At 46.9% G+C, this 60,948-nt stretch overlaps 12 protein-coding genes across 12 annotated transcripts; 8 read left to right on the top strand and 4 right to left on the bottom strand.

Moving 5' to 3' along the window:
- Nucleotides 1–5,829: 5,829 nt before the first annotated feature.
- LOC128730142 (ecto-NOX disulfide-thiol exchanger 2) lies at nucleotides 5,830–12,157 on the top strand. Its single transcript, XM_053823174.1, has 5 exons — nucleotides 5,830–5,875; nucleotides 6,029–7,300; nucleotides 9,479–9,585; nucleotides 11,232–11,351; nucleotides 11,441–12,157. Exons 1-5 carry the CDS (start codon nucleotides 5,830–5,832, stop codon nucleotides 12,155–12,157), a joined length of 2,262 nt encoding a protein of 753 aa, XP_053679149.1.
- Nucleotides 12,158–14,229: 2,072 nt separating this feature from the next.
- Nucleotides 14,230–16,743, bottom strand: LOC128731180 (dynein intermediate chain 3, ciliary-like). The gene is made up of 3 exons (XM_053824282.1): nucleotides 16,357–16,743; nucleotides 15,479–15,728; nucleotides 14,230–15,416 (listed from the first exon to the last, which is right to left on the bottom strand). Exons 1-3 carry the CDS (start codon nucleotides 16,741–16,743, stop codon nucleotides 14,230–14,232), a joined length of 1,824 nt encoding a protein of 607 aa, XP_053680257.1.
- Nucleotides 16,744–17,531: 788 nt separating this feature from the next.
- Nucleotides 17,532–19,625, top strand: LOC128730140 (dynein axonemal intermediate chain 2). Its single transcript, XM_053823173.1, has 5 exons — nucleotides 17,532–18,605; nucleotides 18,686–19,099; nucleotides 19,178–19,307; nucleotides 19,400–19,483; nucleotides 19,555–19,625. The coding sequence occupies exons 1-5, from the start codon at nucleotides 17,532–17,534 to the stop codon at nucleotides 19,623–19,625; spliced, it is 1,773 nt and encodes a 590-aa protein (XP_053679148.1).
- A 395-nt stretch (nucleotides 19,626–20,020) lies between these two features.
- Nucleotides 20,021–21,533, bottom strand: LOC128720858 (protein hold'em). The gene is made up of 2 exons (XM_053814558.1): nucleotides 20,621–21,533; nucleotides 20,021–20,547 (listed from the first exon to the last, which is right to left on the bottom strand). The coding sequence occupies exons 1-2, from the start codon at nucleotides 21,531–21,533 to the stop codon at nucleotides 20,021–20,023; spliced, it is 1,440 nt and encodes a 479-aa protein (XP_053670533.1).
- A 913-nt stretch (nucleotides 21,534–22,446) lies between these two features.
- On the top strand, nucleotides 22,447–24,220 carry LOC128731758 (2-(3-amino-3-carboxypropyl)histidine synthase subunit 1). Its single transcript, XM_053824897.1, has 2 exons — nucleotides 22,447–23,584; nucleotides 23,723–24,220. The coding sequence occupies exons 1-2, from the start codon at nucleotides 22,538–22,540 to the stop codon at nucleotides 24,077–24,079; spliced, it is 1,404 nt and encodes a 467-aa protein (XP_053680872.1). The 5' UTR covers nucleotides 22,447–22,537; the 3' UTR covers nucleotides 24,080–24,220.
- A 344-nt stretch (nucleotides 24,221–24,564) lies between these two features.
- Nucleotides 24,565–29,482, top strand: LOC128730139 (protein argonaute-2). Its single transcript, XM_053823172.1, has 7 exons — nucleotides 24,565–24,592; nucleotides 25,318–25,919; nucleotides 26,115–26,773; nucleotides 26,841–26,946; nucleotides 27,017–28,189; nucleotides 28,277–29,028; nucleotides 29,119–29,482. The coding sequence occupies exons 1-7, from the start codon at nucleotides 24,565–24,567 to the stop codon at nucleotides 29,210–29,212; spliced, it is 3,414 nt and encodes a 1,137-aa protein (XP_053679147.1). The 3' UTR covers nucleotides 29,213–29,482.
- A 426-nt stretch (nucleotides 29,483–29,908) lies between these two features.
- Nucleotides 29,909–31,933, top strand: LOC128730138 (mini-chromosome maintenance complex-binding protein). The gene is made up of 3 exons (XM_053823171.1): nucleotides 29,909–31,149; nucleotides 31,240–31,483; nucleotides 31,559–31,933. Exons 1-3 carry the CDS (start codon nucleotides 29,909–29,911, stop codon nucleotides 31,931–31,933), a joined length of 1,860 nt encoding a protein of 619 aa, XP_053679146.1.
- Nucleotides 31,934–32,043: 110 nt separating this feature from the next.
- Nucleotides 32,044–34,074, bottom strand: LOC128731759 (elongin-C). The gene is made up of 3 exons (XM_053824898.1): nucleotides 33,968–34,074; nucleotides 33,401–33,661; nucleotides 32,044–33,071 (listed from the first exon to the last, which is right to left on the bottom strand). The coding sequence occupies exons 2-3, from the start codon at nucleotides 33,604–33,606 to the stop codon at nucleotides 32,930–32,932; spliced, it is 348 nt and encodes a 115-aa protein (XP_053680873.1). The 5' UTR covers nucleotides 33,607–33,661; nucleotides 33,968–34,074; the 3' UTR covers nucleotides 32,044–32,929.
- A 417-nt stretch (nucleotides 34,075–34,491) lies between these two features.
- Nucleotides 34,492–36,117, top strand: LOC128732231 (trafficking protein particle complex subunit 12). The gene is made up of 3 exons (XM_053825403.1): nucleotides 34,492–34,579; nucleotides 34,662–35,613; nucleotides 35,681–36,117. Exons 1-3 carry the CDS (start codon nucleotides 34,492–34,494, stop codon nucleotides 36,057–36,059), a joined length of 1,419 nt encoding a protein of 472 aa, XP_053681378.1. The 3' UTR covers nucleotides 36,060–36,117.
- A 991-nt stretch (nucleotides 36,118–37,108) lies between these two features.
- Nucleotides 37,109–42,855, top strand: LOC128730429 (septin-2). Its single transcript, XM_053823476.1, has 4 exons — nucleotides 37,109–37,179; nucleotides 40,291–40,548; nucleotides 40,627–41,427; nucleotides 41,510–42,855. Exons 1-4 carry the CDS (start codon nucleotides 37,150–37,152, stop codon nucleotides 41,675–41,677), a joined length of 1,257 nt encoding a protein of 418 aa, XP_053679451.1. The 5' UTR covers nucleotides 37,109–37,149; the 3' UTR covers nucleotides 41,678–42,855.
- Nucleotides 42,856–44,706: 1,851 nt separating this feature from the next.
- Nucleotides 44,707–46,533, bottom strand: LOC128730137 (methanethiol oxidase). The gene is made up of 4 exons (XM_053823170.1): nucleotides 46,524–46,533; nucleotides 46,273–46,445; nucleotides 44,966–46,197; nucleotides 44,707–44,890 (listed from the first exon to the last, which is right to left on the bottom strand). The coding sequence occupies exons 1-4, from the start codon at nucleotides 46,531–46,533 to the stop codon at nucleotides 44,842–44,844; spliced, it is 1,464 nt and encodes a 487-aa protein (XP_053679145.1). The 3' UTR covers nucleotides 44,707–44,841.
- Nucleotides 46,534–49,203: 2,670 nt separating this feature from the next.
- LOC128732290 (SET domain-containing protein SmydA-8-like) lies at nucleotides 49,204–51,501 on the top strand. Its single transcript, XM_053825477.1, has 6 exons — nucleotides 49,204–49,365; nucleotides 49,617–49,754; nucleotides 50,012–50,134; nucleotides 50,195–50,385; nucleotides 50,454–51,196; nucleotides 51,254–51,501. The coding sequence occupies exons 1-6, from the start codon at nucleotides 49,204–49,206 to the stop codon at nucleotides 51,499–51,501; spliced, it is 1,605 nt and encodes a 534-aa protein (XP_053681452.1).
- The last annotated feature ends 9,447 nt before the right edge of the window (nucleotides 51,502–60,948 follow it).

The following is a 60,948-nucleotide window of genomic DNA, read 5'->3' as shown; positions in this document are numbered from 1 at the left end:
AACCGAAAACAAACAAAATGGGAAAATAAATAAACGTAAGGTGAATTTAATTTAATATTTTACTTGCCTCTAAATGGTCGTTATTTAATGGCCGCCCTGTTTTACTGAGGACGGCTCCCGGGGTTTCGAATTCGAATTCAATTAAGCCCACCGCGTGGTCTATGCTCGATTTAATAATTCAATTTTTAACCGTGTTTGTTGCTAAAACTTTCACCAGCATAAATCCTGCCCCCGGAATAATACAACCTTTGGGGGATCGGGTTGAGATTTCGTTGCTCAAGCTCGCAAAAGTTTTACGCTTCGTGGGGAGAAAAATGGCCAGTACTTATGAGTGCCCGCATGTCCACCATCGTTAACCGTAGAACCATCATCCTGGGGTCCCAAATTTTCCACATACCACAAATGACGGGGCAGATAAATATAACAGTAAAATTTAAGCATCCCCACAATCGCACCGGGACGATTGCTGGCCAGCAGACAGCACCAACACCATCGGCCGAGCGGCTAAGGACCCCGCGAAGTGTCCCGCAATGTTCGCGTTTTGACACTTATCACGTGGAAATAAACATACGCACCGCGCCTTTTTGACGGCCACGAAATGGCCACCGATGTCCGCCCGGTTGTCGAATTGTGTCCATTTCCATTCCGTTTGGGGCCGACCGTAATCGGTATGATAAAAATTTATTAGCAAAAATTACACTCTCGAACGCGCGCGCAACGAGAGAGCAAGAAACTCGCGCAGGTTTCGTCCCTTTGGCGGGAACCGATCACACCGAAACCCGGCAGATTTACTGACCGGTACCTTCCCACTTATCGGCGCTTCGAACAAAGGAAAGCATCTTTTTTGGGGAGGCCGAAAACAAATAGCACGGATCCGCGCGTGGAGGACTCCATCGACCGGTGACTCCTTTCGGCAATTAATTTATTTTACGTCGCTACGACGCTTCGATCAGATAGTAATTTGTCGGGGTCTGCTTGTGTGCCAGGTACCGTTTCTTTAATGTTCGAACGCCAACATCCGCCAAGCTGGGACCAGCCACGTCATCCACCGAGTGCGAGAAACGATTTGAATTCCTTCCGTTTTTGGTAGCGAGCTGTTGGCCTTGGGCGATCAAAAGCACCGATCGAGTAAAATGCTCTGTGAAATAAAAGTACTGTGAGTTGAATTTGATGTTTCATCCGCCGGTTGGTAGCCGAGATATCATTTATTCCCGTAAAAACTATCGAACCATAAGACAAAAATAGATCTCCACAGGTTGTTCATGAAATAAAATAGTTATAGACTTCAATAGAGTGCATCAAACTCGCTGAAAATATATTTATTTCATGGAAAACGTGAAAAAACTATGTTGACCATTACCATGTTGATTTCGATCATGATACAGATTTAAATCACCACCCAATGTTTGAATGCAATTAAATCATGTCATAACTCATAGAAATGTCCCTTTCGCACTACAACCTTGCGCTATAATTTTATAGCTCTTTCAGTGTGCTTATCGTAATAAATCAGTTTTTTTGCATAAATAGCCTATCATACCTGTCTCCGTGATATCAACATTATCATGCGGCTGGCTGCCCATGTGCTCATCGGATTCGTTTAATCACACATGCTCACAGACCGTTGCAGTTCTCTTTTTCTCTCTTTCTCGCTCACCTTCCAAAGGGTTGGTCATTCTCTCGAATTGCACTCCGTGCATCGCAAGGATGGATGACGAATGATTTGGAATATTTTTAAATAAATTATCAAACGTTATTAATCGTCACTCGCGGGTATCTCTTTTCATTTCCAGCATCCCCCATGTTCGGGCTCTTTCTCTCTCTATCTCTCTCTCTCTCTCTCTTCGGTCCACTGGCAACCCTCGGTTTTGGTTGGGATGTGCGTGCACGATAATTTATGAAGCCCGCAATAGTGAGAAAAATTCGATCCCGCAAGCTAACGTATCGAAAGGCCGGCTGAGTGATGGCGACGCCCGACACATGCATGCTGCACCGTGATGAAAACTCACCTTCCACCCATCCACCCTCCGCACATGCGCCGGATGCATGTGGAACGGGTTGTTGATGCAGCTGCATCAGTCATGATTGGAGCGGTCACATGAAATCGATGAAATGTGTGGCTCGGCGGGTGCCCGGGATGCATTAATAACTTAACCTCCCTTGGGTGGAAAGGGAGGTGGCTGTCCCTATGAAGAGGGCAGGGTGGTGACGATTGATCCGTTTCCGTTCCGGCAAACACCGAGGAAACAGCTCGTGGAAATGGTGGGTATTTTTCCCAGGGGTTCGTGCGAACAGGCGAAACTCAACGCATCGCCCGAATGCACACACGCCTGGCGTGCCAAAGGGCTCAAAAGAACGAGTGAAGGAGGCAAAAAAATGGCCTAACTCCTCATCGGAGGGACACCCAGATGCATCAGAATGCAATACGCTCGCTGCTCTGGAGAGAGCGAGCGAGGGCGAGAAATAGGCCTCATCCTAGCCCGAAACGGTGCTACCCTTTGATTGATGTAGCGATCGGTAACGATGTTACTCGAAGGGAGGGAAAACAAATTGGCCCCCAGACTCGAGCTCCAGCTGGGAATGATGGTCACGGTCAAGGAGGGAATGGATTAGCCGGATGATTAGCTTTCGCTGCGTGTACGAGCTTTGCGAACGATTTCTGCTCATTACGATCGAAGGAGGCTATGCACGTAACTTTTGTATCGTGGCTTGTTATTTTGATGTATTTCATTCAGCGAAATGTGAACTATAATTAGTGCAGTCTTTTGTAAAACGGATAAACTTTTCCATTAGTGTGGAGTTTTTACATTCTACTAAAGTATCGTACTTTAAGAAAAAAAAACCCGTGTCTACAGCATTCGTTCTTCGGTCCTTCGAGAAGGACAACTTATGGAGCTGACTCTATACTCTATAGGAAAAAGTGCTCGCTGAAATAAATCAGCCAACTGAAGGCCGGTCGGTCGACAACCGCAGGTCGTTTCTCGCAACATCGCATGCTGCACGCACGCATCCAAAATTATTCGCGAAAAACCGGCCCAGATCACGACGACACCGCGCGGCGTTCCTTCCCGAAGGGCTTCAGTAAAGGGTGTTCGCAACATTGTCGTCTAAATTGCATGGAGTATGGGAGAATGTCAATTGTGCTCTCATTTGTAAGTATGAACGCGCTACTTTAATTACACAGTCTCTAATTTGTTAACAATACACGTTTTTTTAGGGTTTATGTACGTAGACCTAGCGAAGATTTTTGCAGATGACTTGGAATTGTGGCCAACAAAAATTGTAGGTGGAATTTCGTCGTCGTTTCTTTCTTTTTTGTTCTTAGCTTACTTGTTTCGGTGTCTTTAGTATACGAAACAGTTCCACAGAGCACAGTAAATCTTAAAGAAAAACGCTCGCGCTTCAGCGACCAAACGACTGCCAAACACACGCAATTCCCGCACCGTGGCTCGTTCTATCGGCGGTGTTGTATATTATTTTTCATTTCCATCCAATGTTGTTTTTGGCGTTGTTTTTTCCATTCCTGCTTTTCCATGCGCGTCGCTTTGAGGGGGAAAAACAGACCCCTTGCCCTTGCGGCCAACCCACCCGGTAGCGAAGGGGAGTGTTTTCGTTCGATCACAGCTCTCCACCGGGTTTCCCAGCGCTTGCGAAAAACCGATCGAACCAAAATCCTCGATGGTGCATCGGAAGGACAACGACGACGCGGACGCACTTCCGAGCGCGATAAGGGAGCGCGCCATTTTTCCCGCCAAACACATGCGCGGTAAACGTGGCCCGTCACTTGCCCTATCGCCTCGCCTCGTTCTCCAGGAAGCGGTCTGGCTCATCGGGAAATGTGAGCGCGAAAGGATGTGGATCACGCTTACGTTACCGCGTGCCATTCGGTTGCCTATGTGGCACGGAAAAGAACCCCTAGAGGCGCGCTGGTTGCGTGGCTGGAGCACAAGCAGTGGAAGAAAACGCTACCATTCGGTCCTGCGTTCGTTCTCTCGGTCGAGAGTCGAAACTAAAATATTTGTTCTACATGTCGAGAGGGAAAAAATAACATTTCGATATTTTTTTTAGCGATCCTCCCGTCGCTCTTTCCTGCCTCGTCGGATTTCGGCGAGTCCCCCCTCTCAACAAACACACACGCACACAAGCCGTCGGGCCATGGAAGGGGATGGAACTGGTGGGCAGCGACGGATGTCCTGCCGTGTCAGGCTCGCTCTTCCCTGCTCCACACCCAAACTGGCGTCACCTGCATCGAACACGGACACGATGGGTATGCCGGTAAAAAAAGGATAAAGGATAACGCTACAGACTGAAGCCCTTGCCTGGGTTGGGTCCGGGAAAACTGGGAGAAAATGGTGCCACAGGTTTGAACGGCGCGTATCCCCTCCGTCGGGTGGGTTTGTTTTTCTTCCATTTCTCTGTCCCACGCCGATTCTGGCACGCCCGGCGCGGTGGAGCTTGTGGTTTTGTTATTTTTTCCTCCCCACAGGCTGAGTGGGGTTTTCACTTTTGTCCGGTGGCGGAACGAGAACGTCTTCTTTCCTTCCATGCCGTCGGTTACCGACCACCGAACGTGCATGTGTGTGTGTGTGTGTGTGAATAGTCCTTTTTTCACTGTACCGGTTTAAGATATTGCTGTTTCGCTGAAATACACCATCAGGCATTCTTAATGCCCGCTTGGGACTGGTGGGTGTCCTTCACGGTTCTGTTTTCTTTTGCTGCATTTTGGGTTGGAAACGCACAGGTTTTGGTACCAGGCTGGCGAGAATGAACCCGAACAGTGCTATTTGTCCCCAGTTCGATGTTTATTTTGTGTATTGTTTCATTAAATGCCACCGGATAGTAGAATGTGGCACGCAGTTTCTAAAAGCAAAAGGTTTCGACCAGACAGAACATTGGATTATTAATACTAAAAATGGAGTAGATTTTTTATAATTATCATGGAACTCAACATAAAAATAACCACGTCAATTCTTCTGCAGAATAGTTCACTAACATTCAAAGGATTCGAATTCTACCGTTTAGCCGACAAATCCTTGAACATTAGGGAAGTATTAAACTTCCAACCTCCAATTTTAACAAACGTAATATATGCATATTAATTATTTATTTTAAGATATAATGGTTTCATTTTATTTAAGAGTTATATTTATAAAATCTAATGACATTTTCGGTATGAAAATCTCAATAAAGCCACTAATTTTTGTAATTTGCTGAATCCATATCCTAGAACTCAACTGTGCGCTTTAAACTGAACCAATGAAGTCCTTCGAGCTGACATAAGTTGTGTCAAGGTTCAGCTCAATTCGTTCGTGTATACGGAATTGTTTTGAAGGTGCTCATGTTGGGCATGAACTTTTGTGATTTTTAATTTAGAATTGTACTTAAGGCTTTTCCCTCCTGTAAAGAACCGATTTGGAGGGAACATACATAATTAAAGTTACCAAGCCAAGTATGTTACTGCAGTTTTAGTGTCCATTGTCCATGGGTTGACGAATGTTGTTGTGATATTGTTTTTCTTCTGTTCTAGATTTTTTTCTTCGCTGTTTCGTCACCGTTCTGTTGCAGACTCAGTTGGCTCCGTGAAGCAAAATCTTAACTAAAGTGCATCTGAACAAAGTTTCGATCACTTAACAGGCTGTATTTTGCATTGTGCAATGTGCAAAAGAAGAAGAGAAGAAGTTTTCAAATCGGGAAAATGATTGCGTAAATTTGTCTTCACTCCTCATCCATTGATGCTGTCCGAGGACAGCGGAGTTCGTTTCGCAAGTGGTGTTACGTGGTTTCGTTCTTCATTAGTTCTAGTCGCGTCTAGTCGCGTTCTCGGTAGTGATGTCATTCTCCTTCAACCCGCTCGCTCCGGGCCTACACCCGATGCGTAAGTTCGCAGTTTCGTGCAAGCGAAAAAAAAGAAAAACGCAAAAAGGAATGCACCGCAATGATAGGTCCTCCAGCTTGCGTGCTTTTGGCTCGCGGGCGCCTACACGTGTGATATCGATTTTTCCCTTCGTGTGTGCCTTTGCCTTTTCAGATCCACTACTGTCAGGTGGTGGCGGTTTTCTGACGGCGCAGCTGGGAGCACCCACGACCGCCGCAAATGCAGCCCTGCTGGCCGGATTAAATAATAAACCGCTCGAGTTCAAAGTGAAATCGATGCAAAATGGATCCGGATCCGCTCCGATGGAGCTCGAGACGGTGGCCGAACACGAATCGATCAAAGAAACCGGCAACTCGCTTGCTGCGATGGAAAAAGCGCGAGAGGAGAGCATCAACAAGAAGATGCTGGAAGAGCTGCACAAGCACCAGAACCAGCTGCAGCATGCGAATAGCGGAGAGCTGGTGTTCAACCAGCTACTTCAGCCTCAGTCCCACCACGGGTTCATGATGATGCCGGGTGTGATGAACATGGTGGACGGGTCGTCCCTTATCAGCATGCAGCCGTTTCCAATGATGGCTCCGACTGCGTCCGAGTTGTCGGGGGCTTTGAACGGGAGCGCTGTCCCAGCAGGAAACGTCCCAGGGCCAAGTGCTACGGTTGCTGGCGGCGCAACGAGTCTCGAAAAACCTGCGGCGGCAAAAGAAGTGATCTACTGCAAAAGCTGCACACTGTTTCCGCCCAACCCGAACGCTCCTGCACCGAAGACAATCGATCGGCCACCTGGCTGCAGAACGGTGTTCGTAGGAGGACTGCCATCGGGCATGACCGAAGAGGTGATGCGTGAAATCTTTGAACGATGCGGCGAAATCACCACGCTCCGGTTGTCGAAGAAAAACTTTTGCCACATACGCTACGTCTACGAGGCGTCGGTCGATTCCGCGATCTACCTGTCCGGGTATCGGGTGAAGATTGGCAGCAATTTTAACTACGGTACGACCGAGCCGAAAGAACCACCAATTTTTGGCGTGTTGCACGTGGATTACGCACAAGCCCGCGACGATCAGTACGAGTACGAGTGCAAGCAGCGGAAGCTGCAGCGTGAAAAGCGCCACCGGGAACGGCTGGAGGAGGATCGGTTTCGGTCGCTCTCGCCCCAACCCGTGGTGCACTATACGGAGCATGAGGCCACATCGGTAGCAGAACGGTTGAAAAATGATGAAACGTTCGCCAAAGCCGTCCAGACGCTGGTGACCTGGCTCGAGCGAGGCGATTGCAGCAAGAAGAACTCGAACAACTTCTACTCAATGATTCAGAGCACAAACTCTCACGTTCGTCGGTTGCTGAATGAAAAGAGCGTTTGCGACGAAGAACTTAAGCGGGCCCGTGAGCAATACCGGAAGCAGACGAAGGGCATGCTGGCACAGTGTAAGTACAAAATGAGAAGCAAAAGATCGTTTTTAGTCACCTGAATGTAGTTCCTTTCGCTCCTTCAAGATCAAGTATCCACTAGAAGTCACACTCCTGCATTAAATCCGGGTTGCCGGGCCCTTTAATGCTGCTATTATTATTTTGGTATACCTACTTCTCTATTACTACTATTACTACCACTACTACTACTTTTATTATAGACATGTTTCATATTTTGTTGCGTTTCGTGTGAGTTGTGTTGTGTAGCATAAAATTCCCATCATAATACGCTCAATCTCGGTAATAGGTACAAATGTTCCGGCAGTAGTTCAAAAGCTAAAACTATTTTGTAAGCATAATTCAACCGTTGTACCTTAGGAGCATGTAGGACTACCCAAAACAGGCGTCCAGCTGCAGGAATAAATAACTAACAAGGTGCTATCGTAGGTGTCCCGTACAAATCCAGCCTACTACATTTTATACGTTACGAAGGCACTTCTTGACCCATGAACGTGAAAATCTTGTTGTTATTTTCCACAATTTTTAGGAATATTGGTACGTTTTCTTCGGTCTCATTCTTATTCCGCCTTATCAGCCTACTGTTTGTGAATGACTTTTTTCCCCTTTTAATATATCTCCCTTTGGAAAAATCTCTATCACACAACCCCACACCATTTTCACACGCACTCTCAGGCTCTTGTAGTTGTAGCCCAAGGTTGCTTCTAGTTGCTGACAATCAACCAAAACCAGCACATCATTGCTACCGAAGGTACTGTATTTACTCTTACCACTGGACAATAGAACATGCCCTCCATAGTTGCCTCAAAGTCATCCTGTTTTCGTGATCTTCCTGGTCAGGACAGATCGATCGCTTATTTTTTTTACAATATCAACTATGCCTTAGTTTACCTCCATAGTACGCGCGTAGTCTATAATTCTAGAGCAAGCGAGAGCGTGCGTCGCTGCTTCAAAAAGCTCACAGTATCGAATCGTTTCATCAACCACCGTCAAGTTCACTGGTATCGTACGGCATTTTTTTTCTACAAAACTCATGCCTTCCTCGAATAAAAAGCTTTACATGTTTCCCCAAATGCCCTACGGGGAAAGTCTCTCGTTCGACAAGGTACGTAAAGCTCCTGTTCTCCTACTAAGTTGTACAGTAACCATATCGCTCGACGGGAATCGCGTCCTACTGGGAGCGATCTTGGAACTATATCATCATTGGTGGATACATTCGCGGACAGGTGAAGATTTTTTAATTTACCCCAGTCTAGGAGTGTTATATTTCATAGACGGGATTGCTTCTTACTAACAAAAGTGGTGGCCCAGTTTCGTATGGGGTTCGCCTTCAGCTGGGTCAGGTAAATAGTCCTCGATAGAACATGAGCTCGGTACTGCAAATCGTTCTTTCGCTGTACTATGCGGAGATTTAATGTCTAAACTTAGAAATAATGAATGTTAGTTTTAAGTTCTTTCCTCACTGTACACTGTGGATTTGTCGATGACTTTCTTTGCCTATCCGTTTCGTTATCTAGTTTACTTGCGTGTGTGGGCAGTAATCTTTTCCTCTCTACATTACATAGCGCATAACGACCGGGAACCTTAGTTCTTTTCCCATACGTGTTCGGGGTCCGTTTACTATTATCACATTTTAGTTTGTTAGCTAGTTTGTAATGGTTAACTGTATCATTACTAGAACTAAACGCCAACTGATGGTTTCTTTGCTGTGTTACTTTTCGACAGTGCTTCTTCCATATCATGCTGCTCTTATTATCGTATTGCTCTTTAAGTGTGTTGAATCTTTCGGAAGTAATCGAACATGTTTCGTTATCCTGCCACCAAACTGAATTAATGTTAGCCTACCTGATTCGTTGCACCTACCCCTAAATTGTGCTCATTACCGCCCAAAGCGACGAAGTACATTCTGTTTGACTATCGCTAAAATTCTACCACACTAATTACACCAAGCCGTGCGTTAATGTTCGCTCATCTTATGTACTACGAAAGAGGGTAGCCACTTTTTAATGTTCAAACAGAAAAAAAGCAAACGGAACAAATCTATCATATCATCCCCATTAAATTCACAATGTGTCTCTATATATCTTCCTCTTTTGCTCTAAAACTATACCCTGCCACAAGACAAATATTTCTATCATTGTTATTACTATTATTATTTTCCACTTCACTTCGATTCAGTCAGTCAGATTGAAAAAGTTTTCAATGCGGCCAGTCACAAGAAGGTTTGGGATCATTTTACTAAAGCCCAAAGAAAAAACATCGATGCGTGGAAGAAGCAGTCACTGGTATGTATTCGAACGCTAGTATTTCGTTTCACTGGTTTTTCTTCTTCTAGTGCTCCTTTCGGCATATTTCGCCTCCATCTGATAGTGTATTTTCGCATTAAACTGCATAGTTTTGCTTCCGTAGTAATTGCCTATTAGTAATTTGCAAGATTGTGTGTGTTTGTAAAAGTTTTGTATTAATTTAATCCTCGATTTTAGCCGTAAGTACTAATGCTTTGGTGTTCCAGCGATGGTTTTTTTTCTTCTTCATACGGTTCTCTGCATGATGTATGTCTACCAGACTGGTCAAGGTGTAATATGTTGTATGTTATCAAATATACTAACGATTAAGCGTACAGCATGCCGAGCTCTTTATATTATAATCATTAATTGCAATCGTATGGATTTTACTTCCGTCACCAGTATGACGGATATTAATTGGTCATCATTTGCTTTATATATGTTGAGGTCAAATTTTAGCCGAAAATAGTCGTCATGTCAGACACCAAGCTTTTGTTTTATAGTGATCTTTATTGTTATCATTCATTACATTATTCCTCTCGAGTTGCGAAACCCACATTTATTGTAGTAAAAACTTTAATGGTTATAATTTCACAACGCTTTCAGAACTAGTAAAGCAATTTTAACATTCTCGTCGTTAAGCTACTCTGTGCATTCTGCTAAAGTAATGATTTTTTTATTATATATGTCACAGAATTTGATCAAAAATTTTACACCCTCAGCATGCTTATTTCACTGATAAGGTAGAACTACCTATGCTGTGGACGGTTTTGATTGTTAAATGTTGATTGTTGTCTTTTTCAATTGGCCCTTGATCAAATTCTGTCCAGCTCACTGTACGGATGTACTTCTGTACAATGTTAAGGGTCATCCGACAGGGTCGCACGAAGAGCAAGATAAGTTGTTGAATAAGATTTACTAAAAAACCAAACTATCCAGTAATGTAACAACATAGTGGGTGTGCTATACCAAAAGATGCGTAATCGCAGTCCATAAACCGTGAATGGCAAGTTTTCAAATGTACACACACACTCTTCCCTCATGCCACATGCCTTAGAAGCGCGTACACTTCATTCCAGTAAATAGTACAAGCGATACTAGAGCAAAGGTAAGTGCGGGGAATTCAAAGCCCAACACACACACAACATCCATCGAAGGACTATTTTCATGCAGTTTTTCTGATTTGGAGATAACGCAGGAGTTTGGAAACATCTTAAAAAAAGGTTGAAATTTAGAAGAAAAATTGACACAATTCTTTCCCGGCCTAGCGTAACTCGCGCGAAGGATTGCTTCCTTAGATATTGTGGCGTTGATGCGTCCTCCGCTAAGCCTACGGGTTGTGTATTCAATCATTCTATGACTTTTTGAAGTCAAATGCGATCGATCGTACGGAGGATGGGTAAGCGTAAGGCTCATCCATCGATCAGAAAGTAAATTTCGACCCCTTAACCGTTCTTTTTTCATTCTATCTACTGATAAATGATTTGATTATTTTCCTTTGTTGCCTATCGATATTTATGAATATGTGCATTTCATAAGGACATTTTGCATGTTGCTTATCTAACTTATGACGTTCTTTTTTCTACTACTTCCCGTAACATACACAAATCTACGTTACCGACGTGTGCATCGACAACGCTGCTCAGGACATAAAGTGCGTTCAACTGGATGATTTTCCCGACGAGGATGGAATGGACATGTCGGATGATGATCAGTCGATCTCATCGCTCCCATACAAAAAGTCCCGTTGGGAGCAGGATCACAAGGTAGAATAATGTCATCAAATTCGAGATCACGTGGTATGCTAATGTGTGTCCTTTTAATCCGGACTCTGGTCAACGTGGCATTCTGGCAGGATCATGCTGCTGATTCCGAACGCGGTCTAGCGGATGCAGCAACGGAATCTTCCACTGTGCAAGAAGGCGAGCTGAAAATGAAGATTCTTCATATCGAGGTATTGCAAGAGACAATTCGAAACCTTCAAACACAGCTGCTAGAAAACAAAGCCAAGGAAACGAAACGCCAAGGCCGAATCTGCGAGCTGGAGGACGAGCTGAAAGATGCAAACGTAAAGCAGCTTCTGCTGAAAACGAAAATAGCTACTACGAAGGCGGCCGCGTCCAGCGTCGCGAGCATTTCCTCCTCCAGTAAGGGTGGTGATTCGGAGAGCGAAGAAAGCCAAGTAAATGCACCGGAAGCAAGTGCAACTCTCGCTTCCCAAACTGTGCCGACAGCGACGAAAGCAACGGCTACGATCGAAACAAGCTTAGATGTGCATGCTACGAATGCAGCGCCGGATGTTCGACAAGCTAAAATTCTTGCCTTTGCGTCAACCTTTCTTATGATTCACCCGCTCGGAGCGTCGCTCGATCAGATATGGTCGTACGTCGGTAGGTACGTGAGCGAAATGAAACCAAAGGAACTGGAAGATACGTTCGTCCGTTATCGACAACTGTTTGATCGCGTCAGCGGTACGAATGGTGATAAGGAGGAAAACGAGGAAGCGAGTGGAATCAATTCTAGTCCGTGCTATAGATTCATTGGTCATGAATCAAACGCGACAAGTCGCTGAGGAAACCGGTACCCAAACAAATCGCCGGGCAGACACTTTATTTTAGTTCATATAAGTATGTTGCAGAAATTTGAAACCTTTGTTTGAAACAAATGCTTTTTGCACGATCCTATAAGATGATACAATGGTACCGCATCGGTGCCTGTTATAACGTTGAGTTTAGGTTGCATTCAAAATTGCAGCTTTCGATGAGATTGGAAGGACATTTTCTTAAGATCTGTTACCCATTTCGAAACACGGTCTGTTACTCTGGTCTGCAATCGCGCATGCTAAGTTGTCTCGAAACGATATCAGTTCATATAACCGTGTCGCCCATATGAAAGCGGCTGCTTCACTACCTAACCTTTGGTCTACTGGTGCTTTTTTGTCCTTGAAAAGGTCCTGATGTAGATAGAATCAGGCTCGGGACAAATTCTGTTGGATCATTCACGTATCGTCGATATGAAAAAGTCTTCCTCATCCAAGACCATACTTCACAATATAGTAAACCGTTTGGGAAGAATCCGAACGGTGGCAAAATAATAAGAGCAGTGATTCATTTTCATTTGTCGGTAACGATAATCTACTGATATTTCGCCGGTCTAGACAAATAGAGATCATATTCGATTCATAATACTCGGTTTCAATTGAATTTATACCAACTAAATGATGTAAGCTACAAGCCACCATTCGGGAGATTAGAATGGTCCCTTTTAAAGAATAGCTAGACCATGTGTTGACAAAATGTCCTTTGTAACGGTTAGGAAAATATTTATATTAAATTATCATACGCCTGAGGGACAGGTGGCGCGTACTCGAGGGAGTTCCGGCAATATCTCCTGGGAAATATGCAATCCTTCGGGTGTAAAATGTCGATAGGTTATAGGAGGTGAACGTGTTTGTGATGTGTGGATGCCATACAGTTAGTTGCGACAATTAGTTTAGTGATCTCGCAAAAAAAAATACGTCTTATTGTTGTATTGTCGATTTCGTTATATGTTTGAGGCACCTTTGTTTAATTCGTTTTCAATTAATAGACTAAAGTAAGCATCTTCCAAGGGAAATGTGAAACATAACTGGATGTGTTATCACCCACAGTCGAAACGTGTACTACGTACAGCTACTAATTCTACAATACGTAACGTGTTGACATAAGTTATTTTAATGTTAGAAACACAGCAAATCAATACTCATTTGAACATTTGCTCGATTCGGTAAAGGTTGCACTTTTTGTTACCTGTTTTCCCGCTATAGTACAGCATATTCGAACAATTCAAAGAACAGCTACACGCCGTTTACACGTAGTGCACCAGGGAGAGGGCGATGAACAAAGTGGTGAATACTTTTAATAATCTTTTTAAAATGCTCTTTATTGTCAATTATCGTGTTAAAATAGAACAAACCCATAAGCTTCGTTCGCTAGGGACAGCTGTCTAATGAGTGAGAACACACTGGAACTAAAGCAAACCACAATAACTCGAAGATGAAGAGGAACTGACGAACTACGCACGATGGTTCCGTGTGTACTTTTTATAGGGTTGTCTGGGAAATGTTGCTGCTTTCTAAATCAAACCGATACTTAATATGAGTACGAGTAAGGAGACCATCCATAGGGCAATGCCGGAATGGTACTATCTTTACTTGATCCTGCGCGCAACAAGGCACGGCAAAATAGACGCAAAAGAAAGCTAACGTTTATTGTGTGTATGTGTGTTTGTTGTGTGTATTATCAACAAAACGCGGCAGCTATAATGTGCGTTCATTTAAAATACTCTACTAGTCTTGGCGTAGCGCGCCACTTTTTGTATCCTTACAAAGTTACTTAAACGATGCCATATTATTGCATTACGATTAACTCCAACACTAATGACCAATTATTGAAGCCGTTTAAAACAAACAAGCAATCTTACAGTTAATTATCGCTCGGTCTAGCCATTCCCGCACAGGTATCTATCATTGGCGGATGGCTCACGGCCCGGTTGTTTCACACCTAACGGTAGCGTTTGTATTTCCGCTAAGTTGTGTTTTCATGAAAGCATGTTCAAACAATTTCGTACAATAAAAGTAAAACGTCTATGAAACGAACCACAAGGTTAGCGTTTCTCCTTTTTGGCTTTCTTGTCCTTGGCGAGCAGCGTGACGCCCGTATCGCGCATCCGGATGCCCTTGAGAGTGTTCTTGAGACTTTTGCGGCCGTGGATTTTCGTCCAGAACTGGTGCATCGCGTCGGCGACCAAGTCCTTCTCCTCCTCCTCGATTGAGTTGGCATTTTCCATGCGCAGCTGGCGTCGCATGCGCTCCCGCTCGAGTTCCTTCTCCTTGAGCTTGATCTCCTTGATCTTAGCCTCGAGCAACCGCTGCCGGCGCATCTCGCGCTCCAGCATACCGGACAGCGCCGGTTTGTCGTTGGCCGAGCTGAACGTCAGGTTGTCGGAGATCTCCGTCAGGTAGATGGCACCGTTGTCGGTGCCGTTTGCGATCAGCTTACCCGCCTTGTGAACCCGCACGGACCAAAGTGGTGCGTCGGAGAGCTTCAAACGCAGTACCGGCCCATCCAGCCGATGGATCACGTCCCAGGCATCCATTACACCGTCCATCCGGCAAATGAACACCAGCGAGCAACGGGTCGGGCTCCAGATGCCGCACGTTAGCTGCACGGCGTACTCCTTCGTCCACACGATCGGGTTATCCTTGCAGTCCTCGGTCCAGATCTTTGTCTGCCAGTCTCCGACGCTGATGTAGTTCTTGATGAACAGCGGATTCCGCTCAACCGAATAGATCGGACCGGTGTGGGCATTGATCGTGGACTGGATTTTGTCCGCAGGCGTTTTGTACTTACGGCTACAACTGTAGATCATCCCGTTCTCCGTACCGACCGTGTACTTGTTTGGCATAGTGGACTCAAATTCGACCGCACGCACACCGAAACAGTGGCTCGGATCCACATCCCGATTCTGGAGGTCCTTCGGGGCGAGGTTAAGATAGTCGTACGGTTCGTTAAGGTTCCTCAAGTCCCACCACAGGATGCGCCCGTCCGTCGAACCGGACAGGAACTCGTTCGTCGTCTTCGAGCTGGTCCACAGGACACGCGTGACCACGTCGTTGTGGCTTGCCTCCCGCTGGGTCGTTTCCACCGGCGTGCTCGAGGCACGTATGTCCCAAATTGCAACCTGTCCCGAGAACAGCCCACCAGCCATTTGTGTCGGATCCTTAAAGTTGTATTCCAGGCAGCGCGTCTGGTACGGCGGGATCAGTTTCTGTAGTGGACTATTCGGATGCTCTGCATGGAAGAGAACAACGCTTAGATCTTTGCTGCTGTGTATCACCTGCATTGCTGCTTACCAATGTCCCAAATGTAGCAATCGGTAACGGCACCCCGGCGCTGGCCAATGTTGCAGTGTGCCGAGGCAAAATGGTTTCCTTCCTCTGACCAGCAGATGTACGTGCAGGAACGCTTCTCCTCCAGGTAGTCCTTGTACACGTGCACCGTTTTCGACGTAAACTGCTCGATTAGTTCGTGCTGCTCGATGTCCTCAAAGTAGTTCTGGTAGATGTTGCATGCATTGTTCTGCGTAATCGCATGGTCGATCGTCTGTGGGAGATGATCAAGCGAAATTAGTTTCCTGAGCGTGTTCAATGGCGAGGTATTCTATACACCTTTCATCAAGAAGGAAATCATTTTTTCAAATTAATTTCAAGCATATATAGTTTGAATGGTACCCTTGAAATGGCCACTGGACGCCATTTGAAGGTTAGAAACAAATGAACCAACTTTCTCTTCTTCAGTAACAACACCGAGTGCAGTGTTATGCATTGATTGGCACTTAATTTGAACTTTATCATGTCCGGTGGACTCTTTGGCACGATATTTTCACTCGGAAAGGAAAGAAGCCGAGCTTGAGTACCGGCGTCGTGCGGTAAAATTTCGTTATTTTTCGCTATCGATTTCTTTTTCGACACTACTGACGAGTTGAAACCTTCGCGCCAAGCATTCCGTAAGGATAACAACCAATTGAAAAAAGGCTTTTTCACTCGGCTGCCAAAAATTTGGAATCGCGTGTCGGCCACAGACAGCTGTAGGTTGAAAGGAACGGGAGCGTCCAAACTGTAACTGCAATCAAGGTGTTGGCCCGTTTCGCAGTGTGCAACGAGAACTCAGAAGTGGGACGCTTCGCGTTTGTTACGAAGCAACTTTGCACTTAAAAACGCTACCTACCTACCCTGGTTAGGCCGCGCATCTGCTGCACGTAGGCTTCACTTTTCTCCTGCTTCCGGCGATAGCGCGTCATTAGCTCCTCGTCACGCCACAGGTCAATTTCCTTGGGCCAGCCGCCCTCAACGTGCGTGATGCCGGTATGCACTAGCCGGTTGTGCACCGTCCAGACGGGCGTGTTGAGTATCCATCTCGTGCTCTGGGTGCCCCTTTCGACTGGGTTTTGTACTTCGTACTGCTTCGCGAGCGTCTTATTGCCCACGAGAGTCGCCTGGACTTCGTTCTCCTCCTGAAAGCTGACCGGTTGGCGGATGTCCTTCCGGTCGCACATCACCATGTAGCGTGTCCAGTTTTGCTCCATCTGGCTGGTGCTAACGTTCGTGTCCACCTTCATCTTGAGGCGTGTGATGCACCGACGCGGTACTTCCTTGAATGCGAAAATGCAACAGGTACTAACAACCCGGACGATATGTCAACCAACGCGCCACAACGTTTCCTTTTGCGGTTACACCACGCAAGTAACGCACGTGGGGGGCGCGCACGTGTTAGACGGAAACACTTGAACTTTCCCGCCGGTTGCAAACCCTGCACGATACCGTCTGGCAAATGGGATCGCAAAGCAGTCCTCGCGGACCTCGTGTTGGAAGGAGAAAAGCTCCCTTCAAAGCGTCAAGCGTTTCGCAGCGTGTTTGATCGATAATGTTTTCGAACCTGCTGCGATGTGCCAGTGAGGCAGCGTTCAACCGGTGCTGCGAAGTATAATTAAACCAAGGTCATAAAAAAAAAACTCCTCTTCCGGGCAGGCTTTTGAGGCATTGAAAGTATTCCATGAGCTGCAGCTGGAGAACCGAAGTAAAAATGTGAAAAAACGCCACCGGAAGAAGAACCAAGCATGCGAGTTCACCACACGTGATCAGGCTAGAAACGCTTGCTGATGAAACGCTATTACTATGGAAACGTTGCCTAGCGACCTTCCGTAGTAGCTGCCCGTAGGTGTCCTAACAACTGCCTTACTTTTGCCCCCATCGCAGTAAACAACCTTGACGGCCGTAGAAAAATTGCTCCCGACTTGGATTCCACCTTCCAGAGTGTAGCGCATTGTCCTAGAAATTTTAGCATTTCGAGACCACTTGATTCATCCAAAAAGGGAGCGTACGATACACCTAAAGCAACCTATTTGAAATGGACATACAGTACGTATACCAGAAAGAGCGCCGCGAGTTTGGTAAGCAGTGCTTGTTTTCCGACAAAAACAAGGTCGAATTTTCCGAACCCGCCAACCATGAGCTCTTCCGGGAGTACATCCTGCGTGATCCTGTGTCGGTTGGGACGCAGTACAGTCGCCAGATGGCGATCAGTGAGGCGAACACTGAAAGTGCCGAGTACGAGCACCATGGCATCCTGCACTCGGAGGGTGGCTGGCCGAAGGACGTCAACTATCTCGATCCGGAGCAGACGGTGCGCTATCGGCGAAAGGTGGAAAAGGACGAGAACTACATCAGCCAGCTGATGGCACTGACCAAGCCGATGGAACACTGCATCTTCCAGAACAACGCGGTCAACATATACGAGAAGTACTTTGATGATCTGGATCCGGCACCGCTGGTCGAGCGGAGTAGTTCCCGAACGTTGAACGTGTACCGTGATCCGAGCATCTACAAGCAACCGGTAACGCACTTATCTTGGTCACCGGATGGCGGTACCAAGATTGCAGTCTCACACTGCAACATGAACTTTGGCGAGGTGCTCGGAAAAGCGGTCTGCTCGTACATCTGGGAGGTGGAGAATCCGAATGCACCACTGTTGCGCTTTAAACCTGCCAGCTCGATGATCTGCCTCGAGTACAATCAGAAAGACCCGACGACGCTGGTGTGTGGCATGTATAATGGGCAGGTTGCGGCATGGGACACGCGCAACGAGCAAGAACCGGTGATGATCAGCGAACGGGAGCATTCCCATCGTGCTCCGGTCAACTCGGCGCTGTGGATCAACTCAAAGAGTGGTACGGAATTTTTCTCTGGTTCATCCGACAGTCAGGTTATGTGGTGGGACACGCGTAAGCTCGCGCAACCGATCGATACGCTGTTGATGGACCCGATCAAGGCGGACGAACAGGATCTCTCGCGCTCGTATGGTGTTAGTTGCCTTGAGTATGAAACCTCCATTCCAACGCGGTTCATGTGCGGCACGGAACAGGGTATGCTGTTTTCCTGCAACAGAAAAGGGAAATCACCCCAGGAGAAGATCGTTTTCAGGGTAAGCATGTGCACTAGAACGCCAACAGTTGGGGGGTAATAGATGATCTATTGGTTTTTTTCTTTCTTTTTACACCACAGATGCAATGCCATACGGGTCCTATCTATGCCCTGACGCGCAACCCAGCATTCGTGAAGAACTTCCTCACTATTGGGGATTGGATTGCGCGCATTTGGTCGGAGGATTGTCGGGAGAGTTCCATCGTTTGGACAAAGAATCACGACGTGATGCTGACGGATGGTGCCTGGAGCCCAACCCGGTACTCGTTGTTCTTTGTCAGCCGTGTTGACGGTGTGCTGGACGCGTGGGATTTGCTGCAACAGCACAGCGAACCAACGCTCAGCATAAAGGTGTGCGATGAAAGCCTGAAATGTCTGCGGGCGCATGAGTCCGGCCGGCTGGTCGGTACGGGCAGCGTGAAGGGCGCAACATTCCTGATAGAAATGTCTGAAAATATGACCTCGATTCGCAACGACAAACCTCTACTCACTGCGGTACGCAGGAAACCGCCTCCAATGTCGCTTAAGGATATAGTAGTTTGAGCTTCATTCGAAATTTGCTTTCGCTTGCAGATGCTGGAGCGCGAAAACCGTCGCGAAAAGATACTGGAAGCTAAATCGCGCGAGATGAAGCTGAAGGTGCGAACCTTAAACCGTCAGGATGAGCATACGGAAGACAAGCCCAAGCTGTTCCAGTGTCGCTGTGAGTTTTCGGGTTTCGCTGGGTGTGGTGTAGGTTCCTTTCAAGCCTTGTTTTTAATGAATTTTGGGGAAAAACTTTTACTTCATGTCTAGCCGCCTGTGAAGCTGCCGAGCAGGAGTACTTGCAGATGCTTGATAAGGAGCGTAAATCCCGCAATCCGGAAGAATACGAGGAAGGTAGGTGGATCGGCTGTCGCATCTGTAAATCATTTGTCTCTCGTTTTCTTACGTTTTCGGTCTTCCACTAGAGTATGACCCAAAGAAGATTCGCAAGCCATACAAACCGGACAACCACGAATCTGATGGTGAAAATAACTAATGAGACACCTAGTGAGTGGTGACAAAATTATTGGTACCCTAGACAGGATGCCACCGTTTACATACAGTCATACCCTTCAAGTAGACGAAGTTACACGCCACGAATGTTAGATTTCTCATAGTACATCTCGGTACGCCTTAGATTAGATCTCGGTGCGCCTTAATATACGACAAATCGCGAGCAACAGATACTATCAACGTATTACAGAAAGGGAACGCAATATCGGACCAATTTTGTACACCGTTAGTTGCTTTTTGTGATAAGATTTATTTGATTAGTAATCTATTAACTAAATACAGCTTTTGAACGCCATCTGGATGGCTTAAAAACAAGTATACGTAGATAGTCCAAGGCGACTACAAAGACAATGATACATCTATTCACGAGAAACTACGCTAGTACACCTTTAGTTTTGCTTCCAGCTCTGCCGGATCCGCTGGAACGCAGGCTACGATTGAGAATAGATTCTGAAATCGTACAGCAGTAGGGCGTTTAACAATCAGCCGCACAGCGCATCGTTCAAGCAGCAGGCTCCATTTCAATTGCGTTTTCTGAGCATCGCTTTTGCTCATAAAGGTAGCCACGTTGCACCGTAGCACGTGTTCGGCCACCTCTGCAACCAAGCGGCAACCACTAAGCGTTCCAGTGTGGTCCGTTAGGTCAACGGAGATGTTAAAAAATGACTCCAGTTTATCTTCCGCTCCGTCGGCACGGCAGTTTTTCGGGCAAGTTAGCCCGGGCTCGTACAAAAGCGCTCGGCAATGCGCGCAACGTTTACTAACTATTCGCGACATACCGTCAAGGTCCAAACGCGTGATGATAGCGTAACAAAGCGCAGTAAAATGGTCGTCTCCATGTATCATATCTTTCGTGGTACGGTTCAGAATTTGCTGCACGGTCATAACGGTGTTGATAGAAGCGGCTAAAGTAATCAAAAAAAGGGTTAATCTTTAAAAGAAGTGCAAGAATTAGGAGCTATATATTGAATACTCAACGATCGATTGGACCCGATGTTAGCGAGCAGGCCCCGTCGATGTCCTGTGTGCTTTTAGATTGCTGCAGTAGCTGGTCCAGCTGCGGAAGTTTAGGATCTTGGGTAATGATAGTTTTGGGTCCCATCGCCAAGTTGATTGTTTTATGATAACGGTTAAGCTCGACTCGCGCGTTAACGATCAGCAACACCGTTGCCAGCGGAGTCCACCGTTCCGCCCATTTGATGAAGCTATCGGACCAAAACTTAATCAATACACCGGCGTGGCTGTGGTCCATTACGACCACCTCGCGAAAGGACTTGATTTCGTTGCTTCTGGCAACGCGAACCTGTCTGACGGGGCGCACTGCCCGTACTACGACGAGCACGTTCATCATTTCCCCTAGGCATACCGAACCACTCGCCACAATGTCCGCCAGTGGGATTGTTTCCCGCTGTTGTATCATCGGGACGTTTAGCAATCCCTTCAAGGAGTGCAACTGAGAGCCCTCGTGGCGGGTGATCTGACTACCCAGTGTCCTTTCGTTGATCGTAAGGCAATACGGCGATGACACTGTCGGGGAGTATTGCTCACAACGACCGAACATCGGCAAGGACACGTTTGGTTGATGCACGTCTACGACGTCACCCACATCGCACAAGTCGTTGTAGCGCAATATGGTAGATTCGGAACCCCAGATGGTGCAGTTTATCGTGTCGGTTTCCGTGTCCCGTAATGTGAGTGTGAGCACTCCGCGTACAGTGGAGCTTCTGTTCATATTGTTTGAATCTGCTTCGGTGTGGCCACGACCGCTTGGTAGGCCGCTGAAGAACCGTGCATCACTCTTGGCTATGACAACGGCTACTAAAACTAAATTGTAGGATTCTTCGCAAAGTTGAGCGATCTTTTTGACGGTAAAAACCTTGGATGATGACATCGTTTTCAACCGTTTAAGTGCACCTTTGATGGACACAGCCAAACACTGTAATAAAGAGAAAAATACGAAGGGAGATTGGACCACATGGCCTGCTTGGATGGTATCCGAAACCAACTATCCCGAAGAGCCATTCTCATTGGTATGTGTACCACGGTAACGAAATTTCGGAGCATTCTAAAATACATATAAAATTGCTCTAAACGTAGTTCGTAAGAAACACCAACTCGTTTTACTGGTTGTACCCGCCGATGGAGAATGTATTCAAAAATACGTCGATTTTGGATGAACTCGATGAAATATTTACAGTGACGCGCCAAAATCGTCGTATTTGTTCTGTGCCACGTGACTAATTTCTGTGGGTAATACAATGGATGGTTTATGCATTTTAGAATTTATTCTCGCGAAAAAAATGAATTAAGAAACAGAAGCGATTGTCGTAGAATAAATTCGCTTGGATGAGTTATTCTTGTGAATTTTGTTTTAACTATCCACGAGTCCCTGTGAAACGTCATCCGATTATGACAGTGATTTGTTTAGGTTTTTCGACCACCATTGCTCGTGTGCCGAAAGTCACGTAATCTCCATGGGATGCATTTCTACCCCACCGCCCGGATGCAGCGCTAAGTGCGAGAGCGAAAGGTAAACAAGCAGAAATCGCTGAATCGTTAAGGTGTGCGAGAAAACAACAACACTCGAGAGGGTGGTTCGAATAATCTGTACCCTTCATCAACCTCGATTTGGGGGTTGAAGTTGCACGGACCGTGGCAGTCGAAAGTGAACGGTTGATCGGCACGCGTGTAGTGGCGATTTGCAATTGGCAGGTGAAAAAATAGTGCTTGATCGAATCGATCCTTTACAGCTGACCCTGCACGACCTGTTGGCATTTTTGGGGTGGAGATATTTAGACGACGAGACGAGAGCAAACCACCCCTTCAAGGGTTGTCTGGCTTGTATCTGTGCAGTACAAAGAGCCGTTCGTATCAGGATCGTTACCAGGCGTCACCATGGCAGCAGCCGAAGTGGAGCACCAGCTAGCACCGTTGGCGACGGATACGAAGATAGTGAAGGCAAAACCTGCCCGCAAGGTGTTTAAGGGAGCATCGCGGGTTATCAACAAAATTCCCGTCACTCTGCTGAAGGATGCCGAGCTAAACGAAGCAATTGCGGCTTTGCCAGCGAACTACAATTTCGAGATCCATAAAACCGTCTGGCGCGTACGGGAAACGAAGGCGAAGCGGGTCGCGCTCCAGATGCCGGAGGGCTTGCTGATGTATTCGCTCGTCATCAGCGACATTATCGAGCGGTTCACGGAGGCGGACACGATCGTCATGGGGGACGTAACCTACGGAGCTTGCTGCGTGGACGATTTCACAGCCAAAGCGCTCGGGGCGGACCTGCTGGTGCACTATGGCCACAGCTGCCTAATTCCGATCGACCAAACCACGGGCATCAAGGTGCTGTATGTGTTCGTAGACATCAAGATCGACACGTTGCACTTTGTGCAGAGCGTTAAGCTGAATTTCCCACGCGAGCGTAAGCTGGCGTTTGTGAGCACGATACAGTTCGTGGCGACGCTACATGCGGCCGCAAAGGAGCTACGGGAGGCTAACTACGATGTCGAGATTCCACAGTCGAAACCGCTCAGCCCAGGTGAGATACTGGGCTGCACGGCGCCACGTTTGGCGGGAGAAGGTGATAATGGCCGCACGCTTATATACCTCGGCGACGGGCGATTCCATCTTGAAGCAGCCATGATATCGAACCCGGCACTAGAAGCGTACAAGTACGATCCATACGAGAAAAAGTTCACACGCGAGCTGTACGATCACGACACAATGCGACGCAACCGGAAGCAGGCGATCGACAGCAGTCGGAACGCGAAACGCTTTGGCCTCATACTGGGCACGCTCGGGCGTCAGGGCTCCACCAAGGTGCTGGAGCATCTCCAAAAACGACTGAAGTATCACGGCCGGGAATCGATAATCATTCTGCTATCGGAGATCTTTCCCTCCAAACTCGCCCACATGGACACCATCGATGCCTTCGTACAGGTACGTAAATCCGTGGGACCAATACCTGTATTATCACCCGCTTACGATGGCACGTAAACCCCCGAAAATGCTCAGCAATCAGTAGGTAGATTCACGTGCGATGATAACCAAAAGATGGTGGCTTTGTTTCTTCTGCAGGTGGCGTGTCCCAGGCTCTCTATCGATTGGGGAACGGCATTCCCGAAGCCGTTGCTAACGCCCTATGAGCTGTCAGTCGTGCTGGGAGACGCCGAGTGGAAAATACCAGAATGTACCGCAACACCGGAGCAAGAACCTAAATCCCCTCCCAGTCTGGAAGTGGTGTATCCGATGGATTTCTACGCTAATGCCAGCCTCGGCGAATGGACGCCTAACTTCAAGAAGCTAGATATCTGCGAAAACTCGAACGGAGGATGCTGTGGGCGGTGCAAGGAAGAAAAGGATAAAGTGGATGGCAAGTCTGCTCCGAACGAGGGCCAACCGAATGGAAAACTGCTGGACGATGGAGAAGAATGAAACTTGTTGAACGATACGCACCAAATGCGAAACACATAAAATATGAGTTTCGAAGTCTTAAATAATACAGAAACTGCCCCAACCATACTACACGTAAGCTCGTGTACAATTAAGAATGTGTAAATAAAGGTCATATTTAACTGAAACAACAGCTGACGTCGTATAACGAACAATCTTGAAGTTGTTTCTAGTAGTATACCACACGGTGTTACATTCGTGTATCATTTCAATATAAAATATAAAACCTATTTATGAATTTTCAAGCGGAAAATCGATTTTGTTTATATTTTGAATAGAAATGTATGTATTCACCTTGGTATTCGAAGGTTGGAATAGCTTTAGCTCCCTTACCTCGGCAAATGTCATCATTTTTCATTAGAAACTTTTTTCCAGAGTGATCGGAAGTGTTTTTACGCAGCATTTTAATAAATTTGTGGACAATTTGGAAAATCTACCTTACCTAGTTAAATCAGTTTTTGTACGCCATGGGGAAAAAGAAAGGAAAGAAGTCGGGTGAGTTCGTAGTTTTGTCCTAATTTCTTTCCATAGATTCGACACTCGATCAGAGTTGCTTATTTCTTGTGTACTTGCATCTCAGTTAGCTAAATTGCATCATTTTATTGAATTGTTAGATTAAAATATGCTTCTTTAGTATCACGGTATTACAATTAACAAATTACCATAACTATGGCAAATTCATCCCGAATACGTATAAAAAACTTTTTAAAGTGCATTGTTGGCATTGTTGAATGCATAAAATTGCATCATCTTTTTTGTTCCTTGGCTGGATACACACGTATCATTTCACCAGTAACTTCGCATAATTTCGTGTATCCTCTCATTCTAGGCTTTGGCCTTGGACTTCTTTTTGTCTAAGATCCATCTTGCTAAAATTTATAGCGATTCATTTGCATAGATTGTCCACGAAATAACAATTCACTTTCGTTTAAAAGTGTGTGACTCACGATTTCATGTAAGGCTCAGAGATAATCAAAATAGAGCACAACCCTTGTCTACTTGGCTAGAGATCTGAAAAATTGTTGCAACTTTTTTCACTAATTGGAGTTTCTTCTTTTATGGGGCTCCGTTCAACCTTTTTGTCGAAGGATCGCATAATTCATAAATTCATGTAAGAATGGGCGAGAACTGCTCGAGGATCACTCAAAAATTTTTAAAACTATATTATTTGTCTGTTGAGTTTTCTAAACCATCCATTGCGATTTTAATGTTTTACATAGGGTCCACTGAAGGCCAGGAGGCAGCTCCGCAAGTAAGCCAGCAGCATCAGCAAACCCAACAAACCTCCCAGCAGCAACCAAAACCCCAGCAAACCTCCCAGCAGCAACCCAAACCCAAGGAATCCTCCCAGGAGCAACACAAACCACAACAGGGCTCCCAGCAAAGCTCCCAGCAGCAACCCAAACCTCAGCAGAGTTTCCAACAACCGCCTCAACAAGGACAGCAGTGGCCGAAACCTCAACAGCAAGGACAGCAGTGGCCGAGACCTCAACAGCAAGGTTTCCAGCAGCAAGGACAGCAATGGCAGCAACCACCTCCGCAATTGCCACAGCAATGGCAGCAACAACCCCCACAACAGCCACTGCAGCAGCCCCAACAGCAACAGTCCGAACAACAACAACCCCAAAAGCAACCACAACAGCAGCAGCCCCAACAACAACAAAAACAGCAGCAACCCCAACAACAACAAAAACAGCAGCAGCCCCAACAACAAAAAAAACTGCAGCAGCCCCAACAACAACAAAAACAGCAGCAGCCCCAACAACAAAAAAAACTGCAGCAGCCCCAACAACAACAAAAACAGCAGCAGCCCCAACAACAACAAAAACAGCAGCAACCACAAAAACAAAACACACAGTGGCCGAGACCTCAACAGCAAGGTTTCCAGCAGCAAGGACAGCAGTGGTCGAGACCTCAACAGCAAGGTTTCCAGCAGCAAGGACAGCAATGGCAGCAACCACCCCCACAACAGCCACTGCAGCAGCCCCAACAGCAACAGTCCCAACAGCAACAGTCCCAACAGCAACAACCCCAAAAGCAACCACAACAGCAGCAGCCCCAACAACAACAAAAACAGCAGCAGCCCCAACAACAACAAAAACAGCAGCAGCCCCAACAACAACAAAAACAGCAGCAGCCCCAACAACAACAAAAACAGCAGCAACCACAAAAACAAAACACACCTGGAGGTAATTCGGTTCACCGTGATGTGTCCGTAGCCTCCACATCATCATCGCATTCTGATGGCAGCCTTAAGGGAATCACAGAGAATATTGAAAACATTCGCGTGACAAAAGAAAAAGTCAGTCGCAAAGATCTGATGCCGGTGTTGTCTCGTCGTGGAGCGCATGGCACGCGCGGTAAACCGGTAACGGTGGAAGCAAACTTCTTCCGGCTGCTAGTCGACAAGCTAATTGGAACTGCGTATCACTATGACGTAGCGATTGACCCGGACCGCCCTAAGAAGTTCTTCCGGCCGGTGTTTGCGCAGTTTTGTAAGGAACATTATCCAGGCGTTCCGATTGCGTTTGATGGGCAGAAGAATGCGTACACATCAAAGCTGCTTACCGATAAGAAGGAAAAGCTAACTTATCAACCGAACGACGGTGGTAAAGCGAAAGAGTATACCGTACAGGTCAAGCAAGCAGCGCAGGTTGATTTGGGGACATTGAAAACGTAAGCTAAATCCTCTCGTAATAAGCGATAGAGAATCCTCTCATGATTTTATTTGTTCCTTTTGTAGTTACATGACCTCGAATGACACCAACTTGTCGAAGCCAATGGCCGCCATCCAGTGTTTGGATGTGGTACTTCGTTGTGCTTACGAAAACAATCCCAACTTTGTGCGGGTAAGTGTGTGGATTTTTGCACATTTTTACTGTCGGAAAAACAATGTACTTTATAAACTTTTTTGTTTAGTTCAAACGCAGCGTCTATATGGTACCGCACCCACAAAATCAAATAGACCTAGGCAAGGGTCATGAGCTGTGGTTCGGTTTGTTTCAGTCGGCCGTGCTTGGTTCGCGGCCATATCTAAACGTGGACGTGTCCCACAAAGCCTTTCCATCCGGAGGCGACCTGTTGAAGTTGGTCGCTAGCTTCAACCGCGGCAACTTGGACAACATTAACCAGTACCTGTTGATGGAGCTACAAAGTTACATAAAGGGTATGGATGTGATCTATAAGAGCCCGTCCGGTGTCGAAAAACGGATGCGTTGTAACGGGTTGAAGGATCCAGCAAATCAGCAAATGTTTAAACTTGACGACGGAACGCGACTCTCGGTTGCCGAATATTTTGCCAAGCGTTTGAACCGCCCGCTGCGCTTTCCACATTTAAACGTCCTGCACGTAGGTAGCAGCGTGCGATCCGTGTATGTACCAATGGAGTTCTGCTCGGTGCCTTTTGGACAGGCACTGAATAAACAACATCCCGAGGAGTGTACACGAGAGATCATTCGTCATGCAGCCACCAACACGCAGGTGCGCAAAGATAAAATCATGAAACTGTCCGGGCAGATTAACTACAATAATTGCCCGACTCTGAAGAACTTCGGCATCGCGGTCGGTAACGAGTTCGAGAAGGTGCCGGCCCGTATCATCGATGCACCTTCGCTTGAGTACGCCAACAACGACCAAATCAAACCGATGCGCGGTGTTTGGCGGGGTGAAAACAAAAGCTTCCTAATTCCCAGTCCGGCGGCGACAAATCAACCGATGCGATGGCGTATCCTGAACCTAGATCAGTACACAAACGAATCGACAGTGCAGACGTTCGGCAACATGCTGTTCCAGCAAGCAAAGCGGTGCAATGTGCAGATGGAACCGTTCAGCATGCAAAGTACGTACGTTATTGTGCGCAATGACAATCGCAATCGTATGCCTGATCTTGGAGTGCTGATGGAGAACATAAAGAAAGACAAACCAGCAATAACGATTGTCGTGCTGCCGAGTCGCGGGGATATGTATGCGAAGGTGAAACAAAAAGCTGAACTTGCCAGTGAGCGTATCGGGCTTTTAACGCAGTGCGTGAAGGGCATGACGGTGGCCAAAAAGGGCACCGATGGTAGCACCCTGAACAACATTATGCTAAAGGTACATGATTTGAATGGCGCCTCGAACTCGAAGCGCTGTCACTGTGTTCTTTTGAGATTAATGTGGTAATTTTGTTTCTAACTTTAGATAAATGCCAAAACAAACGGATCGAATCATCGCATTCCAGATGCCATGACACCGCCGTTGGCAAGAGGAAAAGTGATGTACATCGGGGCCGACGTTACACATCCGCTCAACGACGACACACCTAGCGTGGTTGGTGTAGCTGCCATGTACGATCTCAACGGGTTCCGGTACAATTGTTGCGTGCGTCTGCAAGGGGCACGGGATGAAATGATACGTGACTTGGAAAACGTTGTCTATCACCAGCTACGGCTGTACGAACAGCACAATAAGGTCCTACCAGAACGCGTGATGTACTACCGGGATGGCGTATCAGATGGGCAATTCGCGGAGATCCTCACGATCGAGCTGCAAGCCCTGCGGGCCGCCATTGCACGCGTAAAACCGAACTACAAGCCAGCGGTCACGTTCATCGTCGTGCAAAAGCGGCACCACACTCGCTTCTTCCCGACCCAAAGCTGCCCGACGGAAGGTAGAAACAACAATGTGCCGCCAGGTACGATCGTTGATCGTGAGATTACAACTCCCGATCGGTACGAGTTTTATCTAGTGAGCCATGCCGCCGTCCAGGGCGTCGCTAAACCGACCAAGTACGTCGTGTTGTTCGATGACTCGAATTGCAACCCAGACCAACTGCAAGCCTTGACGTATAACTTGTGCCACATGTTTGCGCGTTGCAACAGATCTGTGTCCTACCCGGCACCAACCTATTACGCGCACCTGGCAGCTTACCGCGGTCGGGTGTACATCAAGGAGTATGTATCCACTTATGCTCAGCAATCACGTTTGCTTTTTTTCGATTAACATTCGATAAATAATTAACTTTTTTCTGGTTTCTTTTCCAGCCGCCGGATTAATATGCAAAACTTGGAAAACGCGTACCGTGATATTCAAATTATTCCTGCCGTCAACGAGAACAACCCTATGTTCTTCGTTTAAGCAACTTTTATATTTCCCATATCGACATTTAATACAGTTAGTTACTCACATTTACATTTATATTATCACTTTTCAACTATAACCTTCGTTTAGCCAACAAGCTGTGACGTAGATCTTTTACGGGAAACTAATAAGGCGATGCATTATATTTTATTTGCCTTTTGTTTCCCACATCGATATTCAACACATTTAATCACTTATTTTACGGCTGTATATTTTCACATTTAGAGAATGGATTTTTACAAGCTAATAATTGTGTAAAGCTATACTAATGGATCATTGAATAAATAGATTTAAGCTTCGCCTCGGCGTTGATAAAAAAGATCAGCGGTTTGTCATAAATTCCGAAAATTTGGTCTTTCAATCAACAAAGTCATACGACAAGGATGTAAATCGTTGCATGCTTGTTAAAATGGAATATTTGAATATAGCTGAGGAATAGTAATGGTAGAATTTCGGCTTGAGAAATTGAATCTAACGTTTCATTGTGGTTAAGACGGTAGCTTGTATATATCGTGGGCAATCATCTGTCACTGTAAGCAGCATGCGAACTATAGCAACCGTGAAGAGTGAAATTGGCGCAAATTTTTGCATTCGATTGTTTCGTACAAACAAGTTACGAGTTTGATTCTTCTTGGGCTATCGGTAGAACAATTAAAAGTGGTAAACAGTGTTAAACAAAGCTAACTTGGTACTATGGAGGTCGAACGTAGCTGTGAAGCATGGACTCCTGAGTATTTTATGGAGAATGAATCGATGTGTTTGGAACGGTTGTCGGAGAACTCGGTATGGTCGTCGATCCCGCTGCTGAACTGTACTGAGCTTGCTCACCTGCCAGACGGTAGGCTGGTGCGATTTCGGGGCATGTTACAGGATATGCAAGATCCAGAGTGCTACCTCGAGCGGTACACTGTACGCTGCAAATCGAACCAAACGGTCTTGCGCCAACAGAACGGCAAATATCGGGACATACTTGTCTACAATGAAGCAAAGGAACTAGTGGACAGTGGTTGCAACGCAGACAACACGTTTGGGGAGCGCCGATCGATGTTTGTCGTCAGCATTCCAGGGCAGAACGAATGGGCGCTGGAGTACGAAAAGCAACAGAACGGTGTAGGGTCAACGATCGTTTCCACTGAACCCGCCAATGAAGAGCAGCGTGTAGTCTTGAAGCGTTCACACGAAGATGAGATGGAAGTGGAAGAAGCGACTTCAGCAACAATCGATGATTTAACGACGGCAGCAGCATCACCAGTGACCGCAAAGAATGAATTTAAGAGGATGGCCACCAGCGCACCCCAGGCGTCAACTACGGCGAATGGTGTGACTGTCCTTTCGGCCGATTATCTGCTCAATTCTCCCATCACCGAGCGTCCTGGTAAGGCGTGCTTAGTAAAGCTGTACAACAACTACGACGATTGGACGCTAAACACCGTCATAGAAGTGGTCGGTTTCTTGTCGGTTGATCCGGCCCTTGACGGAAGTGGCGATAGCACCGGTATGGATGAGTTTGTCGACGATGTTACCGAGCACCAAGCAACCCATCCGCCACCCTCGTTGATTCCACGGCTACACGCCCTTAGCATGCGCAAGCTATCGCACTGTAACCCGCTTTTGCTGGAAGCGGACGGACTGGAAGCCGAACAACAGGGCGTTACCGAGGCGACGTACAAGGACCTGCACAACCTGTTTACCCAATGTCTGTTCGGGGATCGCGTGGCGGCCGAATATCTTCTGTGTCACCTCGTGTCGTCGGTTTACATACGGGATGAGGTCGAATCGAGGGGTCAGTTCTCTCTTAATCTCAGCAACATTCCGACCGAGGTGTTGCCAAGATACACGCACTCGTTGTACGAGCTGCTGGAGCTACTTTTGCCGGCAAGTCACTACTTTGCGATGACGCTGGAGAACATGAACACGATGCAGTTTGTACCCAAGTAAGTTGGAAGCTTGACGTACATCGTGCAGACGGGTATTTAACTCGGGATATTAAGACATTAAACTGTTGAACTCGTAACGACTTACAGGAAAGATTATGTGACGAACAAACTGACGAGCGGGCTGCTGCAGCTAGCTCCCCACACTCACCTCGTGTTGGACGAAACACGGCTGCAGGCCGGGAAACTTGAATCAGCCGGCGTGGAAGCCGTTCAGCACGTTGCCCACCTTATCAAGAACCAACGGCTGAAGTACAACTTCCAGTTCTATCAGCTCGACTTCAACAGCGACGTACCGGTGCTGGTACTAAGCGAAGGAAGGAGCATGCTGCCGGTAGGATATGAGGGATTGTTTTTACTGATCAGGTGGGAATTATTAACGCTTAAACGATTGCTCCTTTCATCACAGAGTAATTGCAACCTGCCAATCATACCGGATCTGGATGCGATTCAGCTGATCGACGAGACGATTAAAGCAGGTCGGCACTACATCACACCGAAACTGGATGAAATGCGCCGTTTTCTGACGACCGCCAGGCTGCGAAAATTCGACATGAAAACACTCGATCCAACGCTCGTGCAGGACGATTTCGTGCGCATGCGTTCCGCAGACAATGCCGTCACGATGGATGATCTCCATGCGCTGTTTGTGCTGGCACGGCTCATCGGTGTAAGCCGCGGTCAGAAGGTCCTCTTACGCGAACACTGGGAGCGAGCGAAGGAACTCGAAAAAGAGCGCCACAATCGGTTGGAGATGTTTGTGAAGCGTAAAAGCGAAATCTAGAAGGGGCAGACCGTCATGACGACGGGACATAACTTATTTCTAACGTTTTTTTACCGTATCCATTCGTAACGCAACCACCAATTACAGACGACACACGCGCACGCTTCCTTTACCAAATTTTCGTCTTTTTTATTCGTAATGTTTAATGGGGAAACAAACTAACATAATATAAAATGGAAACAAAAATGCCGCTCGCACCTTACTACGTATGGTTGTGATTTTCCGTCCTTGTCTATTGCTTCTTGGGTGAAAAAGTGAAAAAAGGACATTTCCCCCCTCCCACACTATGCGTTAAATTTGTCGTTCGGTTCGCGAGGATGGCGGACTCATATGATCTAACTCCACTTGGTAATGATATTATCGTGAGTTTAATTCATTCATTGGATCTAGAGTAGCTTAAATACCGCCACCAGTTAAATTCGAACCTGGCAACCGAGCGTTTTGGTGTGGTTTTATTTCAATCTGGCTGATGCTGCCAAGAGGTAGCCAAATCCCACCTCATGGACCCATCGTAACATACCAATCCAACCAATCGATAACCCTGTCTTGCGCCATCGGAGCGATGTGAAAATGTTTGAATGAAAACGGCCACATTTGTATGAAACAGGATGTACACATTAGCGAAGCTGCCACGCTGACGGAACCAAAGTAAGAGGAAGTGGAGAGAAAGTTGCACCGAGTCTCATGAAGAACATCATCAGAACCTGGTAACAAGGGGGATAGCTAAAAGCTAAGGCTAGAGACGCTATGGATTACAATCAAGCGTTTACGGAAAAGAACGCCCTTGTTTGCAATCAAAAAACACACTTCGCACTCCGCATCCTGCATCTATCTTTCACTGAACCATCTGTTCTCCTGCGTACGGGTTTTGCTAGGCATCGTCTCAGCGATAGTTTTAGGTCCCAGAACAGGCGCAACTGGGTGTGTTACTTCGTAGTCGGAAACATTGTTTTACCTTAGACAAATGGTAGCCAAACTAAACCGTAACTCTAGCTCCTAGCAGTCGAGGAAATTGGCGGCCATTAGAAGCTCCAGGGCGATCTCCGGTGCGATGGGGAATTCCGGTATTTCAGTCGAGCTGTTGGTATATCGCACCTTGTAGGTAAAGTACATGCACACCTTCTCGAGAACGTGCGAGCTGGGTAGGGGAGGAGAAAAGAACGTGAAGGAAGGAGAGTGATTAAATGCGTTCACAGGGGATAGAGGCGTGAAAGCTAGCGCATTTAAGCAACCATCTGCGTATGAGCGCACCCATTAATAATCTCTACCGTAGCTCCGCGCGATGGCGCGGTGCAAAGGTTGCAGTAACATATGTGCGACCCAAGCAGCTTTATCAGTTAGCGCGTTTAGTAAATCCCGGTGAGCAATCGACGCACGTAGGAGCATTTAATTATATAATTCCTGTGCGCCTTTGGCACGCCTGCTTTTATAACATCGGCGAAGGCACTTGATTCGTTGGATACTTACGGTATTTCTCTAAAGTTCACTTCGTTGGCTTCATTCTCAGCGAACTGGCCCGGTCCGGACAGCATAGCCTTGATCGTGCCGGAGGTTAGGGCATGCTCTCGCTTTACGATGAACTCGTGTCCGTCGGATGAGATGAGCTTAACGTACATGGCGTCCGGCCCTTCACAGCCGCCATAGATTCGTTCCGTTCCGGTGCGCTCCTCCATTGTTTACGGTACTGTTGTTCTAGTGCGTGCAGGAAGCAGGCGCGACGTGTTCTGTCTGGGGTGAAAGATACGCCAAGGTTAGTGCAATGATTCATACCTTCACCGCCACAGACACCGTGGTAACTGAAGAGCGTTTGTGCGGGGACTATTTTGTGCACTTCTAGCACAATAAACATTCGGAGGCGATTGTTGGCAGAGACCTCCACTTGTCGGCGGAGGATATACGTACGATCGCCGAATGATGACTTTACAATTTCGAGTGCAAGGTTGTTTTCTCGACGCGCGCTAACGTACTAAAGTATTACAACAGCAGGCAACGAAACAATTTCGTAGTTTGACAATGCTCCACAATATAGCCTACCTGCTGGCGATGCTGGATTGGAGGTAGAATTAGAATTCTACAATATCAACACCACTTTTCAGAATCTGGCAATAAGTACCTCGCTTTTGCACGCACGAAAGGTCGCCGGGTAAGGGCTATGTGAAGGGGGACGAGAGTAAGAACGGCCACTGTCAGTGTTGTTTTGGTTTGACGTAAATAAAATGACATTTTCGTGCCACTGTATCTGATTGAAAAGTCATTATTTTCATTCCATTTTACCATGTTGGGAGATAATTTAAAGCTTTGTTTCAACTAACAATAATGGAACTTTAATTAGAGGGGTGATAAAACAAGCAGTTGGTTAAATTTTGGTGAGTTCAAACGCGTTTTTAAATTGTATGAATTACTTACTCGCAATGTTCTCTATTTCGAAACACCCTGTTTTTGCGGTAAACGTCAAAATAACAAGCTGATTGTGACGAAGCAATAAACAAAATGTTCAGCTAAATGTTTTTCATCACCCGATCGACGAAAAACAACTAGAAACTTAAATTGATGGAACAATGGCGAACAGCACTGCGGAACCAAGTATAAGCAAATATTTTGCCAACGATCCTCCCAGCTGTTTCGACAGTTTGACTGCCGGGGAAGGTAGGGTGTTAACAATAACAGACCGGTACCATTTCTAAGGTTTACAAAGTGGTGCATTCCGTATCGATTACTTCCATTGCAGGTGTTCGGTCGCAAACAGCCAGTGGATCGGTATCGGATGCGTACCTATCGTACGACTATTTGGCGAACAACTCGCCGCAACCAAACATTCCCGATAGCGTGCGCGACCTGTGGGAACCGCCAAAGACGATCCCCGGTGTTCCACCCACTAAATTAACAATGCCCGGGGTGAGTGTTGCCACAGATCTTACTGATCCAGTGCAAGACGCCGTTGGTTTGCTGGTCGATTCGAATGAGGCGCAACAACGCAAACTTCTTCTCCCGGACAACGTGACCCAGGACGAGCGAGGCCTGCGTGAACTGATCGAACGTGGTTGTTTCCGATCCGCTGTGAATCTAACCGCCCGGCTGCTGACGATCAAACAGCAAGGTTTCGGTCACGCCGGGCATCCAGTAAAGCACAGCCCGCATTCCCTGCAGCTTTGGTTCACGCGCCTGGCATTGCTCGTGAAGCTGGGCCAATACGAAATTGCCCGAGTGGAAGCAGAACCGTTCGAGTCACTGGCGAATCCTGACGTGTTTTACGAGTTTTATCACCCCGACATGCATAGCGATCGGAAGGGATCGATGGCTCCATTCTCATTCCGGTTGCTGCTCGCTGAACTGCCCGTCTATCTCGGGGCTCCCCGACTAGCCCTTGACCGACTGACCGAGCTGCTGGCCGTCGTAAATCAAATACAATCCTACTTCGGCCGGGCGTCCGTTCCGCACGCAAAGGAAGCCCATGCTTTTTGGTCTGCTCGGGAAACACGAATTTTGCATTCCGTCGTAAACTGCGCGCTAGCAGTAAAAGATTTTAACCTTGTCGAACAGTTGCTGGATCGACTCGTCATCGCTGCACCGACTACAGATAAACGTCACCTCTTGTCCGCATGGGGTCGGATCCGGCTGCAGTGTGGCGATATGTTCGGGGCAGAAAAGAAATTTTCAGAAGCCCGTCGTCTCAAAGAAGCGTAGGCATCGGTTTAGCTCCCTGCAAAGTACATTAGTGATCCTTAAATAATTTTTTTTTCTTAGCAGTAATACCTCGGAGGTCGCTGATCTTATTGACCGTGGTCTTCTAGCTGTAGCGCAGAACGACTTTCAGAGTGCATTTGATCTGTTCCAAAAAGCGTCAAATGACGCCCCTGCCAATACGATGCTGTACAACAACATGGGCGTGTGCCTGTTGTACTCTGGTAAGCTGAAGGAAGCCATCAAGCTATACGAGGGAGCAATTCAGCGGAACGCTAAGCCGTGTTTGAATGAATCCCTGCTGGTGAATCTTTCGACGTTGTACGAGCTGGAATCGAACAACGCAAAGGAGAAGAAAATCAACCTATTAAAGCTGGTTAACCGACATCGCGCCGATCTTACCGTGGGTTTGGACGTTTGTCTCAAACTTCAGACAACCGTTTAGAAAGCATAAAGGGTAACATTACGCTCCTAATTAAGTAGATTCAAAGTGAGCGAATAAAGACACTATTTTCGTTGTTCATCCGATAAAAAAACTGCTTTTTGCAATCTTGTTTTGGCTCTCCCATGCAATTCCTATTCTGTGACGTTCTCGTCATATAGAACGGCAACATGCATCACATCACATATCTAAGCTTAGTATTTAAACTGCAGTCAATTCAAACCGCCTCGAGGTTCTACAACCATATGTATAAAATTGCAGAAAATCTTATAAAGATATGCCAAATAAACAGCTCTGTGAGTTGTAAAGCTGCCTATACTTGCCAGGCTCTGACGGGTTCGTCAGAAGATATAACTCATTTGAATGGTACCAACCAAGTTCTTGTTAAATGGGCATCCACATGTTCAGAGAATACTGCATTTTTGCAAACAAGTTTAACAGATGAATTCAAACGGAGTTGTAGAGCTGCCTATACTTGCCAGACTATGATGGGTTCGTTAGAAGATATAACTCATTTGAATGGTACCAGCCAAGTTCATGTTAAATGGGCATCCACATGTTCAGAGAATACCGTATTTTTACAAACAAGTTTAACAGGTGAATTCAAACGGAGTTGTAGAGCTGCCTATACTTGCCAGACTATGATGGGTTCGTTAGAAGATATAACTCATTTGAATGGTACCAGCCAAGTTCATGTTAAATGGGCATCCACATGTTCAGAGAATACCGTATTTTTACAAACAAGTTTAACAGGTGAATTCAAACGGTCATTTCAAAAGCTGTGCCACACGAATAAATCATAGAACACTAAAACTCTGTATGGAATAATACCACTTTATCCATTGCGCTCGAGAAACTATATGAATTAGAGTAGAATTATCAATTGAATCACGATTTTTCGAAGATTTTGATTATAATATACGCTCAATTTAAAAAAATACAACCAATATATGTGAGCCGAACTGTCAAACTACAATGTCCAGCCGTTAGACTGCGAAGTTCCAGTGTGGCTCACTCTCGCTGAACGTCGCTTTGCTGGAGGCAGACGCACAAAAAATTGTCTTATTTAATTTAACAACTCCGAGCGATAACCATGGCGGCCGCGGATGTTGCAGTGATGAAGGTAAATTTCCGCTTTTGCACGGAATTTCGGAGTGGAATTTTGCGTTTTCGTATCGGGCTTCCTGAGAGCATGATTGTGTACATAAAACGGTGCATAAAGTTCTTCGCGAAGGGCGCGTCTAAATCTTTGCGGCATCAAAATGTGTATGTGCGTTGGTGGCAACAAACAGCCCTCTGAATCATCGATAGCATCGTATGTACAGCGCGGTATGCGCTTCGATACAGAATTATTTCGTGAGAATATGTGAAGAAAGTGCGTGTGTGTGAACAGGAAGTGGTGCATCAGGCACGTCCAAACTGATTGCATGCTCAATGACCGTGTTACTCCGGGTACAATTCTTGCTCTTAAAACAGGATGTTTATAGTTAACCTCGGGAAGGAAAACAAAACAACGGATACCTCATTGTGTACATGCTAGTGCGTGGCTTGTGCGTGAAGTGCACATTTCTGCTGTAGCGAAAGCATGCGTTGTAGTTGGCCATGATCTAATCTGGAACATCGCGGTAACGCGGTTCTTGCGTAGATGAACGACACGCGCCTATCGTTTGGCGACAAAAAAACACAGATGCGCTAGAGAACGCGCCGATCCGGCATGCATGTCCTCCATGAAAACGATTCATTCCACACACCCATACCAGCGTATACGCATGCACTGGATGCAAACAGAGCAGAACGTGCAACGGGCGAGAGAATGTGCAGCTGACGTATGAAAGCGGTTGCTTTGTTTATGCGACGCCGGCATTGGAACGAGAACGCGCACAAGCAGTTGGAAGGGAACCAGATTCCCATCTGGAAGAGCAACCGACCGTCTATCGGCTATCATCACACTTCCTTTTCTCTCTCTGTCTCTCTCTCTCCCTCCCAACCCCCACGCACTTTTCCACGAGCGTTTCTTACTGCTGCTGGTGCATAGCTTTGTTCTTCCATCACATACCGCAACTGAAAATTGAAGGAAATGCGTAGGGAAATTGTAACATGGCAGGAAAAACTCGCCACGGCCTCCGCTGGTGGCACGGCGGCATAATGGATGTTACGGCACACCCGCAAACGAGGAGTAGCGGTTTGCGGTTGGTTATACGCCGGCTGAATAAATTCGGCACACACTTTCTAATTCCGAGTGGGGTGGGGAGCGAGGCCGTTACGATGTGGCCGCCGCGGCTGCGAAAGCATAAAAAAGATAAATAATCAACGACCCGCTACGCTGCTCCCGAGCCACGATCGATCAATCGAATGCTGTGCAGGTTGTTGGCGAGATCGAGCATAACTGAACTGAGTTGGTGGGAGAGACTTTTCTCTGCCGTATCCCGGAAGGGCATGGGTCGAAATTGGGAGCCACCAAATCGTCCGAAGACGGTTGCCTCAAAGGTTGGCTGGCATATTCATTTTCCCTGCCAGATTTACTGTCTTTCGTGGATATTTTTCTCCCACTTTCAATGTGAGGCTAATGCCGTACCTAATTGCAGTTTATTGATGTTTCACATCAAACGTAGGAAAATAGAAACGAATGAGGTTTTTTATACCGCGAAAGTTTCTCTACTGCAAACGAAACATGTTGAAGATCCAATACTTAAAGTTGACGAAAATCTTTTAACTGCGTTTGAAAAGTAGATGCTCGCAAGGATATTTTATCCAGGTCGCAAAGTCCTTTTGGTCGTTGGGATGGGCGAAGGAAACGTGTTCAGTCCACATTGGTTTTAAAGAAGACAATCAATTTTCTGTTCCAAATTGAATGTCTTTGTCGATGCCCATGTCCTAAAAAACTTATCTAAGATTGTCGAATCGAATCGACCTCTAATCGAATGCCTAGAATGGAAAATCATGTTCCTGGTTGTTATGGCAGGTGGCCTATTTTCCTTCTAGTACACTTTCTCCGGGTCCAAACTACGAGGGAGAAAGTATTCCAGAAGCTTACCGTAAGCAAATTTGTATGCAAAGAAAGCCCAAACGTTTACTTCGTTTGGAACTATGGAAAAGAGAAAGCATGATTGCTGTTTTAGAAAAGAATCCCCATGCATGTAGGGATAGTGGCCAAATGCAGAACGTTTTCCTTGCCGGAGTATGGAGTGTAGAGATTCGATTGCAGTTTAATAAACCGCCACTGATGGTTACAAGCAATTTGAACCTCATTCGGCAGTATTTCGAAATTGTACCACAGGTTTAAGCGGTTGAACTATTTCGCTGTAAACGTTAAAGCGCCCGACGAAATCCACTTGCTTCCTTATCGGTTTATTACACCTTCCACGGTCGCAGCTGAGGCCGTGCGTGGGTGGTGAAATATTACACCCCTGTCCAAAGCCACCTGATCGGCGATCGCTTGGAGGGTCTTCATTTCGTGGAAAACCAGAAAAAAAAATCGTTTCAATTTAGCCCCCGAACGCAACGAATCACGTACCAACACGATCCCCCGTTTCTTCCAAGCGCGATCGATGAGTTTATGCAGCCCACGACCCGGTTGCCTAGTGGGTTAAAACGCCACCCCCCAATTGTTGGCTTCCAGCTGAAGCATATTAATTTTGATTTGTGTTTGTCACCGCTCTCTGGGAAGCCTCCTCCCCGCCTGCTGTGTATGGTGCAAACTGGGTGGCGAGGTCAATCAAATATTTATATGTTTTTTTTCTCTTTTGTATTGTTGCCTTTTGCTTCCCTCCCGCGATGAATGCGCTTTTATTGGCGCGTTCGAAACCACTGGAGCGTTAAGAAGGTAGCCTTCACGCACGTTGTGGCTGTAATTGATACACGAATTGAATCGGATTGGAGGGAAGCACGTGTAATCTTCGTAACAGAAGCGACAGCAAGCGGCGTGATCGAGAAGATGCGAACGATGAACATAATGCATTGTTGCACTAGGGGGGATGGTGGGTTTCCGTTATTCGATTGCAAAATAGTCCCCTTTCGATTGCGGTTGAGCTCCGACAGGTTGTTGAGTAATGGAAAATGATTGGTGGGTTAAATTTTAGATCATACCGCTTGCTCATTGATTGCCAAACAATGTGTGAAAACTAAGGACAATAAAGTTCCAAAAGGTGTACCATAAATTCAGTACTGTAAATGAGTAGACAATTTTGTATAATATCAACGGATCCTGATTTTTGTTTTTCCGTTTGTTCCGCAGAATGATCTTTCGCGCTCGTTGAAGCTATCCGGACACGTCGGATTCGACAGCTTGCCGGATCAGCTGGTCAGCAAGAGCGTCCAGAATGGGTTCGTGTTCAACATCATGTGCATCGGAGAGACCGGTCTGGGCAAGTCGACACTTATGGACTCGCTGTTCAACACGAACTTTGAATCGCAGCCCAGTCCTCACACGATGCCGAGCGTCAAGCTGAAGGCGCACACGTACGAACTGCAGGAGAGCATGGTCCGGCTGAAGGTAAGCTTCTCTACCACACACGTTACCGACGATAGAAGAGCACAGTGTGTTAATACTTGCTCACTTTCTTCCGAACAGCTTACCCTTTGCGACACGGTAGGATACGGCGATCAGATCAATAAGGACGACTCGTTCAAAGCGGTAGTCGACTATATTGATCAGCAGTTCGAGGCGTACCTGCAAGAGGAGCTCAAGATCAAGCGCTCGCTGTCGTCGTACCACGACAGCCGCACGCACATCTGCCTGTACTTTATCTGCCCGACCGGGCACGGTCTGAAGTCGCTGGATCTGGTGTGCATGAAGATGCTCGACTCGAAGGTGAACATCATCCCGATTATCGCCAAAGCGGACACCATCTCCAAGACGGAGCTGTCCAAGTTTAAGGCCAAGATCAACGAGGAACTGCGCGCGAACGGTGTGCAGATCTACCAGTTCCCGACCGACGACGAGTCAGTGTCGGAGATCAACACCACGATGAACTCGCACATTCCTTTTGCCGTGGTTGGCAGCACGGATTTTGTGCGTGTCGGTAACAAAACGGTGCGTGCCCGTCAGTACCCGTGGGGCACGGTGCAGGTGGAGAACGAGGCGCACTGCGATTTCGTGAAGCTGCGGGAGATGCTGATCCGCACCAATATGGAGGACATGCGGGAGAAGACGCATACGCGCCACTACGAACTGTACCGGCAGAAGCGCCTCGAGGAGATGGGCTTCACGGATGTGGACAGTGACAACAAGCCGGTTTCGTTCCAGCAGACGTTCGAGGCAAAGCGCAGCAACCATCTGGCCGAGCTGCAGGCTAAGGAGGACGAGGTGCGCCAGATGTTTGTCGTGCGCGTCAAGGAGAAGGAATCCGAGCTGAAGGAGAGCGAAAAAGAGGTAGGATGAAACGACGAAGTTGCGCTGGGTTGTTGCAAAGGATATGCCCGTGGTTTAACGAATTCCTTTTTTCACTCTCCAGCTCCATAGCAAATTCGATAAGCTGAAGAAAGATCATGCCGAAGACAAGCGCAAACTGGAAGAGTCCCGTAAGAAGCTGGAGGAGCAGTTTGTCGAGTTCAACCGGCGCAAATCGCAAATGGCCGTCTCGCACCATACGCTCACGCTTGGCAAGAGCAAAAAGAAATGAAACGCCTAAATGCGGCCATCGATCGTTCTTACAAAGTTCACCAATTTGTGTTTCGTTGCAGATGCTCGTTTGCGCGTTTGCGTTTCTTTTTCTCTCTCTTCATTTCTCTCCATCAGCTCGATATTCACTGTCGGGATTTTTGTTTTGGCTTCCGAGAGAGACGAAGCGCGTAAAACAATAATTAAAAAATATATGTATCATTTTTAACACAGCTCTCATCCTCGAATCTATCTATCCAAGGGGTACTGTTTCTCCTCGAAGAATTTTTTACAGTATGATTAGGGGTGTTAGTATATAGCGGTCTAGTTACTAATCTTTTCCGGACGGATGTCATGACGAGCAATTCAGTAGGATATGTTTTTGATAAGCCGGTACCCCGGTACCAAAATTACGATACAAATGAATTAACTCCCCTACCAGAAATTCCTGATAGCGTAGGAAAAGAGAAGATAGGTTCAAGTATGGATGAACATCGTGAAGCCAAAATTACAACAACAAAAAAATGAACGAAACATTTTTAAGCAACTGTTCGCCTTCACTCTGGCACAGAAAACGGGATGGTAGCACCGACACTAGATAGAACGTATTACCAACCAACCAAAAACAAACCACTTATTCAAAATCGTTGAAGCGAATTCGAGTGATTTTAGGAGCGTGGACGAATGTTTTCCCCCACCCCGCGAAACCACAAGCCAGTCTCACGTGCAACGGCGGACACCGGAGCTGACGAAAATCGATATTGAATAGTGCATCGTAGAGTGACGATTTTCCCTTTTGTGTGTCGGTCGGTGAAACTGAGTCCATTTGTGGGTCACGAAACACGGAAAGGAAATTGAGCAAAAATCTTACAGAATTCCACGTCATCCAACTGCGCTAGGCTGCTTTCATGTATTTCACGGCGGGCAGATAAATTTAAAAGTATTACAATCACAAAAGATGGGGCGATGGCTTACTGACAAACCCGTGGAAATGCAGCTGAAGTTTTAATTCGCAATCTGTTTGGTAATTTTAAGCAAAACTTCGAACGCATAAAATACATACGACAGGAGAAAAGTCACACAAAGATTTTATTTACCGTTTGCTTACGAAGGTTACGAGGCAATGTCCTTCGAGGTATTGCGCGTGCAAATATATATTTAATGTATCTATACCGCCTAAAATAACAGTCTTATTACGATAGAGAAGGATACCCGGTTTGTTTGTCTCAGACGTTCGGAAGCTGGAAGGAAAGAAACTGTCCCACTGTGAATCACGGATGTTCTGGTCGACGCATTCGGTCGATTAGTTCCGCAACATTGTATTACATTGTAACCTCGAGCGTGCTTGTTTAGGCACGCATCGATCTAAAAATACTTTCATTTCAATTAAGGGTGGAATCAGCAGTTGCCGCAAGGTGTTACTTGTTTTAAGCAATGAGACAAAATCGTCCTAACTTAATAGGATAGACTATAACAATTGGACAACATCCAAGGAGCGACACAGTTGAATACCTCATACCAACAATTTATTGTGTGTTTCCATTTTTACTTTCATCCCTACGAGTAACGAACGGTTCAACCTTCACGGAATCCACACGCATGTCGTCAGACCATTGACAATCGCTAAAATTACAGCATTTTTACAAATCGATCGATCAGGACGCGTCAAAAATCGTGTGCTTGCGGTGAAACGTGAAGTTAAGAGAACTGTTTCAATTTCCGAGATTAATGTGCACTGCAGAGGTCGACGTTGATCTTAGCGTGTTCCAAAGTGCAATGTATCGCTTTGTTATAGGAGAAAGTTTAGCAAAGGTAAGCTCAAACATTTTGCGTGCCACATGATTTTTTTCATTATAAAACGCCGGCCAACGAAATTAGACGAGCTTTCAAAGTCCATAGGACCCGTCGCACGGTTACGCTTCGTGCGTTTCGTCGAAATAGACCAACTGAGCGGAAGTCGTTCTGTTGGTCCATAAATTACGATGAGCGTGTACCTACAATGTGCCATTTTGTGCGTTTCCGTTCGCTACATTGTGCATCGGCGATTCTCCGCTTGTTCACCTTGGTGAAGTCTCCGCTTCAATTTGGTGATATCAAGAACATTAGCCTCGAAATATCAGTTACAGTTGGTGTCCGTTTACGAGATTCAAGAAATCTACGCTTGGCGTGCGTTTCGTCCTAGATCAGGGAAGCGCCTTAGAACCTTCAAGCGATTGGGTTTTGCTACCGGTATTGTTTCGTCGTCTGTTTGTCAAGCAAAACGACAATTCCATTCACTTCAATTCGATTCAGTTCCACTCGCCATCCGGATACTGTTGCTGGCCTGGGTCTCGGGACATTCTGTCACAGCCATCATCACCGATCGAAGTATTCACGTCCCGGGTGCCGATCTGGGTGTGCGTTGTGTGTAAGTTGGGCAAATTGAATTGAATTGGAAATAAAATATGCAAAACCGAACCCTTCGAGCGTCGTTCCGTACGAGGGCAGCAAGTCGTAATGAGGCGCCCAGCTGCAGGCCTGACCCGTGTACGCCCAGCCGAGCTTTTGTCCGGTCTCAAGTCCCAGGATCCGCACTGGCCACTTCCGGCGAAATTTCGAAATACACAAATTCTTCATGCCTATGAACCGAACTTCTCCGGGTGTTTCGGAGAATGCATGCAAATCCAATCATAGGACGTGTTCGGAGCACCACGCTGCGTTGGCTTCTCTCGGATGGGGTGGGTGGGTCGATTTGGAGATTTGCAGTCGAAAAGGTAAAATATTTATCAATCAATTTCAATCGATTCGGAACGGGTGTTGGGAAAGGCTTGGTATGGTGCGGTGGGTACCAGAAGCAGAAGATGCTGCAAATTTAATTTTTCTCGCAGAGTAAACTTAATTTGCAACAAGATGGAAATTGTTTTCGTCGATAAACAGAGCTAAATACTGCATACGTGCAGCATGCCATTGAAAATCGTTTTCAAATATGCTAGCATTCGTACCGATGCGAAACGGGTCAGTTCTTGAGCGAAATTTGAAAGCAATGGTTAGACATTCTTCAGTGAAGCACGTTTTTATAAACGTTCGCATATAGTAATATACTTTTATTGGTCGAGGTTCTTGTGCAAATCGCAATCAATATATCATTTGCTCTCGACGCTGTGTTTGTGGGAATGTTTTGATACAGTTCAGGAAGTTCGGGCCCATTTACTCGTTCACAAGCCAAATATCAGACGTGCAATCCCCTCCGGGGTACCTAGAGAAGACGGTTTGATAAGGAAAAAAAGAGATTTTAATGCTCGCTTCCAATGCAATTCGCGCCTTTGCTTACCGCATTTCGTGGGGCAATCCTGGCCCGTACGGTTCACCGCCAAAGTCCACGAGGAAGTCCTTGTTCAGCTTCATGCCGCCGTGCTCGACGTCGACATCGAGCTGCACGATTGTACCGCCGGCCTCAACCATCTCCGGATAGAACTGCTTGTCCCAGGGCGAGAACAAACTCGACGACACGTACAACCGTCGACCATCGAGTGAAAGTTGAAGCATCTGGGGGCCCCCGAGAAGGCGGCGGTTCTTCACGAACACCGGTTTCGGTGGTTCGGTCAGTTCCGGATCATCAACGACGCGGATGCGAGAATCGCTCTGGATCGCACCGCCCAGGAATACCTGTCCGGTAAGGCGTGGATTAGCTCGATCCGTGATGTCGTACTGGCGAACGTCTCCATGGCGCCAGTTGCTGAAGTACAGGTAGCGATCATCGAGCGAAATCAGGATGTCCGTCATCATGCCGCCCATTTCGGTTTCCCCACCATCCTTCGCTTCTCCGATGACCCGTTTGATCGGCACGTCGATCACCTTTTCCGCAGTGTACTCGTTCGATCCTGGCTTCTGGTAGAAGCGGTACACGTTCGCGTAGAAGGCGCATCCCACATAGCCCTGGTTCTCCTTCGGGTTATGCAGAAAACGGATCTCGAGCGGCGTCAATCCTTCGTTGCCGAGATCGAGAGTTTGAAACAGGACACGCTCCTGCCAGCGGTAGAAGTTCAACCGGCAGCCGTACTGCGTGCGATCATCGCAATCGGTCGGATGATAGCCGCGCCGAAACAGCTTCGGGGCGCCCCATTCCGATGCCACCATCACGTCGAAGTGAGGCTGGTACCAGTAGTCGTACCCACACAGTGCTTTCTTTTCGCCTCGCGTCCACGTACCTACCAGCTGGAAATCCTTATCGAACTCGACAAAATCGCCCTTCGCGTTGCCCTCGGCGTCGCCCATCACCGATATCATGATGTTACCGTTCGGTAAACAGTGCGTCGAATGTGGGGCAGTGCAGTTGGCCCCCTTCAGCACATCGCCCTCGATCACCTTGGCCATCTTCGGGGCTCGCGGATCGCTCCCGGTGTCAACCACGAAGATGCGATCCGAGTTCAAACAAGGCAGCACCAGCCGATCTCTCGTGGGCACTTGCTTTCCGCTGTCCACGAAGTGACAGCTCGAGCAGGTGTTCCACCCGCTGTGATGCAGCTCATTCCTTTTGCTGTTGGTGAACGTACGGTGAATAACCTGGCACGGGACGTCTTTTAATTAGTAGTAGTTCGTGTCTTCCCCTTAAAAAAACTCAAATCGGAGCATACTCACCTGACAGTACGTTGGACTTGCGGGATCCACATCCACCGTGGCCAAATAATCACCATGCTCCTCCTCTAGATTCGGTTGAACGCACACGACGTACAGTAGCTTCTCGACGGGTCCATTGCGAACAGCATCCAAGGGCGTTGCGTAACCCGGACCACATTTGCATTCTACGGAACATAAAATCCAAAAAAGGTATTAGCCTGCGTCATGAATTTCCCGCTGTTGTAACCCATAAACCGACGGGAGCTACTTACTCTCAGCCATGTCGTTCGCTCAAGAATGTCCCGCGATAAGTGGCCTCCCGATGGTGATAAATGAACCAGACAAGCCAATCACAGCATATGTTGGTCTGCGTCGCGTCTCTGGTTGATTTTGTTTGTTTGTTTTGCTTACAGTGGCCTACACGGGATAGAAGATTGAGATTAGAGAATGAAGAAGAAACACCAGGAATACTGCATTTATAAAACCTCTCAACGTTATATTCTTCAACAACATGCGTATATTTTGGATAACATTACCGTGAAAAGAAGCCCGTTCAAATAACTATGCGCTTGACTTTCCGTGCGACTCACTGTGCATCTCGGGCACGCAAATAAAGCCGCTTGTCATGGCGCGACGCGCCCCAAAACATCAGCTGCACGATAACGGTAAAGCTGCATCTACATGGGTGCATGGTAACACAGTGCGTCTACATAATCGTAGCAATAAGCAGCATGGCATTCTATGTTCGATTCGGAAATGCTTATTTTATGAAATGCATAAGAAATGCTCAATACGAAATTATGTTGCTGACAAAAATAAGCTAACATATTAGGCATTAGTAATTAGCATTTACTGCAGTAGCCGTTTGAATTTCAGCATCAATACCGCTGCCGCTAGCTTGGTAAGGTAACAAACCATTTTCAAAAGTACCCGGTGAAAAAAATGTTTTGAAAACAAAACCCACCCAAGGGGTTAAGGCACCCGAGGTTAATGAATTTCCACACCAACCGGCGCAAGATGGACGATCTATCCAAAACTTCTTGGCGTGATTAATAATGGCCGACAAGTGTGATCCATTCATTTAGACGATCGAATCAGGTAGCCACCGATCATCGCTCTCCCTATGATCGGGTGGTGGGACACGGCCAATCGTAAATCATGTTCAAAATGCAAATGATTTGTTGTTTTTTTCACGGCGTGCGCTCGGCGCTGTGCTTTACTAATCCAACCGGCGCCATATTAACACCGCACACTGTCTGGCATGATTCTAGTCGCGATCGGGCGGGAAACTATTTTTAACCGAATATCGAACGCGTGCGTTTCGTTGTCGTATTAGGAAGAGCATACAAGCGAAATGAAAAAAGACAGGCTGCAAGATGAAAAACAAAATTAAGAAAATGGTACTAATACCAGCGTCATTGCCCTGCGTGACACCGTCGGTATGTGGCACGTGGCGCAGCAGCACGCATCTGCACCGAGTGCCGGCTTTCCTTCCCACAGAGTACCCTTTTTTTCTTCTTTGTTCGTTCAGCCTTCAAAGAGCAGACATCCTCAGTCACACGGAAGCTACCCAGCGATGTCTGGCAGAAATCGAAACTTTCCGCACCGAAAATATCCGCAATCACCACCGTTTGTGGGCCAACTACGCCGCCGTGTGCCAGGTCCATTGGTGCATGATGTATTTCGATGCTGCGGCGCAGATCGAGGAAAATCAGGATGTGTGCTCTCTTTGCTTCTAACAACCCCCGTTCACGCGGAACGAGCTTTTCCGTTGGGGTAGGGCCAGCACGCCCGTCACGTTCGTTGCACCTGTTTTCTGGCAAAGGCAGCAACCGACGTAAATATGGCGATTACATTACCGAAAACAATCAAGACACAGGAGACCCGACGACACTAGGAAGAGTGCGTTTAAATCGCGCAATCACGAGGCACTGGCAGATACATAACTCATCTTAGGGAGCCTTTAGATGAAGAAAGGGCAATGCTTTTAGGTGCCCGTTGAATGCGATGACCAACGGAGATCTTTGTTCTGAAAATAACCAGTGCTATATATGGGCCACAAAAGGGCCCTCGGGAAAGAAGATTACCAAGGAAGAGGAAGATCCCCTTCTAACGGGCAACATTTTCGTATAGATCGCATAGAAGTGGTCAAAGCGGTCAACAAATCTTATCCGTAGGTTTTTTATATGCTTTCATTTCTACCTTAAGCATATAAATAATCAAATTTGACTAAATTATGCGGCCATTTACAGCACCGTGTGTGGCTGGAGGATCGCTGGCGGTGTTTATAGACCATCCCAGAAAGCCGTCGTTGACCGAGCGTTCATGCCGGTGTTGTCTAAATAAACTAAAACCGCAGCTGATGCGTGGCCAGGCCCCATTTAGTGACACGATCCCGACTGCCGGCGCTTGCGCAAAGGTCGCCCTTTGGACACGATCTTCGCGTTCATCGCATTTTGGTGGGCTGGCAGCAATCGGAAGTGTTCATGAATGCCGTTTCTAATGCTCCCCGAACACGCGGCATGGTTCAGTTGATCTACGTCGGTCGTCGTGGCTTAACCCGGGCGTCTTTTGGTGGGATTTGTTCCTGAGATCGTGTGTGGAAAACGTTCCCTAAAGATGCAGAGTAGCTTGTGAACGCGCGAGTTTTGGAAAAGAGGGGATACAAATCTTAAAAGTGCTGACCAGGTGAAAAGTTGTCGCTTTTGTCTGGCCATTGTGGAAAGAGACGGGTTTTGTGTGTTTTGCTCGGTGCCACGGTAGCCGGTGTTTCTGCTATGCTGGCGAGTGAAATGAGGTGAAGATAAAAATACCAATTCCTGGTGCTGACACTCGGCGAAGAGAGTTGAAGCGAAATACGCCCCACACCACGTGGGTGAAGTCGAGAATAACACAAACGTTTGTACGGTAGTGGTGATTGTTATTTCACTGGTGGAAAGTTAGGCCAACGCTATGCTGGAAGAAGAGGATTCCGATCGGATTGAGAAGATCTGTCCCGTTTGTCTAAAGGAGGCGAGCAAACGATGCTCACGGTGTGCCCTGGTGTACTACTGCTGCGTCGAGCACCAGCAGCAGCATTGGAAAACGCACAAAATCACATGCCATCCGTTTAAAGTACGTTAGGGAAACGTCAGGGTGTTTTGTTACTATTTCATTCTGTGTGGAATTTAATGCATTTGGAGTATGTGCTATAAATGAATCACGATCATATATCAGTGAATAGTAAATGAAAAATCAGCACAGAAACGTGCCTATGTTATTTAAATTTCATTCGTCGGCAACATTTGATTTTTATAAGAAAGCGTAGAAAAAGTTATTATTCAAATGTGTGTAATACTTTCCTTTCCTTTCGCCGATTGTAATAGATTTGCTCGGACGAACAGTATGGGCGGTTTCTGGTGGCAACGCGGGACATCAAAGCAGGCGAGATTATTCTCAAGGAGTCGCCGTTGGTGCATGGACCAGCCCAGATCACTGGGCCCGTCTGCGTCGGGTGTCTGCAGGTGAGTGATCGTAGCGCAGTGTTTACATGGTATGTTGTTTTGCGTTTATTACGGTCGAAAAAAAAAAGAGATTCCATAAGACATACCGTTTTGCCAAATTTAGCCTTAATTTGTTTGATGTTGTGTTATCGAGTGGGTTTATCTCTCACGTAAGAAGTGATATTGATTTCATTAAAGTCGGCAAATGTAGGAAGTTTAAATGTATGTGGAATTACTTGATGAGACATTCACTCATGCATTTATATATTTTTTCACAGGGCTTAGAGGAGAAAAAGTTTCTGGAATGTGATAAATGCGGATGGCCTATATGCAAACGATCATGTCAGGATCATCCGTCACATCAAGCGGAGTGCAAATTTACCATCGCACGGGGCAGTAAGGCAAGTGAAACGGCCTTCTAGAGATTTCCATAGGCTAACTGTTCTCTAAATGCCTTACAGGTTTCGATCCAGCACTTCTATATGCCTCATCCAACGTACCAGTGTCTAATGCCGCTGCGTTGTCTCCTGCTGGCCGAATCGGATCCTGCCCGATGGGATGCTCTATTGCGTCTGGAATCACACGAGGATGAGCGGCGAGGCTCCGAGCAATGGCGAAATGATCGTGAAGGGGTAGCCAAGCTTATTCCACGGTAAGCGAATAATACCACTCGTATGGAAGGATGTTTGATGTGTTACTGACTCGGACGGCTATTTGTAGATTTTTCAAGTGTGAAAATCGCTGGGACGAGGACGAGATCCTGCGCGTGGTGGGCATAGTGCAGGTGAATGGACATGAGGTTCCTCTGACGGAACCGTCCTCAGTTGCGATCTACAATATGGCGTCGATGCTGGAACACTCCTGTCGACCGAACCTATCGAAAAGCTTCACGAACCGGGGTGAGATCATGATCTGGGCTCCGAACGCGATTCGACGCGGTGAACGGCTCAGCATCTGCTACACGGACGTGATGTGGTCGACAGGAAACCGGCTCGAACACCTGCAGCAGACGAAGATGTTCCGGTGCGAGTGTGAGCGTTGTCGAGACCCGACCGAGTACGAGACGTTCTTCAGTGCGATGCGGTGCTCAGGCTTCCAGACAGATGGCAGGTGTAAAGGATATCTGCTACCGGTGGACGTGGCCGGATGGGACGGTGATTGGAAGTGTAAGCGCTGTGAGAAAGAGGTGACAGGTACGGCCGTTGGGAAGGTGCTGGAGCGTGCCCGTATGGATTTGGAGGCGATGCAGAAACACCGAGAGGATCACTGCAACCGATACGTGAAGCATTACTCGAAGTGGCTCGCACCCAACCACCAGTATTTGGTGGATGTGAAGATCTCGCTGTCGCAGGTGATCGGTGGAAATAATCCCGAGGCGATCAAGAAGATCCCGTACGACAAACTGATGGGGAAGATCAAGGTCTGTCAGGATTTGGTTGCGCTGTTCGAGAAGATCTGTCCAGGTATGCCAGGTTTCTCTTCTGTGTCGAGCAATTTTTCACCGACATTTTTTCTTCCAGCTGAAGCACGTGCTTTTGGAGCCACTCGATTTGAGTTACACGCGGCTCTGGCTGAGCTGGGTCGTCGTTCGACGGAGTCCAATAACCCATCGGCAGCGGCTGTCCAACTCGATGACTCGCTGTTTAACGCAACCGAATGCATTCGAATGCTGCTGCACGAACCGTCCGTGCTGATGGAGAGCAAGATTTGCGCCCAAGCACGGTTGAATGCCCAGACCCTGAAGTCACTGCTGGGAATTAAAGACTAGATGGAAACAGATAAATGCTGCCCTCTGTGCGAGAGTGTGAGCTCGCTTAGGATATTTACCGTACTCTACTTAAGCCAAACCACCGCAAGTGATTCCTAGGCCGAAAGGTGTAAAATTGTGTGCAAAAATAAACTACTGGTATTCTAAACCGTACAATACTTCGAAGTAGCTAATGTTGATTTGATGGCACGCTTGATCTGGAATTTCATAACGTTTTCACGTCTATTTCGTCCAGATTTCGTTCTGTTTAAGATATGTTATTATTGGTTCAGATATCAGTAATCCTTTCAGTAACCATGACATATCTAACTAAGATTTAGAACGTTATTCAGAAACCATTTTCATGCGAACATTATTCTGAACGAACAGATGGTGAACTAATGCCTGGTATCAAAGGAAAATTCGGTCTTATGCTTTCCAGTTAACGAAGTATGTCATTTCATCGCCTGGAATTGCGCTTCATCGGAATCGATTAATTAAGCGTGAGAACGGATGGGATGAGTTTTTTTTCTTTCGCTTCTTTTGCCTTCAGGACTATCAAGAGGCTCAGATTTGGTACCAGATGTTGTCCCGCTTATTGCGTACCTCTAGCACTCGGCAGATCGTCCGTGTCATCCGCCTACTGCGATCCCACTGTGTGGGCTAATTTCACAACAATTCCGCTGGGCGTAAAATTTTAATCAAGCCACCCGTTTCGTCGTCACGGTTGGGGAAAACTTTGAACGCTCCTCGTGACCCCGTGGCAGGGCACCCGATTTGGTTCCAATTTGCGTGAAGATCATTCGGTTTTGTGTTGCGGGGTGGATCTTTGATTTTCCCACCCTCATTTGTTCTCTTTTTCTCACCCATTAGGGTTGGGAAGCTTAATTTCTCCACAATTGAGAAAGGTGCAGCTGGCGAAGAATCGTGCAGCAAGCATGCATCCGTAACGGCGGATGTGGTTGGGATTTATTTTTTTCGGCTCCCCCACTGAATGGAGGTGAGCTGCTCAAACAGGGGAGAGCGAAAAAAAATGTGCCCAATTGTACGGCGAGTGGGCAAACTTTATTCATTTAAAAAGTATTCAATATTGCTCTGTCTCGTCACCGCGAGTGTCTTCTCGTCGTCGCGGTCGTACGGGGTCAGGTTTTGTGTTATCTGCGGCAACTTTTACTCTTTTTTCGTTATTTATTTTGTTTTTGAAACTCAAACAGGACCCTCGGCGAAAGTAAGTATTCGGCGGGGCGTGTGCTAGGCCACGGTGACGGAACGACCCACACCCGGTCACGGGAATCATCCGGCTGGGGCTTTTGACTTATCAAACAGGGCTGTGCGAGTTTTATTTGCAACCGCAGGGGCCCCAGCCACGCGTTCGGGCGTTTTTTGGGTTGAGTTTTTAATTAAATCTAATTTATGCATAACCGATTGCGGGGGTGTGATTAAGAAACCGTGCGACAGTCGTTGCATTGCGATTTTGCAAAAGGGCTCGTGGGTTCATGTTGAAATGGTGGTTAAACTAAACTAAAGTTACAAGGGAATACATTGGTGGGGGAAGCGGGGGAGGGTAGATTTGAAAACTTGTGTCCCCAGCAAAGCGATGTGAAACTTTCAGTTACTATAGCACCCTGAACAGGAGTTATATTGGTGCATTTTCAACACTTTGTTGTCGAAATTACGTAGAGTCTGTAGATGATTTCCATTGTTGTCAAAACAAATCAAACAGTCCATAGGATGGGGATAGTTTTTTGAAAAGGCTTAATATCGTTCATATTCATTACACCATACTTGAGGCAATATTAAATTTTTCGTTTGTTTCCACAGAAGAGAGTACACCGTTTAGTGTGGTGTGCTTATCACGGAGGCTTGCTTTTATTCGAGCATGTTAAAAAGCGTTATTTTTCCTCTTAAAACAACCACACGAAAGGACACAATCGTGCCCAAGACACGAACTGAAATAAAACGTGATTTTCTCGGTCGAAGGAAGAGGGACATAGTGCAGAGCACAGCTGCCACAGACACGCTGCCATCAGATGCAGTTTTGGTTTTCTTTCAGCTTTTTGAGCATTCTTCATTCACCCTCGGCGAGTGCAGACGTGTGGTAAATAATAATTTAATTTATTTACACCACAAGGTGTGGTAGTAAAGTGTAAAACTTCATAAGGGGAAAACTATGCAAAATAGAATAGTTTTTTCTAACGGGTTTACAATTTGCTTTTACAACAGCACCTACCGAGTGGATGTGTTTTCGTGTTATGAAATGACCAACAAGGCATGCAGATGTATGATGTTGCGCTGGGAAATCAAAAGTACTTCTTTAATAGATTAAATTCTAGATAGCAAAAATTAATTTTTAGCCGAGTGTTGAAAAGGTTTCAATTCCAATTTCATCACAGAAGCGCATCTTCAAAGGAATGTTTGCATATTTTGAATGCAAACCGAGCATAAAGCTAGAATTGTTTACATCCATGGGTACCGAAAACTGTTCACAAAAGCTGAGCAGCTATAGCGAAGTACGTTTCATGATCGCACTTTTATTTCATTTTCTCTAGCCACCGAGATACAGTGGCTAAGCGCCCTGCAATGGACAAACTGTCCACCATTGCTGTCCGAACTGCAAGAGGGTAGGTGGATGGGTCGTGGAAACATTCGAGATAGGCAACTTTTCCATCATCTCCCGGGTGAGCAATGAGGAGCAACATTGAGGGAGTTAAGTCCGGAACGAGCCCTGGTCACCGTCGCACGTTGTCCGTGGCTGGTACGGTGATGGTACGACATTATTGCAGTCAGTGGTGGTAAAAGTATGCACTTCCGGTACCGGTAGTACCAGGAAGATGGTCAGCACGTGCCAGAGAGCTGCAAACAAAACACGTTCCAAACTGTCCTGGTCCCTTGGACGCAGGCCGAGCCAACGGAACCCGGTCGGATATGCCTTCTAACACCCTGTAATCCGAGTGTTATTCCCTGGTTATTATTGGAAAGAATATTGAAATAGCACTCTCTTTCTCTGTTTCTCTCTCTCGATCATGTACCATCTTTTTCCAACCTCTCGAAAAGCTGTCCATGTGCGCTCACAACGATGGGAATATAATGTACATACCCCAGGTTGGCACACGGTTCTCCAGTCGATTTATCGTTTTGTGCCCGCAGATTGCACACAAACCGATGCTCGGGGAGTTGGGATGCAACCCGCCTGTTTACCTTTCACCACGGCTGGCCCCAGTGAGCCAGGGGATGTTTTCTGCCTGTAGCGTCTTTCAATAAATGATATGACAAGCGGTTTCAAATATTTGACCAATCATCCGACTATCTGGCACGAATAGAATGAAATGTGTACACGTTTCTCGAATGGCGCTCGTACAGTTCATGGTGTTGAGGGATGATAGTTGATAGTCCTGATAAGCATATTTAATTATAGACCCACGGATGAAAAGCAAATATAATGAAAGCCACCAAATTTGTAGTAATAGTGTGCTTTTGTGAAATAGTCTTTCCTCGAGAAATGGTACCGATTATACGGAGCCAATTCCGTAGTCAGCAGTTTTTTGGCCACTCCAATCGGGTGGAATTTGTTACCGCGTTGTACCGGCTGGTACGCCATTGATCACTTCACCACTGTCGGAACAAAAGAAGTAACTCGACAAGAATGGAAAGCTGCGGCGGACGGTTTAGCTGACGCGGAAAGAAATGATAATAGAAATCGATTCGATCAGTGAAAGGCGTGAACTGCCGCTTGTCTTCGGTAGGCTTTTTTACTTCAGCGAAGAAAGAAAGTCAATTTTTTCGACCTGGAAGTTTCTGTATCAAACTCTGAGAAGTATATTATTCTGTGGAAGTATGCTTGAAACTAATATTTGATCATACGTTAAAATGGCTTTGAATTATATACATATTGAGAATTTATATGCATTACCTCATAAATGGAAATGGCTTCTTCACCGTTTCTTCAAGGTAAACACCAACACCGATCGTTGATTGGTGACGTGCATGCATTTGCATATTATTTGCGTCGGAAATTTTGTTTCCACCGCAAACCCGCACATTAACTCGCGGCGCTTGAGAAACGGCGTTCTGGGAAATTAGCATAATCATGCAGCGCTGCAGCACGCTGCCCGGTTCCGGTGAGTGTAGCGATAATCGTGCTGAGAGAGCGCTCGATTTCTTATCGGGAAACCACGCGCCCTGGAACTTGCACTCTCGAGCCGAATGGGAGGGTCATGGACGACGAAAGAGGATCAACATGGGCTGTGAACGACGCCCTAGTTCAACGAGAAGATCGATGCGAAACCCCGGTGCAACCCTTGACTGATTCACCGTCGGTCAGTCAGGCAAAGGATCGGTATGTGTGGCTGTGAGATTTAATGGCCCGTAAAGCTTTCGGAGCCGGCTACCGGGCTTTTGGTTTAGTTTGCATAGGGAGATTGATATCTCCGAGGGGCTGTAAATCTTGCCCCATCCGGCATCGGTTATTTGTTTGCGAAGGTGTGCAGTTTATCGGGATGATAGCGAAGTGAATGTTCAATCGTCGATGTGAAATTCGATCACTTCTTGCAGTGTACCCGTGAAGTACCAGGCGTCTCCATCGGGGGTAGCGTCTCCATCGGTGATCGATACGCTCGTCGGAGAGCGGAATTACTCACGCCGTAATGTGTAATTCAGGATATATTCTTGCTTTTAAATTGTTATATAACCATGCATGATATGTATCGGTTATACATCGGTAAGCCTTGTATGATAAATTGTTCGTTCAAGAGCGCATCTAAACCTCTTCATTTTACGACATCGTACTTGAACATTCAATCCTACAAATGCTTTTTCCCGTTAACTAATACACTTATTTGAATCTTGGAAGTATATGTGCATCTTGAATTCAACTGCTCATGCATGTGTGGACAGTAAATCGCAATAATTTGATTCGATTCTCGTGCGCCACCAGGCGTCTCCATTTCGAAGGGATACCATACGAAAGAGGTGCATAGGTGTTGAAACTAGGTTACAAGAACGTGTGACATTTCTCATAGCTTGCAAAGAACTCGCGCAAGTGAGATGATAGTTACAGCGTTTAGCTGCCGGCGGGCGAAATTGAAATCGAATCAGCGCGAACTCGCACCGAATAAGCTTTACTAATTCGTTGTGCTCAATCAGTCACAAGCGCGCTGATAGTGGGTCTGTCCGTACGGGCCGTGCAGCAAAGTCGACCCAGTTCCGTCCTCTTTCTCATTAGAACATGCCAACTGGCAGTGGCGACCGGAAGCAGCGTCCGCACCGTTACTCTCCGCTCGGCACCAGCTGTGATTGAATGGCCAGGATGGAACGCCCTTTCGCAGATCGGTGCAGTTTTGCTCGGAACTCGGTCACTGGTGCAATATTGGCCACCGGGAACACCAGCTACACGGCTTTCCGTTTTGTGCCACACCACTGAACGCTGATTCCGATGTGGCGCCCTTTTCCGTGCCGAGTGTCGCTGGGGAGCGGTCGGTTTTGTGTAGAGGGCTCGGTACCGGCCGGCGTCGTAGGCCGGCGTAATGAATTCGTAATTGAAAAGTGAAGCGGAAAGATTGCAATTTAACGCCGGCGATCGGCTGCCGGATCGGAGAGCCCTGAAGGCTGGAAAATCTTCGGTGCCAACACCGGGAAGATCCTCGCGGCTTGTGGCAGTTGCTCCGGGACTGTCGGCCTCAGCGCATTTGTGAGTCTGTTCTGCTTCCCATATTTGACCGCTAGTAGAGACTGGGTGGAATTTTATGATGCTCGCATCACAAACGATCATTGGAGGAGAGGATGCAATTTTGCAGCAAGAATATTGAAGCAAATCGCTCTCTGTACGCATTCCGTGTGGCCAGCGAGTATGGTTGCGGAGTAAAAGTGGCGTTCTATTGTCTTGTGTTTTTGGTGCATCGAAATTGAGCTTCGGGGAACATGGCTTGAAAATTAACTGTTGATATATCAAGATGAGCTTGATGAGATGATCAAGTTGAGACGACTTATCTCATACCAACAGGAACAGTAGTTGCTACAAACAAACAAAGTCATATTCAAAACTGGCTCCAACTAAAACTACTTCAGCTTCACGAAACAAATCCTAGGATCGAATGAAACAGTCATCAAAATGGGAGATTTGCTATTCGAATTCTTCACCCCGAATTGTGAGGCTTATCGATATCGCTGCGGGTTGGTAAAACTTTTACAAAGTGGATTCTGTTGACGAGACCGGGTGCTGCTTGCGATGGCGATTTTTCATTTGCTCTCCCCCACTTTTCCTCCATACGGGAGTCTCTTTTTTCTGCCTCCCTCTTGCACTTTGATTTTGTGAACCGTTCGCGGTAAAGTTCCGAAAGTGAAACTTCAATCATCGCCCTCCTCCTACGCTGGTATCAACACGACGGGCGTATATCGATGGCCGATGGTTGTTGGGTAAAGTTGTTGCAAAAGTTGTTGGTAGTTTGGACAGTGGAAACTTTTCGATCACCCCTTCCTCGAGGCAGGCCACCATTCGCTTCGTCGTGATGTGGCAGATCAAATATTTTTATTCCCTTTTTCCCGGGTGAGGAAGCGTAAAGTTTTTCGTGTAAATACGGTTAGGGAGCACTTTCCCCGGCACAGACACTGACTGCCTCGGGTGGATCATTTAGCCGTGACAAGCACACGAAAGTGACCGATGTACGGTTGCCTAATGATTCAGTTTTTCCCCCACCAGCAAACCCGACAGATACGTGTGTTAGTCTTCAAAACCACCAGCATAAACAGCATGAACGGTGATGAGTTCGCTCTCTCTCTCTCTCTCTCTCTTTTCGTATGCATACCAACTCCGACACACCTGGTGCATTATTGACCAGCAGCATCCCATTCTCGGGGCAGTCTCACAACCCAGGCTGTAAGCGAGACGTTTTACGGTAAGCTAAATGCAAATATTTTCACAAACTGCAATCAGCAAGCCCGGCATCCTGGTTGGGTGTATCTTTTTCCTGCATGGGGGGCTTCATCTGGACATCGTCCGAGGTTGAACTCCTAAGTTGAAGGAAATGGCAGGATGTGCCCCGTGTATCGTGTAGCCCGCTTGTTCTGGATTCTTCCTTCCGATTGGTTAAATACACCGGATCTGGCACTGGGTTTCCGGTGCTCCGAATTGAGTCCCGAGTAGATCCGATTCCAGCTCTCCACCGACTCCGGCCAGGTGCCGATGCATAATCGCATTAATTAGGATTTCGCAAACTAACCTAATGCAAACGATCCCATCATCGGTGGGCGTCTCAGGTTTGGGCCCCTGTCGAAGGCGAATGGAGAGTTCTTGCGCCTAAAAGCGCTACCGGGTGGTTGGACGCCACTTGCCACCAACGAGCGAGAAGAAGTCCTTAATTGGAGGCGGACTTTTTTGCCTCCCGTTCCCGGAGCCATCACCGTGACCGGTGGCAATTATTCGGATCGGTAAGGTTTTCCTTATCGTTTCGATTGAACCTGCCCGAGGCGGCACCCGTACGGGAGTAATGGTTCGTTTTTAGCTTCATCGGTGGAACCACTGCGATGATGGCCATTTTCTTTTTGCTTTTGGTTTTTGGAGGAAGCAAACTATGGCGTCATTGCCGAATGCAATTGGCCAAAGGATGAAAATTGATCTTGAAAATTAGTTCCACGTGGTGGGTTTGCATCGGTAAGCTTTCTTGCACTGCGGAAATGGCAGCGATACGTGAATGTGAGCGAAATAGCTTGCATAAAGTTTGCTGGAAGCTTTCGCTGCAGAACTCCTCGCAAACCCGAAGACCTACACGAACGCTTCGCTCCACGCGAGTGCGTGTGTAGTGTGTTGAAGTTGTTTGCACTTAGTTTTGAACAGGATAAGTTTGTTTCTAATTAAACGTGATGGTGTTCATGCTTTAATTAAGAGGCTTCTGGTTGTTAACTCAAACGGTACCATGGCAGGGGCTTCTGTGGAACGATTTGGTGGGAGATTGTTGGTGAAGTGATCCCGATGCCAGGAAAGCAGGAAAACTAAGCGAACGCCCACCAAAACTGGCTCGTTCTTATCTGTCACAGGTTGTCGGAGAAATTAAATCTCGAGCCGGAACGAACCGTTCAAGCAAACTGAACTTCCTATCCACGAGAATCAATGCCCGCAGCTCGTGCTATTTCGAGTGCAATATTTCACCTTAATATCGGGGCACAAATCAAGGACTTATTGCGCCTCCCCCACACCCTTTTCTTGGTATGCAGAGGGTGAGAATTTTCCCGTAAAACGTCCGTCTTTCCGTCTTGGACAGCTTTCCGAGCCAACTGCTCGATCGCGTAGCTCATTTTCTTTCCCACTGCCACTCACCGAACTGAATTCATCACGCCGCTGCCCAGTGGCATGGAAGGGCAGCATTTAGCAGCGCGCTGGCAGGCCGCTCCGGTGCAGTGGGCAGGGAAAAAGGCAAAATTGATCTTTTCATTTCAAGCGCCGCTTCCCGGGAAAAACGAGCTCCCGATTTCCGGAGGTCCGGTTGGGTGGGTTGATTGTTTTTTTTCGCTCTTCCTTTTTTTTGGTGTGTGTGTGTGCTTCGTCCGGAAGTAAATGTTTTCCACTCACCCGCGACCCATACGATCTTGGTGTGGGGGAAAACCGATGAAGACGAAGGAGCAACGAGAGTTGAATGAGATGGGCGGAGGAGGTTTTCAGTAAAGTGGTGCTCCGGTGGGCCGATTGGCAAGTGGAAAATTTATCTTCTACTTGCGGCTTCCGTCACGGGCCATGCTGCGGGAAAAGTTTTCGGTGGTTGCAGTTGCCTTGAACTGGCTTACTGGAGCGGGTTTGATAAGAGGAACTCGGGAAATGGAACGACACGGGTTGGGTGAAATGAGATCGGCCGGAAGTAGAGATATTCTAGGGAAAAGCGGGAGAGAGATCGTTGGGGATGTAAGAAAGAGGGCATTTCTGGGAAAACGTTGCACGAAAAGCTCATGGTATATTTTCCACCGTTGTAAGGATCATTAAAAGCATAGAGAAAAATATGTTTATATCATTCAAAGTGTTATAAATATATCAAACTGACGCTGGATAGTAATTTTACCTTTGAAACTTGCCTCTTGAGCTGACTCATAACGGACGTAGTTTATTTAACCGTCCATATGCAGACATGGAAAACTGGGCCACCGATGCCCATCAAGTCGTTCTCCTCGAAGGACCAGTTAATTTACCGCAGCGCTCGGACAAACAGTTCCAGGTCACCCACATCCACATGTGTCAGAGCCACGTGTCACTCGCACAGTCTCCCGGCGTGGCTTTGATGAGTCCGGTCCGTAGGCATGGACACCCGAAGGAAGGCTAACTTTTCCTTCACCCCACCGTGCTTGAAATTGACAGTATCGGCAACGCTGGAGCTTCTGTTGCCGGTCGTAAGTGCTTTACACCGTGGTTCGGTCCCGGATCCGTTGCAGCAGGATGTAAGCAACCCTCATCCCAGCTCAGGCCAGCCCAGCCCAGAGAGAATTTCATTT

The sequence above is a fragment of the Anopheles nili genome, chromosome 2 (assembly GCF_943737925.1).
Source record: "Anopheles nili chromosome 2, idAnoNiliSN_F5_01, whole genome shotgun sequence".
NCBI lineage: Eukaryota > Metazoa > Arthropoda > Insecta > Diptera > Culicidae > Anopheles > Anopheles nili.
The sequence above is the reverse complement of the archived record's forward strand: the minus strand, read 5'-3'. Positions and strand labels throughout refer to the sequence as shown.

Coding starts and splice junctions, on each gene's coding strand:
- LOC128730142 (XM_053823174.1), top strand. CDS start 5,830: ATGTCATTCTCCTTCAACCCGCTCGCTCCGGGCCTACACCCGATGC. Junction 7,301..9,478: donor GAAGGGCATGCTGGCACAGT/GTAAGTACAAAA, acceptor ACTTCGATTCAG/TCAGTCAGATTGAAAAAGTT. Junction 9,586..11,231: donor CGTGGAAGAAGCAGTCACTG/GTATGTATTCGA, acceptor AACGCTGCTCAG/GACATAAAGTGCGTTCAACT.
- LOC128731180 (XM_053824282.1), bottom strand. CDS start 16,743: ATGAAGGTGGACACGAACGTTAGCACCAGCCAGATGGAGCAAAACTGG. Junction 15,729..16,356: donor AGATGCGCGGCCTAACCAGG/GTAGGTAGGTAG, acceptor CATCTCCCACAG/ACGATCGACCATGCGATTAC. Junction 15,417..15,478: donor TTGCTACATTTGGGACATTG/GTAAGCAGCAAT, acceptor TCTTCCATGCAG/AGCATCCGAATAGTCCACTA.
- LOC128730140 (XM_053823173.1), top strand. CDS start 17,532: ATGGACATACAGTACGTATACCAGAAAGAGCGCCGCGAGTTTGGTAAG. Junction 18,606..18,685: donor AGGAGAAGATCGTTTTCAGG/GTAAGCATGTGC, acceptor TTTACACCACAG/ATGCAATGCCATACGGGTCC. Junction 19,484..19,554: donor TCCGGAAGAATACGAGGAAG/GTAGGTGGATCG, acceptor GTCTTCCACTAG/AGTATGACCCAAAGAAGATT.
- LOC128720858 (XM_053814558.1), bottom strand. CDS start 21,533: ATGTCATCATCCAAGGTTTTTACCGTCAAAAAGATCGCTCAACTTTGC. Junction 20,548..20,620: donor AACATCGGGTCCAATCGATC/GTTGAGTATTCA, acceptor TGATTACTTTAG/CCGCTTCTATCAACACCGTT.
- LOC128731758 (XM_053824897.1), top strand. CDS start 22,538: ATGGCAGCAGCCGAAGTGGAGCACCAGCTAGCACCGTTGGCGACGGAT. Junction 23,585..23,722: donor CCATCGATGCCTTCGTACAG/GTACGTAAATCC, acceptor TTTCTTCTGCAG/GTGGCGTGTCCCAGGCTCTC.
- LOC128730139 (XM_053823172.1), top strand. CDS start 24,565: ATGGGGAAAAAGAAAGGAAAGAAGTCGG. Junction 25,920..26,114: donor AGCAGCAGCCCCAACAACAA/CAAAAACAGCAG, acceptor CAGCAACAGTCC/CAACAGCAACAACCCCAAAA. Junction 26,774..26,840: donor GATTTGGGGACATTGAAAAC/GTAAGCTAAATC, acceptor TTCCTTTTGTAG/TTACATGACCTCGAATGACA.
- LOC128730138 (XM_053823171.1), top strand. CDS start 29,909: ATGGAGGTCGAACGTAGCTGTGAAGCATGGACTCCTGAGTATTTTATG. Junction 31,150..31,239: donor ACGATGCAGTTTGTACCCAA/GTAAGTTGGAAG, acceptor AACGACTTACAG/GAAAGATTATGTGACGAACA. Junction 31,484..31,558: donor AAGGAAGGAGCATGCTGCCG/GTAGGATATGAG, acceptor CTTTCATCACAG/AGTAATTGCAACCTGCCAAT.
- LOC128731759 (XM_053824898.1), bottom strand. CDS start 33,606: ATGGAGGAGCGCACCGGAACGGAACGAATCTATGGCGGCTGTGAAGGG. Junction 33,072..33,400: donor GTGAACTTTAGAGAAATACC/GTAAGTATCCAA, acceptor TCCCCTACCCAG/CTCGCACGTTCTCGAGAAGG.
- LOC128732231 (XM_053825403.1), top strand. CDS start 34,492: ATGGCGAACAGCACTGCGGAACCAAGTATAAGCAAATATTTTGCCAAC. Junction 34,580..34,661: donor CAGTTTGACTGCCGGGGAAG/GTAGGGTGTTAA, acceptor CTTCCATTGCAG/GTGTTCGGTCGCAAACAGCC. Junction 35,614..35,680: donor GCCCGTCGTCTCAAAGAAGC/GTAGGCATCGGT, acceptor TTTTCTTAGCAG/TAATACCTCGGAGGTCGCTG.
- LOC128730429 (XM_053823476.1), top strand. CDS start 37,150: ATGGCGGCCGCGGATGTTGCAGTGATGAAG. Junction 37,180..40,290: donor CGGATGTTGCAGTGATGAAG/GTAAATTTCCGC, acceptor TTTGTTCCGCAG/AATGATCTTTCGCGCTCGTT. Junction 40,549..40,626: donor AGAGCATGGTCCGGCTGAAG/GTAAGCTTCTCT, acceptor TCTTCCGAACAG/CTTACCCTTTGCGACACGGT.
- LOC128730137 (XM_053823170.1), bottom strand. Junction 46,198..46,272: donor CAAGTCCAACGTACTGTCAG/GTGAGTATGCTC, acceptor GTCCCGTGCCAG/GTTATTCACCGTACGTTCAC. Junction 44,891..44,965: donor GGATTGCCCCACGAAATGCG/GTAAGCAAAGGC, acceptor CGTCTTCTCTAG/GTACCCCGGAGGGGATTGCA.
- LOC128732290 (XM_053825477.1), top strand. CDS start 49,204: ATGCTGGAAGAAGAGGATTCCGATCGGATTGAGAAGATCTGTCCCGTT. Junction 49,366..49,616: donor TCACATGCCATCCGTTTAAA/GTACGTTAGGGA, acceptor CGATTGTAATAG/ATTTGCTCGGACGAACAGTA. Junction 50,386..50,453: donor GTAGCCAAGCTTATTCCACG/GTAAGCGAATAA, acceptor GGCTATTTGTAG/ATTTTTCAAGTGTGAAAATC.